Source organism: Oncorhynchus tshawytscha, linkage group LG22 (assembly GCF_018296145.1).
Source record: "Oncorhynchus tshawytscha isolate Ot180627B linkage group LG22, Otsh_v2.0, whole genome shotgun sequence".
NCBI lineage: Eukaryota > Metazoa > Chordata > Actinopteri > Salmoniformes > Salmonidae > Oncorhynchus > Oncorhynchus tshawytscha.
In genome coordinates this window covers 27,615,510-27,668,746 of record NC_056450.1, presented here as the reverse complement: position 1 = coordinate 27,668,746, position 53,237 = coordinate 27,615,510, and the positions used below count along the sequence as shown (strand labels likewise).

Below are 53,237 nucleotides of genomic sequence, written 5' to 3'. Positions count from 1 at the left end.
CCTCTGGACGCACATCCTTTCTCCTGCCAGACACAGAGTTGTGCAGCAAAGGATGCTGGGATAGTGGAGGTGAAATAGACACAGAGACTTTGTGAACCAGGACCAACATATGCCTCCCACTTAGACATACCTGAGGAAAGGAGGGAGGGATAGAGAGAGAGAGAGATGAAGAGAGAGAGAGAGAGAAGGAGAGAGAGAGAGAAGGCGAGAGAGAGAGAAGGCGAGAGAGAGAGAGAAGGCGAGAGAGAGAGAAGGCGAGAGAGAGAGAGAAGGCGAGAGAGAGAGAAGGCGAGAGAGAGAGAGAAGGCGAGAGGGAGAGAGAGAGAGAAGGCGAGAGTGAGAGAGAGAGGGAGAGAGAGTGAGAAGAAAGAGGGAGAGATTATGTTTATGATATGAACAATATCAAGTGCAGTACTTCTATCACTGTGGTCTTGTGGTCTCTCACCTGATTGGAATGGACAGTGGACATCATGGCTGCCTCTGAAGGAAAACTACAGAGAAGAGAGGGAGAGAGAGAGGGAGAGAGAGAGATCAGTGACTGAAATCCACAGGTGTCATGTATCTAACTGTTGATACTAGACATACACTGAGTGTACAAAACATTAGGAACACCTTCCTAATGCTGAGTTGCACCCATTTTACCCTCAGAACATCCTCAATTCGTTGGGGCATGGACTCGAGAAGGTGTCAAAAGCATTCCACAGAAATGCTGGCCCATGTGGACTCCAGTACTTCCCACAGTTGCGTTCAAAGACACTTGAATCTTTTGTCTTGCTGATTCCCCCTCTGAACGGCACACATACACAATCCATGTCTCAGTTGTCTCAAAGCTATAAATCCTTCTTTAACCTGTCTCCTCCCCTTCATCTTTAACCTGTCTCCTCCCCTTCATCTTTAACCTGTCTCCTCCCCTTCCCCCTCTGAACGGCACACATACACTATCCATGTCTCAGTTGTCTCAAAGCTTTAAAATCCTTCTTTAACCTGTCTCCTCCCCTTCATCTTTAACCTGTCTCCTCCCCTTCATCTTTAACCTGTCTCCTCCCCTGCATCTTTAACCTGTCTCCTCCCCTTCCCCTCTGAACGGCACACATACACTATCCATGTCTCAGTTGTCTCAAAGCTTTAAAATCCTTCTTTAACCTGTCTCCTCCCCTTCATCTTTAACCTGTCTCCTCCCCTTCCCCTCTGAACGGCACACATACACTATCCATGTCTCCAGTTGTCTCAAAGCTTTAAAATCCTTCTTTAACCTGTCTCCCCCTTCATCTTTAACCTGTCTCCTCCCCTTCCCCTCTGAACGGCACACATACACTATCCATGTCTCAGTTGTCTCAAAGCTTTAAAATCCTTCTTTTGTCTCCTCCTTCATCTTTAACCTGTCTCCTCCCCTTCATCTTTAACCTGTCTCCTCCCCTTCCCCTGCATCCCTGTCTCCTCCCCTTCCCCCTCTGAACGGCACACATACACAATCCATGTCTCAAAGCTTTAAAATCCTTCTTTAACCTGTCTCCCCCTTCATCTTTAACCTGTCTCCTCCCCTTCCCCTCTGAACGGCACACATACACTATCCATGTCTCAGTTGTCTCAAAGCTTTAAAATCCTTCTTTAAATCTTTAACCTGTCTCCTCCTTCATCTTTAACCTGTCTCCTCCCCTTCATCTTTAACCTGTCTCCTCCCCTTCATCTTTAACCTGCATCTTTAACCTGTCTCCTCCCCTTCATCTTTAACCTGTCTCCTCCCCTGCATCTTTAACCCTCCCCTTCATCTTTAACCTGTCTCCCCTTCATCCCTGTCTCCTCCTTCATCTTTAACCTGTCTCCTCCCCTTCATCTTTAACCTGTCTCCTCCTTCATCTTTAACCTGTCTCCTCCTTCCCCTCTGAACGGCACACATACACTATCCATGTCTCAGTTGTCTCAAAGCTTTAAAATCCTTCTTTAACCTGTCTCCTCCCCTTCATCTTTAACCTGTCTCCTCCCCTTCCCCCTCTGAACGGCACACATACACTATCCATGTCTCAGTTGTCTCAAAGCTTTAAAATCCTTCTTTAACCTGTCTCCTCCCCTTCATCTTTAACCTGTCTCTCCCCTGCATCTTTAACCTGTCTCCTCCCCTTCCCCCTCTGAACGGCACACATACACTATCCATGTCTCAGTTGTCTCAAAGCTTTAAAATCCTTCTTTAACCTGTCTCCTCCCCTTCATCTTTAACCTGTCTCCTCCCCTTCCCCTCTGAACGGCACACATACACTATCCATGTCTCAGTTGTCTCAAAGCTTTAAAATCCTTCTTTAACCTCCCCCTTCATCTTTAACCTGTCTCCTCCCCCTTCCCCCTCTGAACGGCACACATACACTATCCATGTCTCAGTTGTCTCAAAGCTTTAAAATCCTTCTTTAACCTGTCTCCTCCCCTTCATCTTTAACCTGTCTCCTCCCCTTCATCTTTAACCTGTCTTCATCTTTAACCTGTCTCCTCCCCTTCCCCTCTGAACGGCACACATACACAATCCATGTCTCAAAGCTTTAAAATCCTTCTTTAACCTGTCTCCCCCTTCATCTTTAACCTGTCTCCTCCCCTTCCCCCTCTGAACGGCACACATACACTATCCATGTCTCAGTTGTCTCAAAGCTTTAAAATCCTTCTTTAACCTGTCTCCTCCCCTTCATCTTTAACCTGTCTCCCCCTTCATCTTTAACCTGTCTCCTCCCCTTCATCTTTAACCTGTCTCCTCCCCTTCATCTTTAACCTGTCTCCTCCCCTTCCCCCTCTGAACGGCACACACACACTATCCATGTCTCAGTTGTCTCAAAGCTTTAAAATCCTTCTTTAACCTGTCTCCTCCCCTTCATCTTTAACCTGTCTCCTCCCCTTCATCTTTAACCTGTCTCCTCCCCTTCATCTTTAACCTGTCTCCTCCCCTTCCCCATCTGAACGGCACACATACACAATCCATGTCTCAAAGCTTTAAAATCCTTCTTTAACCTGTCTCCTCCCCTTCATCTTTAACCTGTCTCCTCCCCTTCATCTTTAACCTTCCCCCTCTGAACCCCTTCATGTCTCTTTAAAACCTGTCTTTAACCCTCCCCTTCATCTTTAACCTGTCTCCTCCCCTTCCCCTCTGAACGGCACACATACACTATCCATGTCTCAGTTGTCTCAAAGCTTTAAAATCCTTCTTTAACCTGTCTCCTCCCCTTCATCTTTAACCTGTCTCCTCCCCTTCCCCTCTGAACGGCACACATACACAATCCATGTCTCAGTTGTCTCAAAGCTTTAAAATCCTTCTTTAACCTGTCTCCTCCCCTTCATCTTTAACCTGTCTCCCCCCTTCATCTTTAACCTGTCTCCTCCCCTTCATCTTTAACCTGTCTCCTCCCCTTCATCTTTAACCTGTCTCCTCCCCTTCCCCCTCTGAACGGCACACATACACTATCCATGTCTCAGTTGTCTCAAAGCTTTAAAATCCTTCTTTAACCTGTCTCCTCCTTCATCTTTAACCTGTCTCCTCCCCTTCATCTTTAACCTGTCTCCTCCCCTTCATCTTTAACCTGTCTCCCCTTCCCCCTCTGAACGGCACACACACACTATCCATGTCTCAGTTGTCTCAAAGCTTTAAAATCCTTCTTTAACCTGTCTCCTCCCCTGCATCTTTAACCTGTCTCCTCCCCTTCATCTTTAACCTGTCTCCTCCCCTTCATCTTTAACCTGTCTCCTCCTTCCCCCTCTGAACGGCACACACACACTATCCATGTCTCAGTTGTCTCAAAGCTTTAAAATCCTTCTTTAACCTGTCTCTTCCCCTGCATCTTTAACCTGTCTCCCCTCATCTTTAACCTGTCTCCCCATTCATCTTTAACCTGTCTCCTCCCCTTCCCCCTCTGAACGGCACACACACACTATCCATGTCTCAGTTGTCTCAAAGCTTTAAAATCCTTCTTTAACCTGTCTCCTCCCCTTCATCTTTAACCTGTCTCCTCCCCTTCATCTTTAACCTGTCTCCTCCCCTTCCCCATCTGAACGGCACACATACACAATCCATGTCTCAAAGCTTTAAAATCTTTAACCTGTCTCCCCCTTCATCTTTAACCTGTCCCCCTTCATCTTTAACCTGTCTCCCCCCTTCATCTTTAACCTGTCTCCCCCTGCATCTTTAACCTGTCTCCCCCCTTCATCTTTAACCTGTCTCCCCCCTTCATCTTTAACCTGTCTCCCCCTTCATCTTTAACCTGTCTCCCCTTCATCTTTAACCTGTCTCCCCCTTCATCTTTAACCTGTCTCCCCTTCATCTTTAACCTGTCTCCCCTTCATCTTTAACCTGTCTCCCCCCTTCATCTTTAACCTGTCTCCCCCTTCATCTTTAACCTGTCTCCCCTTCATCTTTGTCTCCCCCTTCACCTTTAACCTGGTCTCCCCCCTTCATCTTTAACCCGTCTCCCCTTCATCTTTAACCCGTCTCCCCTTCATCTTTAATCCACCTTTGTCTCTTTAACCCGTCTCCCCCTTCACCTTTAACCCGTCCCCCTTCATCTTTAAGTCTCCCCCTTCATCTTTAACCTGTCTCCCCCCTGCATCTTTAACCGTCTCCCCCTCATCTTTAACCTGTCTCCCCCTTCATCTTTCTCTCCCCTTCATCTTTAACCTGTCTCCCCCCTTCATCTTTAACCTGTCTCCCCCTGCATCTTTAACCCGTCTCCCCCTTCATCTTTAACCTGTCTCCCCCTGCATCTTTAACCCGTCTCCCCCTGCATCTTTAACCCGTCTCCCCCTGCATCTTTAACCCGTCTCCCCTGGCATCTTTAACCCGTCTCCCCCTTCATCTTTAACCCGTCTCCCCTTCACCTTTGTCCCCCCCTTCACCTTTAACCCTCTCCCCCTTCACCTTTAACCCGTCTCCCCCTTCACCTTTAACCCGTCTCCCCCTTCATCTTTAACCCGTCTCCCCCTTCATCTTTAACCCGTCTCCCCTTCATCTTTAACCCGTCTCCCCCCTTCATCTTTAACCCGTCTCCCCCTTCATCTTTGTCTCCCCCTTCATCTTTAACCCGCCTCCCCCTGCATCTTTAACCCGCCTCCCCCTGCATCTTTAACCCGTCTCCCCCTTCATCTTTAACCCGTCTCCCCCTGCATCTTTAACCCGTCTCCCCCTGCATCTTTAACCTGTCTCCCCCTTCATCTTTAACCTGTCTCCCCTTCATCTTTAACCTGTCTCCCCTGCATCTTTAACCTGTCTCCCCCTTCATCTTTAACCTGTCTCCCCTCATCTTTAACCTGTCTCCCCTGCATCTTTAACCTGTCTCCCCCTGCATCTTTAACCTGTCTCCCCCTTCATCTTTAACCTGTCTCCCCTTCATCTTTAACCTGTCTCCCCCTTCACCTTTGTCTCCCCCTTCACCTTTAACATCTTTGTCTCCCCTTCATCTTTAACCCGTCCCCCCTTCATCTTTAACCCGTCTCCCCTTCATCTTTAACCTGTCTCCCCCTTCATCTTTAACCCGTCTCCCCCCTTCATCTTTAACCTGTCATCTTTAACCCCTTCATCTTTAACCTGTCTCCCCCTTCATCTTTAACATCTTTGTCTCCCCCTTCATCTTTAACCCGCCTCCCCTTCATCTTTAACCCGCCTCCCCCTCATCTTTAACTGTCTCCCCCCTTCATCTTTAACCTGTCTCCCTTCATCTTTAACTCCCCCTGCATCTTTAACCTGTCTCCCCTTCATCTTTAACCTGTCTCCCCCTTCATCTTTAACCTGTCTCCCCCCTGCATCTTTAACCTGTCTCCCCTTCATCTTTAACCCTTCATCTTTAACCTGTCTCTGCATCTTTAACCTGTCTCATCTTTAACCTGTCTCCTCCCCTGCATCTTTAACCTGTCTCCCCCTTCATCTTTAACCTGTCTCCCCCTTCATCTTTAACCTGTCTCCCCCCTTCATCTTTAACCTGTCTCCCCTTCATCTTTAACCTGTCTCCCCTTCATCTTTAACCTGTCTCCCCCTTCATCTTTAACCTGTCTCCCCCTTCATCTTTAACCTGTCTCCCCCTTCATCTTTAACCTGTCTCCCCCTTCATCTTTAACCTGTCTCCTCCCCTTCATCTTTAACCTGTCTCCTCCCCTTCATCTACTCTGATTGAAGTGGATTTAAAAGGTGATCAATAAGGGATCATGTCTTTCACCTGGATTCAACTGGTCAGTTTATGTCATGGAAAGAGTATGACATAGTGTATATTGCTCAATGTGAGCAAGACAAAGGAGCTGATCGTGGACTACAGGAAAAGGCGGGCCGAACAGGCCCCCATTAACATCGACGGGGCTGTAATGGAGCGGGTTGAGAGCTTCAAGTTCCTTGGTGTCCACATCACCAACAAACTATCATGGTTGATACACACCAAGACAGAATTGAAGAGGATACGACAACACCTTTTCCTCCTCAGGAGACTGAAAAGATTTGTCTTGGGTCCCCAGATCCTCAAAGTTCTACAGCTGCACCATCGATGGCATTCTGACCAGTTGCATCACCGCCTGGTATGGCAACTGCTCGGCATCTGACCATAAGGCGCTACAGAGGGTAGTGCGTACGACCCAGTATATCACTGGGGCCAAGATTCCTGCCATCCAGAACTATACCAAGAGGCTTCTAAACAGCTTCTACCCCCAAACCATAAGACTATTTACATTGCCTGCCTGCCTGCCTGCCCCCCCCCACTCACTTTACACCACTGCATGGCAAACAGTACCAGAGCGCCAAGTCTAGGACCGAAAGGCACCTTAACAGCTTCTACCCCCAAACCATAAGACTGCTGAACAATTAATGAAATACCCACCGATTATTTACATTGACCCCCCCCATTTGTTTTTTTACACTGCTGCTACTCACTATTTATTATCTATGCATAGTCACTTCACCGCTACCTATATGTACAAATTACCTCGACTAACCTGTACTCCTGCACATTGACTCGGAACTGGTACCCCCTGTATGTAGCCTCATTAATGTTATTTTATTGTGTTACTGTTAATTATTTTTTACTTTAGTTAATTTGATACATATTTTCTTAACTCTTTCTTCAACTGCACTGTTGGTTAAGCATTTCAAGGTAAGGTTGTTGCATTCGGCCCATGTGACAAATAACATTGATTTTATTGGCTTATACACTCTTACCTGCACACACATCTGAGGGTGTTTATCCACAGCAGAAACATTATATTTCTGTCAAGGATAGAGGGAAGATATCAGCAGCAGCATCATCATCAGCATCTTCATCATCACCATCATCATCATCAACACTCACCAGATTTCCCTTCTCCTCCATGTCCTCCAGTGTGGAGTTTAGGATGGGAGTGCATTGTGGTGTGCTTCTCTGGTGTCGCCAGCAGAGGGAGGCAGAGGGCTTCAGGTAAGCAGCAGGACACAGGGCACTCCAGGCCATGCTTGAGCCCAACTCACCATACAGAGTCACATTACTGGAGCGCCACACGTCTCTGCCCCCTGGTGGTCAAATACAGACAGTGCACTGTTACTGATAGTGTGAGGACTGCATGTTCTGCTGGTTTGTCTGTGACTCATTAATAATTGCTCCAGCAGAAAGCCCCTGCTATCCCCAGGTCTGATTCACTGGAAAATACACAGGTAACAACACACATAGAAACTGAAGCTAATCATCAGCTACGGCATCTCAAACAGGTCTAAGAGACAAACAATACATGAAAAATCAGAGGTGTACTCAATAAGAAATAAGTATTTAAAGAGCAGCAGTAAAATAACAATAGTGAGACTATATACAGGGGGCACCAATACAGAGTCAATGTGCAGGGGGGGGTGCAAATAGTCTCATGGCTTGGGGGTAGAAGCTGTTTAGAAGCCTCTTGGACCTAGACGTGGTGCTCCGGTACCGCTTGCCGTGCAGTAGCAGAGAGAACAGACTATGACTAGGGTGGCTGGAGTCTTTGACAATTTTTAGGGCCTTCCTCTGACACCACCTGGTATAGAGGTCCTGGATGGCAGGAACCTTTGCCCCAGTGATGTATTGGGCCATTCGCACTAACCTCTGTAGTGCCTTGCGGTCGGAGGCCGAGCAGTTGCTATACCAGGCAGTTATGCAACCGGTCAGGATGCTCTTGATGGTGCAGCTGTATAATCTTTTGAGGATCTGAGGACCCATGCCAAATCTTTTCAGTCTCCTGAGGGGGAATAGGTTTTGTTGTGCCCTCTTAACGACTGCCTTAGTGTGCTTGGACCATGATAGTTTGTTGGTGATGTGGACACCAAGAAACTTGAAGCTCTCAACCTGCTCCACTGCAGCCCCGTCGATGAGAATGGGAGCATGTTCGGTCCTCTTTTTCCTGTAGTCCACAATCATCTCCTTTGTCTTGATCTCATTGAGGTGTTGTTATGGCACCACACGGCCAGGTCGCTGACGTCCTCCCTATAGTCTGTCTCGACGTTGTCGGTGAACACTGTTGTGTCATTGCCAAACTTAATGATGGTGTTGGAGTTGTGCCTGGCCGTGCAGTCATGAGTGAAGAGGGAGTACAGGAGGGGACTGAGCACACACCCCTGAGGGGCCACTGTGTTGAGGATCAGCGTGGTGGATGTGTTGTTACCTACCCTCACCACCTTGGGGCGGCCCATCCGGAAGTCCAGGATCCAGTTGCAGAGGGAGGTGTTTAGTTCCAGAGTCCTTAGCTTAGTGGTGAGCTTTGAGGGCACTATGATTTTGAACACTGAGCTGTAGTCAATGAATAGCATTCTCACCTAGGTGTTCCTTTTGTCCAGGTGGGAAAGGGCTGTGTTGAGTGCAATAGAGATTGCATCATCTGTGGATCTGTTGGGCGGTATGCAAATTGGAGTGGGTCTAGGGTTTCTGGGATAATGGTGTTGATGTGAGCCATGACCAGCCTTTCAAAGCATTTCATGGCTACAGACACGAGTGCTACGGGTCGGTAGTAGTTTAGGCAGGTTACCTTAGTGTTCTTGGGCACAGGCACTATGGTGGTCTGCTTAAAACATGTTGGTATTACAGACTCGGATAGGGAGAGGTTCAAAATGTCAGTGAAGATGTTACATGCCCCAGCTTCTGCATTGTTGTGGGTTTGTATGTGTTTATGCGTGTATTTCAGGAAATGGCTTCCTGGATTCCCCCAAGCAGCTGATTGGTCAGCCCCATGGCAGATTGGAACTCTGATCCCGCCCTCTCGTTAGGGGATACAGTTGTCACCAATTACAAACTCCTTAAAAGCCAGTGTTCCTTTGTTAGGAGAGAGATCTTCTTTGATGTCCTGTGTTGGTTGTTGTGCAGACAGTTTTTGGAAAGTATTTTGTAGCTGGTCCTGCTGAGGTATGTTTATGTCAAAAAGACTGTGTTTTGATTATTAACATTATATTTTGTTTCATTTGTTCTATGGGGAGAAGGTGAAGGCACCTTGAGAGTGCTTAGGCAAGAGGCCTGTGGGCATACATATACCCGTAGTGTGTACTCTGTCTAGCGCGCCAGGTGGTGTTAAGTTTAGGTAAGTAGTTGGTAGGCAGGTAAGGTATTAGAGGGGACTCAACTTTTACTTTCTTTGCTTTGGTTCCGTCCAGTCCCTTTTCCCCACATTACCGTGTTAAGGAAATAAATTCCCAGTAAACTGTAATATTCTCTGCCTCTGTCATCCTTCCCGTACCTACAATCACATACCTCTTTCACTCCACGGGGAGTTGCGTGTAGCAGGGTGTTGCGCTCCCTCCAAGAGGCGTGCATAAAAGAAGCCATTTGCCAGTTGGTCAGTGCATGCTCGCAGTACACGTACTGGTAATCCGCCTGTCCCTGCGGCCTTGTGAATGTCTTACCAGACGCCGGTGTAGCGTATAACCAGACAGCTGTATGTTGATAGTGTCGTCGTTCAGCCACGACTCCATGAAGCGTAAGATATTACAGTTTTGAATGTACCGTTGGCAGTTCAATCTTCCTGCACGTTTGCTAGCAGAATGGAAGTGGGGGTTTATTAGATCACCAACGAATTCACAGAAGGCAGACCGCCCTCCGGACCCTTTCTCCACCTCCTCTTCATTCAAATCACAGGGATCTGGGCCTGTTCCTGAGAAAGCAGTATATCGTTCGCGACAGGCTCATTAATGGAAAAAAGGATTCTGCCAGTCTGTGGTGAGTAATCGCAGTCCTGATGTCCAGAAATGATTTCGGTCATAAGAGACGGTAGCGGCAACATTATGTACAAAATAAGTTACAAACGACGCAAATAAACTAACAAAAAACACAATCGGTTGGGGGCACGTAAAACGTCTGCCTTCTTCCGGCACCATTTTTAGATTAGATACTCACCATCTAATGAGCCATTCACAAACGGGCAAACTGTGGTTCGCCTTGCGTCTAGGTGTGTGTAATATACCTGCAGGCATATGTACAGACAGACAGGCAGAGAGACATGCAAGGACACAAACATGAGACATACTGTAGTTTTAGCCATGCAGTACTGTCACTGTCTATTGCACATTATCTGATAGTTAACTCATTGTGATATGTCACTGAGTGAGACCTTACCTGTACACAGACACAGGGTAGCAGGTAGGGGAAACTGAGAGTCACTGACCGATTCTGATTGGTGTCAATCTGGAGAGAACAACAGAATATTCATTAACAGATTATCAACCTACACTACCGGTCAAAAGTTTTAGAACACCTACTCATTCAAAGGTTTTTCTTTATTTTTTACTATTTTCTATATGGTTGAATAAAAGACAAAACTATGAAATAACACACAGAAACGAAGCGGTCTTCTGGTCAGACTCCGGAGACGGGCACACCGTGCACCACTCCCTAGCATTCTTCTTGCCAATGTCCAGTCTCTTGACAACAAGGTTGATGAAATCCGAGCAAGGGTAGCATTCCAGAGGGACATCAGAGACTGTAACGTTCTATGCTTCACGGAAACATGGCTAACTGGAGAGACGCTATCCGAAGCGGTGCAGCCAGCGGGTTTCTCCACGCATCGCGCCGACAGAAACAAACATCTTTCTGGTAAGAAGAGGGGCGGGGGCGTATGCCTTATGACTAACGTGACATGGTGTGATGAAAGAAACATACAGGAACTCAAATCCTTCTGTTCACCTGATTTTAGAATTCCTCACAATCAAATGTAGACCGCATTATCTACCAAGAGAATTCTCTTCGATTATAATCACAGCCGTATATATCCCCCCCAAGCAGACACATCGATGGCTCTGAACGAACTTTATTTAACTCTCTGCAAACTGGAAACGATTTATCCGGAGGCTGCATTCATTGTAGCTGGGGATTTTAACAAGGCTAATCTGAAAACAAGACTCCCTAAATTTTATCAGCATATCGATTGCGCAACCAGGGGTGGAAAGACCCTGGATCATTGTTACTCTAACTTCCGCGACGCATATAAGGCCCTGCCCCGCCCTCCTTTCGGAAAAGCTGACCACGACTCCATTTTGTTGATCCCTGCCTACAGACAGAAACTAAAACAAGAGGCTCTCACGCTGAGGTCTGTCCAACGCTGGTCCGACCAAGCTGACTCCACACTCCAAGACTGCTTCCATCACGTGGACTGGGAGATGTTTCGTATTGCGTCAGACAACAACATTGACGAATACGCTGATTCGGTGTGCGAGTTCATTAGAACGTGCGTTGAAGATGTCGTTCCCATAGCAACGATTAAAACATTCCCTAACCAGAAACTGTGGATTGATGGCAGCATTCATGTGAAACTGAAGGCGCGAACCACTGCTTTTAATCAGGGCAAGGTGTCTGGTAACATGACTGAATACAAACAGTGCAGCTATTCCCTCCGCAAGGCTATCAAACAAGCTAAGCGCCAGTACAGAGACAAAGTAGAATCTCAATTCAACGGCTCAGACACGAGGCATGTGGCAGGGTCTACAGTCAATCACGGACTACAGGAAGAAACCCAGCCCAGTCACGGACCAGGATGTCTTGCTCCCAGGCAGACTAAATAACTTTTTTGCCCGCTTTGAGGACAATACAGTGCCACTGACACGGCCTGCAACTAAAACATGCGGTCTCTCCTTCACTGCAGCCGAAGTGAGTAAGACATTTAAACGTGTTAACCCTCGCAAGGCTGCAGGCCCAGACGGCATCCCCCGCCGCGCCCTCAGAGCATGCGCAGACCAGCTGGCCGGTGTGTTTACGGACATATTCAATCAATCCCTATACCAGTCTGCTGTTCCCACATGCTTCAAGAGGGCCACCATTGTTCCTGTTCCCAAGAAAGCTAAGGTAACTGAGCTAAACGACTACCGCCCCGTAGCACTCACATCCGTCATCATGAAGTGCTTTGAGAGACTAGTCAAGGACCATATCACCTCCACCCTACCTGACACCCTAGACCCACTCCAATTTGCTTACCGCCCAATAGGTCCACAGACGATGCAATCTCAACCACACTGCACACTGCCCTAACCCATCTGGACAAGAGGAATACCTATGTGAGAATGCTGTTCATCGACTACAGCTCGGCATTCAACACCATAGTACCCTCCAAGCTCGTCATCAAGCTCGAGACCCTGGGTCTCGACCCAGCCCTGTGCAACTGGGTACTGGACTTCCTGACGGGCCGCCCCCAGGTGGTGAGGGTAGGCAACAACATCTCCTCCCCGCTGATCCTCAACACTGGGGCCCCACAAGGGTGCGTTCTGAGCCCTCTCCTGTACTCCCTGTTCACCCACGACTGCGTGGCCACGCACGCCTCCAACTCAATCATCAAGTTTGCGGACGACACAACAGTGGTAGGCTTGATTACCAACAACGACGAGACGGCCTACAGGGAGGAGGTGAGGGCCCTCGGAGTGTGGTGTCAGGAAAATAACCTCACACTCAACGTCAACAAAACTAAGGAGATGATTGTGGACTTCAGGAAACAGCAGAGGGAACACCCCCCCATCCACATCGATGGAACAGTAGTGGAGAGGGTAGCAAGTTTTAAGTTCCTCGGCATACACATCACAGACAAACTGAATTGGTCCACTCACACAGACAGCATCGTGAGGAAGGCGCAGCAGCGCCTCTTCAACCTCAGGAGGCTGAAGAAATTCGGCTTGTCACCAAAAGCACTCACAAACTTCTACAGATGCACAATCGAGAGCATCCTGGCGGGCTGTATCACCGCCTGGTATGGCAACTGCACCGCCCTCAACCGTAAGGCTCTCCAGAGGGTAGTGAGGTCTGCACAACGCATCACCGGGGCAAACTACCTGCCCTCCAGGACACCCACACCACCCGATGCTACAGGAAGGCCATAAAGATCATCAAGGACATCAACCACCCGAGCCACTGCCTGTTCACCCCGCTGTCATCCAGAAGGCGAGGTCAGTACAGGTGCATCAAAGCTGGGACCGAGAGACTGAAAAACAGCTTCTATCTCAAGGCCATCAGACTGTTAAACAGCCACCACTAACATTGAGTGGCTACTGCCAACACACTGTCAATGACACTGACTCTACTCCAGCCACTTTAATAATGGGAATTGATGGGAAATGATGTAAATATATCACTAGCCACTTTAAACAATGCTACCTTATATAATGTTACTTACCCTACATTATTCATCTCATATGCATACGTAGATACTGTACTCTATCATCGACTGCATCCTTATGTAATACATGTATCACTAGCCACTTTAACTATGCCACTTGGTTTACATACTCATCTCATATGTATATACTGTACTCTATCATCTACTGTATCTTGCCTATGCTGCTCTGTACCATCACTCATTCATATATCCTTATGTACATATTCTTTATCCCCTTACACTGTTTATAAGACAGTTTTTTGGAATTGTTAGTTAGATTACTTGTTCGTTATTACTGCATTGTCGGAACTAGAAGCACAAGCATTTCGCTACACTCGCATTAACATCTGCTAACCATGTGTATGTGACAAATAAAATTTGATTTGATTTATAACCAAAAAAGTGTTAAAACAAATCAAAATATATTTCATATGAGATTATTCAAATTGCCAAGAGTGTGCAAAGCAAATGGTGGCTGTCTTTCAACCAGCTTCACCTGGAAAGCTTTTCCAACAATCTTGAAGGAGTTCCCACATATGCTGAGCACTTGTAGGCTGATTTTTCTTCACTCTGTGGTCCGACTCATCCCAAAACCATCTCAATTTGGATGAGATCGGGGAATTATGGAAGCCAGGTCATCTGACGCAGCACTCCATCACTCTCCTCTTGGTCAAATAGACCTTACACAGCCTGGAGGTGTGTTGGGTCATTGTCCTGTTGAAAAACAAATGATAGTCCCACTAAGCCCAAACCAGATGGGATGGCGTATCGCTGCAGAATGTTCTGGTAGCCATGATGGTGAAGTGTGCCTTAAACTAAATAAATCACAGACAGTGTCACCAGCAAAGCACCCCCACACCATAACACCTCCTCCTCAATGCTTTAAGGTGGGAAATATACATGCAGAGATCATCTGTTTATCCACACCGTGTCTCAGAAAGACATGATGATTGGAAACAAAAATCTCCAATTTGGACTCCAGACCAAAGGACAAATTTCCACCAGTATAATGTCCATTGCTCGTGCTTCTTGGCCCAAGTAGGTCTCTTCTTCTTATTGGTTTCTTTGCATCAATTTGACCACGAAGGCATGATTCACACAGTCTCGTCTGAACAGTTGATGTTGATGTGTCTGTTACTTAAACTCTATGAAGCATTTATTTGGGCTGCAATTTCTGAAGCTGGTAACTCTAATGAACTTATCCTCTGCATCAGAGGTAACTCTGGGTCTTCCATTCCTGTGGCGGTCCCCATGAGAGCCAGCTTCATCAAAGGGCTTGATGGTTTTTGCGACTGCACTTGAGGAAACTTTCAAAGTTCTTAAAATGTTCCATATTGACTGACCTTCATGTCTTTAAAGTAATGATGGACTGTCATTTCTCTTTGCTTATTTAAGTTGTTCTTGCCATAATATCGAGTGGCGCCGCCATCTAAGGCACTGAAACTCAGTACTAGAGGCGTCACTACAGACACCCTGGTTCGAATCCAGGTTGTATCACAACTGGCCATGATTGGGAGTCCCATAGGGTGGCGCACAAAAGGCCCAGTGTTGTCAAGGTTTGGCCAGTGTAGGCCGTCATTGTAAATAAGAATTTGTTCTTAACTGACTTGCCTAGTTAAATAAAGGTTCAATTAAAAATATATATTTTACCAAATAGGGATATCTTCCGTTTACCACCCCTACCTTGTCACAACACAACTGATTGTCTCAAACCCATCAAGAAGAAAGAAATTCCACAAATGAACTTTTAACAAGGCACACTTGTTAATTTAAATGCATCCCAGGTGACTACCTCATGAAGCTGGTTGAGAATGCCAAGAGTGTGCAAAGCTGTCATCAAGGCAAAGGGTGGCTATTTGAAGAATCTCAAAGATAAAATATATTTTGATTTTGGTTACTACATGAGTCCATGTGTTATTTAATAGTTTATGTCTTCACTACTATTCTACAATGTAAAAAATAGTAAAAATAAAGAAAATCTCATGAATGAGTAGGTGTTCTAAAATGTTTGACAGGTAGTGTATTTTATAAACAACATTCATCTTTTTAAAACACCTCTATACACGCACGCACCCACACACACAATACACACATGCAAAATAGCTTACAGTAGAAAGAGCAGAAAGGTTGGAGCATTCTGCATCTGTGTGTCTGTAGCACAACCTGGTGTATACATCAGATGAGAGAGCCGGTTGGTATATGTGGTCTCCAGTTGCTACTGTTACATTGAGGGATCGAGCCAGCTCATCCACAGACAGATCAAACTCTGGTACTGGATCTGAATCTGCATCACCTCAGACAGAGTCATAGTATGATTAGTATTGTGATGTCATTCTCATCACATCACAGGTGAGGGATGGGGATAAGTGATGGAGGTGAAAGGTGAGATTAGTACCTGGACAGATGTCCTTGTGTACGATGTACCTGTGCTGTCTCTGTGGTTTAGAGGACAAAGACACATACACCTCTCGCCCTGCGTCAGCAGGGAAACAGTCATACACCAACTCCCACTGGAAGGCAGCAGAGACACACACAGCAACATGATCAGAAGCTCACTTTCATCATTCTACTGTGTGTGTGTGTGTGTGTGTGTGTGTGTGTGTGTGTGTGTGTGTGTGTATCTGTGCATGCATGTATGAAAATATCAGATCTTACCACAATCATGTGGCCAATGTCATGGGGATGTAAGCGCTTAATGTTGGTCTTTCCTACTATGATGGATCGAAACGGGTCACTCCACTTAAAATAAAAATGAATAAAGTGAATTTATTTTATCCATCTATCTTATCCTTTTTAACTGAAAGGGAGAGGGGTTCCTTTTCAAGAAATGTTACCTGTAAAGTGTCATTATTGACTCCATTTTTTATCGAGATGGTTCTGCGAGTTGTAGTTGACAGCTCCAGGTATTTAATGGTCAGTGTCCCAGTGAAGTCTAGAGGAACACAGAGGACAGATTAAAGACTTGTGGCAGTAAAGGTAGAACGAGAGAAAGAGAGGAAGTCAGGTTAAGGAAGAAATATATAGACTGAAACAAACACAAGGCCAGAGAAAGGGAGACTGAGACTTTAAATAAAAGGAGGATGGGATGGAGGAAAGTTTTAAGGGGATGAGGATGGTGCGGAGAGACAGAGATTGGTTGTGGATGGGAAACAGTCTTACCTGCCGCTTTCATTCTGACATGTACATGGACACAGGCAAAACAGGAGCCTTGTGATGGAGAGAACCCGAGAGTGGACAGACTCAGCTGAGGAAGACTCTCAGGGTTCCAGTTGGAACCTACAGAAAAAAAGACAGAAACACAGAACATACGGACACTCAAAACAATATATGCAGTAAAATAAGTATACAAGTGAAGTCTGAAAATGCCAAATAAATGGTTCCTCTTCATATTGTGTACAAAATTAGTTATCCCATAGAGACCATGGACTGAAGTAACACTTACCATTTTGGTATTGAATCTATTGTGGAGAAATGGAGGAAGAAAAAGAGACTGGGTTAGTGAAGTGAATCTTGATGCAGGACAGGTTCACATAGGCTAATCAATTTCCAATACAGTATTTCCATTATATACAGTCTGAGTATAATGTCTCTTTTGCATATTAGTTACATTATGTCCATGGTGGTGGGCCCCAAAGATGGTATGAATTAGTCCCTTACCTCGGTGACAGTTAGTCTGGCGCGTGTTATCTCCTCAGTGGCACACAGGAGCTGCAGCAGGCACAACAGGAGCAGGAGCACAGCAAGTGCAGGTCCATTCCCGCGACTCATAATCATGACTAGCTTACTCACAACAGAGGCACATGTAAAAAGTCACGGCGTATCCAATGATGCTTGAACAACTTTGGCCCTAGGGACAAAAAAACGCAAAGGCACAAAAAAAAAAGCAGAACGACAGACCACACTCAATACGTTTAGCCTTACTTGAATATTAAAATCAACGAAATGAAATCCAAGAAAACGGAAACGTAGCCTACATGATAAGTTCCAGTGCTATGTTGTTTTGTCTGTTCCCAATAAGAACGGTAAAAAAAATGACTCAATAATTGTTCCATGCGTATCAAGTTGTGCATTGAGTGAGTGAGTGAGTGGGTAGTTTAGTACAGCTCCACCTTTCCAGCTGCCTCAGACAATGTGTACTCGTTTGACATTTATTTTTACGAACAATGAGGAAATAACAGTCAGGCTATGCTAAGAAATACTTATTTTTTAACGTTACATCCAGAAGGAAACGTGTATTGGCAAACATTGCAGTCCCCCTTGCACAGTCACTGACAGCTCTGTTAATCATAAATACCGCATCTTTTCTGAAACAGACCTTGGTTTAAATTATATTTAGGGTAATTCAGTAACTTTCTACGACATTTGGAAGTAAGGGTGTGTTCGTAAATCACGCAGGAGTGCCAGAGCGTGCTCAGAGAGCGCTCTAGGCGTTAGTAAATTCAGAGTGTTTCGGCTCTCGGAGAGTTCAGAGCGCACACTGGACGCTCTGGCGGAGGATTACGGTTGATCCGAGTGTTCTGACCTCACAACTGGCAATCAAGCACCCAAGCTAACTGACCAAAGTTGGCTAGCTTGCTAGCTACTTCCATAAACAAATGAGAGACCACCTCTCTCTGACCATTTTACTCGCCCTATCAGAGCTGGTTAAAGCTGTTTTCATGTTCTCTAGAACGTCGGTGACTGTAACTGTGCTGCTGGCAACAATTTAATTACGTTTTTTTGTGCCTACGTTTACTGAAACTAGGTCATATCCAACAAGAGTGTTGCACGGTTGTAAATTCTTCAGTTATTCTGCGCTCTTGCACACATCACATCAACACCATTATCCCAGAAACCCTAGACCCACTCCAATTTGCATACCGCCCAAACAGATCCACAGATGATGCAATCTCTATTGCACTCCACACTGCCCTTTCCCACCTGGACAAAAGGAACACTTATGTGAGAATGTTATTCATTGACTACAGCTCATTGACTACAGTTTAGCGTTCAACACCATAGTGCCCTCAAATCTCATCACTAAACTAAGGATCCTGAGACTAAACACCTCCCTCTGCAACTGGACTTCCTGACGGGCCGCCCCCCATTTCACTTTAAGTTATACACCTGTTGTATTCGGCGCACATGACAAATAAACTTTGATTTGATTTGAGACTAGATTGCTCTGAAATCGGAGTAGATGGCCAGAGTGAATTTACCAACGCACCCTAAATATTAGAATATTTTTCATTTCATTTGAAGTATGTGGAAATAGAAATATTTTCTCATGCATTTTTAATTTTTTTTTAACCTTTATTTAACTAGGCAAGTCAGTTAAGAACAAATTCTTATTTTCAATGACGGCCTAGGAACAGTGGGTTAACTGCCTGTTCAGGGGCAGAACGACAGATTTCAACCTGGTCTGTTTGGTTATGGTATTTGACAATGTTTGTAAAGAAGTATTTGAAAATAGTTTCAGATAGTTTGCTGTTTATAGAAAATCATTTGATAACATTTCAACCCATGCCTGCAGCCGCCTCTGGTTAGGCTCATGTGTTGTTTTCCAATTAAGCAATAAGGTACGAGGAGGTGTGGAATATGACCAATATCAAATCAAATTTTATTGGTCACATACACATATTTAGCAGATGTTTGCAGGTGTAGCGAAATGGTTGTGTTCCTAGCTCCAACAGTGCAGTTTAATCTAACAATTGACAACAATACACAAATCTAAAAGTAAAAGAATGGAATCAAGAAATATATTGAAACAAATATTAGGATAAGCAATGTCGGAGTGGCATTGACTAAAATACAGTAGAATATAATATAATTGTCACAACTTCTGACGAAGTTGGCTCCCCTGCCTGTTCGGGCGGTGCTCGGTGGTCATCGTCACTGGCCTACTAGCCGCCACCAATCCCTTTTTCGTTGTCTGTTTGTTTTGTCTTATTGGTTTCACCTGTATCCTGTTGTATGTGCTTGATGGGCTTCCTTATTTAAAGTACGCGTACCCGCTCTTGTTTAGTGTGGGATTGAATTTCTGTTACGTGTGTGCGTTAGGTAGAGGTGTTCGTGTTCTGGACTTGGCACCCTATGTTTTGGGTGGTCCATATTATTGTCCGTGCCCTGTGTTGTGGGCTTGTTATTTTGTGCCACATTAAAGTGCACCTTTTCCCTGTGGAACTCTCTGCGCCTGATTCCTTCCTCACCCACCTAGTCCCGCGTGACAATAATATAATACAGTAAATACATATGAGATGAGTAAAGCAGTATGTAAACATTAAAGTGACTAGTGTTCCATTATTAAAGTGGTCAGTGATTCCATGTCTATGTATAGCAGCCTCTAAGGTGTAGGGTTGAGTAACCGGGTGATAGCCGGCTAGTGATGACTATTTAACAGTTTGATGGCCTTGAGATAGAAGCTGTTTTTCAGTCTCTCGGTCCCAGCTTAGATGCTCCTGTACTGTCCTCGCCTTCCGAATGATCGCGGGGTGAACAGGCCGTGGCTCGGGTGGTTTATGTCCTTCATTATGTGTTTGGCCTTCCTGTGACATCGGGTGCTGTAGGTGTCCTGGAGGACAGGTAGTGTGCCCCCGGTGATGCATTGGGCAGACGGCACCACCCTCTGGAGAGCCCTGCGGTTGCGGGCAGTGCAGTTACCGTACCATGCGGTGATACAGCCCGACAGGATGCTCTCCCTTGGTTCTCTATGGTGTTGTAGGTCAGGGCGTGACTAGGGGGGGTTCTAGTCGCTGTATTTCTATGTTTGGGTTTGAGTATGGTTCCCAATTAGAGGCATCTTTGTCTCTAATTGGGGATCACACTTAAGGTGCCCCTGTTTCCACCTGTATTTGTGGGATATTGTTTTGTGTATGTGCATGTAGCACCACGTAGGTCACGTTTCGTTGTTTGTTTATTGTTTTGCTGAAGTTTCACTTCAAATAAAGATGTGGAACTCGAATCACGCTGTGCCTTGGTCCGTCTATCATAACAACCGTGAAAGAACAAAAGGACTTGAGTTTCTGTAAGTTATCACAATCACACCACGAGTAGTTAATCATGAAACATACACCCCTGCCTTTCTTCTTCCCGGAGAGTTCTTTATTCTTGTCTACGCAATGAACTGAGAACCCAGCTGGCTGTATGAGCAAAGACAGTATATCCCGAGAGAGCCATGATTCCGTGAAACAGAGTATGTTACTGTCCCTGATGTCTCTCTGGGAGGAGATCCTCGTCCTGAGCTCGTCTACTTTATTGGCCAAAGACTGAACATTAGCGAGTAATATACTTGGAAGCCTTGGATGGTGTGCACGCCTCCTGAGTCAGACTAGAAGTCCACTCCGAATACCTCTTCTCCGCCGGCAGCATCTTGGAGCAGCCTCTGGGATCAAATCAAATCAAATGTATTTATATAGCCCTTCGTACATCAGCTGATATCTCAAAGTGCTGTACAGAAACCCAGCCTAAAACCCCAAACAGCAAGCAATGCAGGTGTAGAAGCACGGGGGCTAGGAAAAACTCCCTAGAAAGGCCAAAACCTAGGAAGAAACCTAGAGAGGAACCAGGCTATGTGGGGTGGCCAGTCCTCTTCTGGCTGTGTCGGGTGGAGATTATAACAGAACATGGCCAAGATGTTCAAATGTTCATAAATGACCAGCATGGTCAAATAATAATAATCACAGGCAGAACAGTTGAAACTGGAGCAGCAGCACGGCCAGGTGGACTGGGGACAGCAAGTCGGAATAAGTTCAGTTGCCCTGGTGGGTACGAACAAAGGATCCAATTCTGGAAAGTCGTATTCCTGGTCGTAATGCTGATGAGCTACTGCCACTCTAATATTCAAAAGTTATTTTGGGCTGTATGTAATAACAAAAAAACTGTGCTAATAATGTAAGAAATGTCATGACGTTCGTCTGGGGGTAGGTTTATGACAGTCATAAATACCTCTTCCCCCCTTTTTCCTCTCTCTACCCTACTGATGTTACATTTGCAAAACCCTTGGTTAACATAGAGATTCTGGGAACATCAGGAGGTGGGGGGAAATTAACTATATTCTGGTAATGCGACCAATTGAACATATGCGGTGGTACTTAATGAATACGATGTCAGTTCGGTTGTCATCTGAGACATTCTCATCAATGATAAGATGACAAACTCTACAGTGGAAAGTCTACACAGAGTTTTTGGATTCACATGGAATTGTTGTTCAATTTAAATGTTTGAATATGAAATTTTTCGTGATGGGATGAAATGTGATTTTAGCTTCTAAAATGTGAGATTTGGGTTTTCATAAGATAGGGCTCTGCTCAATCAGTGGCCCGCCCCTGTGAAAGGACATGGGCTATAAAACTTTTCAAACACGCCCTTCTCTCCCTTCCTACAGTGGGGAGAACAAGTATTTGATACACTGCCGATTTTGCAGGTTGTCCTACTTACAAAGCATGTAGAGGTCTGTAATTTTTATCATAGGTACACTTCAACTATGAGAGATGGAATCTAAAACAAAAATCCAGAAAATCACATTGTATGATTTTTAAGTAATTAATTTGCATTTTATTGCACAACATAAGTATTTGATACATCAGAAAAGCAGAACTTAATATTTGGTACAGAAACCTTTGTTTGCAATTACAGAGATCATACGTTCCTGTAGTTCTTGACCAGGTTTGCACACACTGCAGCAGGGATTTTGGCCCACTCCTCCATACAGACCTTCTCCAGATCCTTCAGGTTTCGGGGCTGTCGCTGGGCAATACGGACTTTCAGCTCCCTCCAAAGATTTTCAATTGGGTTCAGGTCTGGAGACTGGCTAGGGCACTCCAGGACCTTGAGATGCTTCTTACGGAGCCCCTCCTTAGTTGCCCTGGCTGTGTGTTTCGGGTCGTTGTCATGCTGGAAGACCCAGCCACGACCCATCTGCAATGGTCTTACTGAGGGAAGGAGGTTGTTGGCCAAGATCTCGCGATACATGGCCCCATCCATCCTCCCCTCAATACGGTGCAGTCGTCCTGTCCCTTTTGCAGAAAAGCATCCCCAAAGAATGATGTTTCCACCTTCATGCTTCACGGTTGGGATGGTGTTCTTGGGGTTGTACTCATCCTTCTTCTTCCTCCAAACACGGCGAGTGGAGTTTCGACCAAAAAGCTCTATTTTTGTCTCATCAGACCACATGACCTTCTCCCATTCCTCCTCTGGATCATCCAGATGGTCATTGGCAAACGTCAGACGGGCCTGGACATGCGCTGGCTTGAGCAGGGGGACCTTGTGTGCGCTGCAGGATTTTAATCCATGACGGCGTAGTGTGTTACTAATGGTTTTCTTTGAGACTGTGGTCCCAGCTCTCTTCAGGTCATTGACCAGGTCCTGCCGTGTAGTTCTGGGCTGATCCCTCATCTTCCTCATGATCATTGATGCCCCACGAGGTGAGATCTTGCACGGAGCCCCAGACCGAGGGTGATTGACCGTCATCTTGAACTTCTTCCATTTTCTAATAATTGCGCCAACAGTTGTTGTCTTCTCACCAAGCTGCTTGCCTATTGTCCTGTAGCCCATCCCAGCCTTGTGCAGGTCTACAATTTTATCCCTGATGTCCTTACACAGCTCTTTGGTCTTGGCCATTGTGGAGAGGCTGGAGTCTGTTTAATTGAGTGTGTGGACAGGTGTCTTTTATACAGGTAACGAGTTCAAACAGGTGCAGTTAATACAGGTAATGAGTGAAGAACAGGAGGGCTTCTTAAAGAAAAACTAACAGGTCTGTGAGAGCCGGAATTCTTACTGGTTGGTAGGTGATCAAATACTTATGTCATGCAATAAAATGCAAATTAATTACTTAAAAATCATACAATGTGATTTTCTGGATTTTTGTTTAAGATTCCATCTCTCACAGTTGAAGTGTACCTATGATAAAAATGACAGACCTCTACATGCTTTGTAAGTAGGACAACCTGCAAAATCGGCAGTGTATCAAATACTTGTTCTCCCCACTGTATATAAGCCCTTGACGACAATATAACCTTCTGTTTTGAGGACGTGAGGATGACGGTCTGATGTCAGAATGGTTCAGATAATAACTACAGAATGAAGCCAACATCAGCATGAGCTTTGGTTGCGAATGGTATGAACTTTGAACTCTTATTCACTACAGAAGTGATACCTCCTAGCCGTTGAATTGGCAACAGCCGCTGCAAACGAGGGTTAGGAAGGAGCAGACAGAGTGTCCCGTCTACCACACAATGACGTTACTACAACGTATTAAATTTACCACCAGAGACATTCTTCAAAGGACTCGGTTGGGCAACACGGCCTTCCATCTACCACCATCCTACTGAAGCGCAGCTCAGCGTAAATATTTATTGTATTTTCCTTTTCCAAATGGGCGGTAATTTAGAATGCATAAGATACTGTATTTACGATAGCACAGCTTCACCCTTTGTTCCTCAGTCTTCCCGCTCTTTCACTCAAACCCAGCCTCTTTTCTTTTGTGTAACCAGCTGTCATATCTGTTCCGCCAGCTAGGGACGTTTTCCTTTATGACGTAATTTGTAATCAAGTTATGATTTTAATATGTGTATGTGTAATTCTGTGTGATTAGTTAGGTATTTAGTAAATAAATTATTAAACCCAATGTTGTATTGCCGATTCAACTTGTTAGCCAGGGTTTGTGCAGATAACTAAGAATTTACAACTTTCAGATGAGACTGAATTAAGATGACGATTAATATTGACTGCTATTGATGTAAAATATTACTAGGTCTTTAAGAGTTTATTCGGAAGATAAGAGCTCTATAAATATTATTTCGTGGTGTCCCGACTCTCTAGTTAATTACATTTACATGATTAGCTCAATCAGGTAATATTAATTAGGGAGAAATTATTTTTTAGAATAGCATGTCATATTATTTAATCTGGCATAGCCAAAGACACGATAGAAATAACACACAAAAAGAAACAAAATACTGCAAAGTTGCTTAGGAGCTAGAAGCAGAGCTGCCATGTCTGTTGGTGCTATCTTGCTTCAATGCAGAGTGCCTGGATACAGCTCTTAGCCGTGGCATATTGGCCATATACCACAAACACCAGAAGTCCCTTATTGCTATTATAAACGGGTTACCAATGTAATTAGAGCAGTAAAAATATATATTTTGTCATACCCATGGTATACAGTCTGATATACCATGGTTGTCAGCCAATCAGCATTCAGGGCTCGAACCACCCAGTTTATAATGTTATATAGACTGTTGGTTGTTTAGCAACAAACCTGAGTCATACACAACTATGGGCCAACACAGACAGGGTTGGCATAGATTGTTGACAATATGTAAGCTATATTTAGTCTCCAATGTTTATTGAAAACATAAATACATTTGCACATTGAACACTTGTTGTCTCTCAAATACATCATTACAGTTATTGGTTAGCTAGCTAGCTAATTTTAGCCAGTTAAAACACCTCAAAACAAGATATGGTATTCATTTGAAACGAGCTGAATTGAGCCACTTACGATTCCCCAGATGGCAGTTTCTTGTCATTATTGTTAGCAATCTGGCCATCCAGAATCACAACAACATGCTGACTTCTGCCCCAGGAAGTACACACATTGTTTTTGTGAGGTCAGCTAACAAACCCATCTATAGGTCTTCTAACAATATATGATTTGTGGGTTTCTGTCTATTAGTTTTTGTACAGAAATAGTCCGATTTTTTTCAATTCTATCTATCTCAAACACACGCTATAACATGTTAATTGTTAACTGTAGTTGATGGCAAACAGGGTCTCTAACTGGGTCAAAGGTTTCATAGTGGTGTTGATTGTCACAATACAGTGCATTCAGAAAGTATTCAGTCACCTTCCCCTTTTCCACATTTTGTTACATTACAGCCTTATTCTAAAATGGATTAAATGAATTTTTTAAATTTTTGCAAATGTATTAAAAATAAAAAACAGAAATACCTTATTTACAAAATTATTCAGACCTTTTCCTATGAGACTTGAAATTGAGCTCAGGATTGAGCTGCATCCTGTTTCCATTGATCATCCTTGAGATGTTTGTAGAACTTCATTGGAATACACCTGTGGTAAATTAAATTGATTGGAAATTATTTGTCTATATAAGGTTCCACAGTTGACAATGCATGTCATAGCAAAAACCAAGCCACAAGGTTGAAGGAATTGTCCATAGAACTCAGAGACAGGATTGTGTTGAGGCACAGATCTAGAGCCTTGTTCAGGTGACCAAGACCCTGGTCACTCTGAAAGAGCTCCAGAGTTCCTCTGTCGAGATGGGAGAAGTCTTCAGAAGGACAACCATCTCTGCAGCACTCCACCAATCAGGTATTTTGGTATTGTGGCCAGATGGAAGCCACTCCTCAGTTAAAGGCACTGTAATGATGTGCGCTGAGAGTCAGGAAGCAAGTTCAGGGATTGAGTGTTTTCATAAGTAAACGTAACATAATATTAAACAAGAAAACACGAACAACGCACAGACATGAAACAGAAACAATAACACCTGGGGAAGGAACCAAAGGGAGTCACATATAAAGCGCAGGTACTCAGGGAGGTGATGGAGTCCAGGTGAGTGTCATTAAGCGTGTACCGCTGGTGACAGGTGTGCGCCATAACGAGCAGCATGGTGACCTAGAAGCCAGCGAGGGAGCACACGTGACAGGCATAAGACATACCACTTGGAGTTTGGCAAGAAGCACCTAAAGAACTCTGACTATGAGAAACAAGATTCTCTGGTCAGGTGAAACTAACTCTTTGGCCTGAATATCAAGTGGCACATCTGGAGGAAACCTGACACCACCGCTACAGTGAAGCATGGTGGTGGCAGCATCATGCTGTGGGGATGTTTTTCAGCGGCAGGGACTGGGAGACTAGTCAGCATAGAAGGAAAGATGAACGGAGCAAAGTACAGAGAGATCCTTGAGGAAAACCTGCTCCAGAGCGCTCAGGACCTCAGACTTGGGCGAAGGTTCACCATCCAAATAGGACAATGACGCTAAGCACACAGCCAAGACAACGCAGGTATGGCTTCAGGACAAGTCTCTGAATGTCCTTGAGTGACCCAGCCAGAGCCTGGACTTGAACCCGATCTAACATCTCTGGAGTGACCTGAAAATAACTGTGCAGTGATGCTCCCCATCTAACCTGACAGAGTTTAAGAGGATCTGCAGAGAAGAATGGAAGAAACTTCCCAATTATAGGTGTGCCCAGCTTGTAGCGTCATACCCAAGTTCCAACAGCTAGGAGACAAACACTTTTGAGTGTTTTCAGACACCCAACCCTTTGAGTTTCACTTCAGGATAGGCTATTACTGCTGTGAGAGAACATTACAACATAGCATCACAGGCTTACGTTCTAAGGTTTCCGCACACACACACACACACACACACACACACACACACACACACACACACACACACACACACACACACAGAACTGTTGTGGAAATGGTAGCAGGGTGTATGTTTGCATAGACAGATCAAAGAACTCATGAACTGTCAGATGAAGAAAAACCTCAGTGTCGACATCCTGAGCTTATCTCTCATGTCATCTGTCCTTTCACTACTGGGTGATATCTATCAGTTCTTCCAGCTCCCACTCATCCTCCATATGACTGTAAACAGGAGTGGGGGGTTTAGGGCAGAAAACAGAGATCTTCAGAGAAGTGGGCTGTCTAGTTATCTATGAGCCTTTAGTCTGAATGGAAATACTAAGGGAAGTTAAGTTGAGTGGGTGATCTGGGTGGCTGGGGATATTTAACCTGTGAAGTTGAGTTGAGTGGGTGATCTGGGTGGCTGGGGGATCTTTAACCTGTGAAGTTGAGTTGAGTGGGTGATCTGGGTGGCTGGGGGATCTTTAACCTGTGAAGTTGAGTTGAGTGGGTGATCTGGGTGGCTGGGGGATCTTTAACCTGTGAAGTTGAGTTGAGTGGGTGATCTGGGTGGCTGGGGGATCTTTAACCTGTGAAGTTGAGTTGAGTGAATGATCTGGGTGATCTTTAACCTGGGTGGAGTGGATGATCTGGGGATCTTTAACCTGTGAAGTTGAGTTGAGTGAATGATCTGGGTGATCTTTAACCTGTGAAGTTGAGTTGAGTGGATGATCTGGGTGATCTTTAACCTGTGAAGTTGAGTTGAGTGGATGATCTGGGTGGCTGGGGGATCTTTCACCTGTGAAGTTGAGTTGAGTGGGTGACCTGGGTGGCTGGGGCTATTTAACCTGTGAAGTTGAGTTGAGTGGGTGACCTGGGTGGCTGGGGATCTTTCACCTGTGAGTGAAGTTGAGTTGAGTGGGTGACCTGGGTGGTTGGGAATATTTAACCTGTGAAGTTGAGTTGAGTGGGTGACCTGGGTGGCTGGGGATCTTTCACCTGTGAGTGAAGTTGAGTTGAGTGGGTGACCTGGGTGGTTGGGAATATTTAACCTGTGAAGTTGAGTTGAGTGGGTGACCTGGGTGGCTGGGGATCTTTCACCTGTGAGTGAAGTTGAGTTGAGTGGGTGACCTGGGTGGTTGGGGGCTCTTTAACCTGTGAAGTTGAGTTGAGTGGGTGATCTGGGTGGCTGGGGGATCTTTAACTTGTAAAGAAAATATGACACACATATGCCCACACATGCTGATAAGAAACAATATGCAGGGCATGGGAGGACAAGTCTTGGTGATTTCTACTGTGATACATTGCATGTGGCTACAAGTCCATCCCTACTTATCGAAAAGATAATCTGAAAGTCTTACAGGGACAATGTTTTGAAAGACTGTAAATCTGACATGATATAGTGGGCCTAGAGCGAAGGAATCCCTAGTGTTAACAGGAAATTCTAACCAGTTGTACCAGCTCCAATGGCCTAGTTTAGACATCCTGTCATCTCTCAGTGCGTCAGTGTGTGAGTGACAGGCAGATAGAGAGAGACACACAATGAAAGAGGTCAGGGGAGTGTACTGTATGTTAGGCATGCACTGGGCAAAAAGGGTCCATTTCAACTGGGGAAATAAAGAAGTGAGAAGCTGTTCAGAAAATACCTAAAATAAGTTATCTCAAAACTGAGTAGCTAATTTGAGATGTTTAATTTACCTTAATAACTAGAATCAAAAGAATTTGCTAATTTAGCCAGCAGCCAGTGGGGCTAACTAGCTAACTGGTAGCCTAGCCAGCTAACAACAAAATTGCCTTCCTTTCAGGCAAAACATTTTTTTATCCCCTATCAAGCCTCAAGGTGACAGATAACGTTTTAAAACATTTAGGTGTATTTTGTATTACTGGTTAGTATACGCTAGCTAACTTAGCTAGCGTATACTAACCAGTAATACGAAATACACCTAAACGTTTTAAGGAAGGCAATTTTGTTGTTAGCTGGCTAGGCTACCAGTTAGCTAACTAACTTAGCTAGCAACTTCGCTAGCTAGCTAGCTAGCTTGTTCCAGATAGTTTTCTCGTCATGAATGAAGATGGTAGAGTAGCTACCTTGTGTTATGATTACGTTAAATTATTAATGATTTATGCATTTACAGTTTGGAGTGGATCACAGTCCGACACTACCACCACGTTGGGTCTGGACTGTGAGGGACCACCACTGACATGATGACCCAATCTGCACCCATCTCATCCATCCATTTTTATTTTCTGTTAAATATACTGAACTAAATGCAACATGTAGCTTTGGTCCCATGTTTCATGAGCTGAAATAAAACATCCTAGAAATGTTTATTACGCACAAAAAGCTTATTTCTCACAAATGTTGTGCACAAATTTGTTTACATCCTTGTTAGTGAGCAATTCTCCTTTGCCAAGATAATCCATCCACCTGACAGGTGTGGCATATCGAGAAGCTAATTAAACAGCATGATCATTACACAGGGGCACCTTGTGCTGGGGACAATAAAATGCCACTCTAAAATGGGCAGTTTTGTCACAAAACACAATGCCAAAGATGTCTCAAGTTTTGAGGGGGCGTGCAATTGGAATGCTGACTGCAGGAATGTCCACCAGAGCTGTTGCCAGAGAATTGAGTGTTCATTTCTCTACCATAAGCCACCTGCAACCATGTGGACGGCTGATGAAACTGAGGAGTATTTCTGTCTGTAATTAGGCCCTTTTGTGGGGAAAAACGACCACCAGGTGGGTGGGCCTATGCCCAGTCGTGAAATCTCAAGATTAGGTAGGGCCTAATGAATTAATTTCAATTGACTATTTCCTTATATGAACTGTAACTCAGTAAAATCATTGAAACTATTGCATGTTGCATTTATATTTTTGTTCAATATATTGAAAAAAAAACACTTATAGCAAAGATAAGTCTAAATGTGCATCTTTACAGAAAACGTATGTTGTGATAGGAGCTCTGGACTTGCTGTGCTGCATTTTTTTTTTAAATAGCAGAGATGTGCTTTGGAAATAGCAACGTGGTTTAAATATGACGATGTTGGCCTTTGCGTGCCTTCTAACCTACTACTGAATATTGTGCAAACATATGCTCAGATCTAACATACGAGGATGAATATTAAAAATTAAATATCATGTAAGGATATCTATTGAAATTATGCATTTTTTAAAAAACGGATACATAAATGATCAGGTAATGACTAGAGATTATACATTTCTGAAAATATGTGGATTCGTTCATGCCTAAGTATAAAGGCTTAGATATGCCAGCATGTTGACACATACCTTTCCAGAGTTTGAATATTCTATAAATATGTAAACGGGTGCCATGCGCATCAGTTGCATGTCTTGAATGTATCTCAGCCCAGATACAGTTGAAGTCTGAAGTTTACATACATTTAAACTCAGTTTTTTAATCCTCGTAAAAATTCTCAATTTTAGATCAGCTAGGATCCCCACTATATTTTAAGAATGTGAAATGTCAGAATAATAGTAGAGAGAATTATTTATTTCAGCTTTTATTTATTTCATCACATTCCCAGTGGGTCAGAAGTTTACATACACTCAATTAGTATTTGGTAGCATTGCCTTTAAATATACTGCTCAAAAAAATAAAGGGAACACTTAAACAACACAATGTAACTCCAAGTCAATCACACTTCTGTGAAATCAAAATGTCCACTTAGGTAGCAACACTGATTGACAAAACATTTCACATGCTCTTGTGCAAATAGAATAGACAACAGGTGGAAATGATAGGCAATTAGCAAGACACCCCCAATAAAGGAGTGGTTCTGCAGGTGGTGACCACAGACCACTTCTCAGTTCCTATGCTTCCTGGCTGATGTTTTGGTCACTTTTGAATGCTGGCGGTGCTTTAACTCTAGTGGTAGCATGAGACGGAGTCTACAACCCACACAAGTGGCTCAGGTAGTGCAGCTCATCCAGGATGGCACATCAATGCGAGCTGTGGCAAGAAGGTTTGCTGTGTCTGTCAGCGTATTGTCCAGAGCATGGAGGCGCTACCAGGAGACAGGGCAGTACATCAGGAGACGTGGAGGAGGCCGTAGGAGGGCAACAACCCAGCAGCAGGACCGCTACCTCCGTCTTTTTGCAAGGAGGAGCAGGAGGAGCACTGCCAGAGCCCTGCAAAATGTCCTCCAGCAGGCCACAAATGTGCATGTGTCTGCTCAAACGGTCAGAAACAGACTCCATGAGGGTGGTATGAGGGCCCGACGTCCACAGGTGGGGATTGTATTTACAGCCCAACACCGTGCAGGACGTTTGGCATTTGCCAGAGAACACCAAGATTGGCATATTCGCCACTGGCGCCCTGTGCTCTTCACAGATGAAAGCAGGTTCACACTGAGCACGTGACAGAGTCTGGAGATGCCGCGGAGAACGTTCTGCTGCTTGCAACATCCTCCAGCATGACCGGTTTGACGGTGGGTCAGTCATGGTGTGGGGTGGCATTTCTTTGGGGGGCCGCACAGCCCTCCATGTGCTCGCCAGAGGTAGCCTGACTGCCATTAGGTACCGAGATGAGATCCTCAGACCCTTGTGAGACCATATGCTGGTGCGGTTGGCCCTGTGTTACTCCTAATGCAAGACAATGCTAGATCTCATGTGGCTGGAGTGTGTCAGCAGTTCCTGCAAGAGGAAGGCATTGATGCTATGGACTGGCCCGCCCGTTCCTCAGACCTGAATCCAATTGAGCACATCTGGGACATCATGTCTCGCTCCATCCACCAACGCCACTTTGCACCACAGACTGTCCAGGAGTTGGCAGATGCTTTAGTCCAGGTCTGGGAGGAGATCCCTCAGGAGACCATCCGCCACCTCATCAGGAGCATGCCCAGGCGTTGTAGGGAGGTCATACAGGCACGAGGAGGCCACACACACACTACTGAGCCTCATTTTGACTTGTTTTAAGGACATTACATCAAAGTTGGATCAGCCTGTAGTGTGGTTTTCCACTTTAATTTTGAGTGTGACTCCAAATCCAGACCTCCATGGGTTGATAAATTTGATTTGCATTGATAATTTTTGTGTGATTTTGTTGTCAGCACATTCAAATATGTAAAGAAAAAAGTATTTAATAAGAATATTTCATTCATTCAGATCTTGGATGTGTTATTTTAGTGTTCCCTTTATTTTTTTGAGCAGTGTACATCCACAGGTACACCTCCAATTGACTCAAATTATGTCAATTAGCCTATCAGTAGCTTGTAAAGCCATGACATAATTTTCTGGAATTTTCCAAGCTGTTTAGAGGCACAGTCAACATAGTGTATGTAAACTTCTGACCCACTGGAATTGTGATACAGTGAATTATAAATTAAATAATCTGTCTGTAAACAATTGTTGGAAAAATTACTTGTTTCATGCACAAAGTAGATGTCCTAACCGACTTGCCAAAACAATAGTTTGTTAACAAGAAATGTGTGGAGTGGTTGAAAAACGAGTTTTAATGACTCCAACCTAAGTGTATGCAAACTTCCGACTTCAACTGTATTTACCTGGATTGATATGGTGGCTAGGAGATTTCTGAGGTACTGATTGTATGCATGTAGAAACTGTCCCATTACGGAGAATATCCTAGCTCCATATGAAATTAGGAACATGCGTAGCTGGAGCATGTCTACTCCTTATATCTGATAAAATGTCAGATATACGGGAAATATATAGATAAAGTTATATCGATATTGAGTCTTTTCTCCCAGTTACCGTGGTAACTAAATACACTCACTCATGATTCATCCTGGTTGAAAGGCAGAACAGGGCTTCCTTAAAACACACAGGGGTATTCCACATAACTTCCTTCTTACAACTGGTTAATGAAGGTTGCGCAACAAGTCCAGGCCCTGCTGTATGTACTCATGTATTTCAATGTGATTAGATATCATATATGCAAAAATATTTTGAACGAGAGAACCTTTGAATTTAACAAGGAAAGGCAGCAATGTTGTACACACACATACACAGACAAACACACATGCACAAACACAGGCAAAAGAGAGCTGAACAGGACCAAGGTGTACAAAACTCAATTATTTTATTAAACTTCTATTTTATGTAATCTGTATATATAAAAAGTTCTAAAGCCATTGGCCCGAGACTAGAACAGTGAGACTGGCGTGTGTTTCTTATCACATTTACATTAGTCTTCATTATTCGCCAGTGGCCAGAATAGTACAAACAGACAAGAACAAAAAGAGACGTAAACTAAAGAAACAAAATAAACACATACGGAAGAGTAGAGGAAACGACTGCACAATGCAATGTTGTGTAGACGGTCCGTCAGACTAGTAGAGAGAAGAAGACTGGAGGTCCTTGGGAGACGGAATAAATAACAGAGGAAGCTGCTTTGCTTACAGTCGATTGGCCATGCCGGCCAACCCCGTACTCCACTTAGCCGTGATTGGACACGGGGATCCGAGGGGGCGGGCAGAGGGAGTGGTGTATAGAGGGTGTTGGACCAGTGATACTGTGGAACCATAAGTGCACACCAAAGGGTGTGTGGATGCGTGTGTGTGCACATGCATTGCCCTATTTGAATGTACAGTTGAAGTCGGAAGTTTACATACACTTTAGCCAAGTACATTTAAACTCAGTTTTTCACAACTCCTGACATTTAATCCTAGTAAAAAATTCCCTGTCTTAGATCAGTTAGGATCCCCACTGTATTTTAAGAATGTGAAATGTCAGAATAATAGTAGAGAGAATTATTTATTTCAGCTTTTATTTATTTCATCACATTCTCAGTGGGTCAGAAGTTTACATACACTCAATTAGTATTTGGTAGCATTGCCTTTAAATTGCTTAACTTGGTTCAAACATTTAGGGTAGCCTTCCTCAAGCTTGCCACAATAAGTTGGGAGAATTTTGGCCCATTCCTCCTGACAGAACTGGTGTAACTGAGTCAGGTTTATAGGCCTCCTTGTTCAGAACACACGCTTTTTCAGTTCTGCTCACAAACTTTCTATAGGATTGAGGTCAGGGCTTTGTGATGGCCACTCCAATACCTTGACTTTGTTGTCCTTAAGCCATTTTGCCACAACTTTGGAAGTATGCTTGGGGTCATTGTCCATTTGGAAGTCCCATTTGCAAGCAAGCTGTAACTTCCTGACTGATGTCTTGAGATGCTGCTTCAATATATCCACATGATTTTCCCACCTCAATGAGCCATCTATTTTGTGAAGTGCACCAGTCCCTCCTGCAGCAAAGCACCCCCACAACATGATGCTGCCACCTCCCGTGCTTCACGGTTGGGATGGTGTTCTTCGGCTTGCAAGCGTCCCCCTTTATCCTCCAAACATAATGGTCATTATGGCCAAACAGTTCTATTTTTGTTTAATCAGAACAGAGGACATTTCTCCAAAAAGTTCGATCTTTGTCCCCATGTGCAGTTGCAAACTGTAGTCTGGCTTTTGTTGTGACGTTTTAGAGCAGGGGCTTCTTCCTTGCTGAGCGGCCTTTCAGGTTATGTCAATATAGGACTTGTTTTACAGTGGATATAGATACTTTTGTATCTGTTTCCTCCAGCATTTTCACAAGGTCCTTTGCTGTTATTCTGGGATTTATTTGCACTTTTCGCACCAAAGTACGTTAATCTCTAGGAGACAGAACTCGTCTCCTTCTTGAGCGGTATGACGGCTGCATGGTCCCATGGTGTTTATACTTGCGTACTATTGTTTGTACAGATGAATGTGGTATCTTCAGGTGTTTGGAAATTTCTCCCAAGGACGAACCAGACTTGTGGAGTTCTACCATTTTTTTCTGAGGTCTTGGCTGATTTCTTTTGATTTTCCCATGATGTCAAGCAAAGAGGCACAGAGTTTGAAGGTAGGCCTTGAAATACATCCACAGATACACCTCCAATTGACACTTGATGTCAATTAGCCTATCAGAAGCCATGACATCATTTTCTGTAATTTTACAAGCTATTTAAAGGCACAGTCAACTTAGTGTATGTAAACTTCTGACCCACTGGAATTGTGGTACAGTGAATTATAAGTGAAATAATCTGTCTGTAAACAATTGTTGGTAAAATGACTTGTGTCATGCACACAGTATATGTCCTAACCGACTTGCCAAAATGATAGTTTTTAACAAGAAATGTGTGGAGTGGTTGAAAAAACAAATTTTAATGACTCCAACCTAAGTGTATGTAAACTTCCGACTTCAACTGTATATATGCGTGTGTGTGTGTGTGCATATATCTGTGTGATGCGACCTTCTGCAGCCCATGTTCTTCAGTCGCTGGTAAACACTCATATCAGAATCATGATTCTGGGAATATCATTTTTTCTTAATACCTTTGTTTCAATTCTCTTAGATACATATTTTACATCTCAGATTAAATACCACTGTGTGTGCCAACAACGTGTGTGTGTTGGAAAGAGAGTGTTGCATGTGCTTTCCAATAGGCATTACTGGCATATTGTTCTGTGTGCTGGGTGCTAGGCTCTCCAAGGCCACAGGGTAGATCAAAACCCACAGATCTGAAACCAATACCCTATCAATACCTGGGGAGGCCAGCAAAGACGTGTGTGTGTGTTGGGCATATCTGTGTGTGTTGGGCATATCTGTGTGAGTGTGCATATGTGTGCGAGTGCTCAGTCGCTGTCGCTGGTGTCGCTGCTGGGGTCTCCCTGGACCTTGTTGCGATGCTGCATGGCGCGGTGGTAGGCCACCTGCACTGACTTGCGGATGTTGGACTTCCTTCCCTCCAGCATCTTCTCCTTGTCCAGCTCCCGGTCCACCCCCAGAGGAACCAGCTTAGAACGCGGCAGCCACTGCCTTCAGACAGACACAGAGACAGACACACACAGAGACAGACACACACAGAGACAGACACACACAGAGACAGACACACACAGAGACAGACACACACAGAGACAGACACACACACACACACACACACACACACACACAGGGTTAGAAACACTTTCTCACAGGTAATTATTATCCACCCACAGTGCAGCACTGGCTGCTGTGAGTTGTTTTATGTGTTGTGACCTAAAACAAAGTGTCTTTTCTCTCTCTTTGTTCTCTCTCAAAGCGTCCTCTTCAATCACTCCTGACCCACTTCTGCTAGCGGGAGATGGATTTTTTTTGTTGCTTTCTTGCATTTCTATGTAAAAACCCCCATCCTTTGCTCTTGTACTACGTGCAGACAGCCTTTTGAAATTATTTAATGCTGCTGAGCTGCACATTGTTGACGACAGAATGAAGTTTGCTGCTACACTCTGATTCTGGGTTCTCCGCTGCCTCCACTGGGATATAGAAGCAGAAGCCTTCAAAACAACACCTCCACTACTGTGAGAGAGGGATAGAGGTTCACATGGGAAAGAGAAGGAGAAGCCTTCAAAACAACACTAGTGTGAGAGAGGGATAGAGGTTCACATGGGAAAGAGAAGGAGAAGCCTTCAAAACAACACTAGTGTGAGAGAGGGATAGAGGTTCACATGGGAAAGAGAAGGAGAAGCCTTCAAAACAACACTAGTGTGAGAGAGGGATAGAGGTTCACATGGGAAAGAGAAGGAGAAGCCTTCAAAACAACACTAGTGTGAGAGAGGGATAGAGGTTCACATGGGAAAGAGAAGGAGAAGCCTTCAAAACAACACTAGCGTGAGAGAGGGATAGAGGTTCACATGGGAAAGAGAAGGAGAAGCCTTCAAAACAACACTAGCGTGAGAGAGGGATAGAGGTTCACATGGGAAAGAGAAGGAGAAGCCTTCAAAACAACACCTCCACTACTGTGAGAGAGGGATAGAGGTTCACATGGGAAAGAGAAGGAGAAGCCTTCAAAACAACACTAGTGTGAGAGAGGGATAGAGGTTCACATGGGAAAGAGAAGGAGAAGCCTTCAAAACAACACTAGCGTGAGAGAGGGATAGAGGTTCACATGGGAAAGAGAAGGAGAAGCCTTCAAAACAACACTAGTGTGAGAGAGGGATAGAGGTTCACATGGGAAAGAGAAGGAGAAGCCTTCAAAACAACACTAGTGTGAGAGAGGGATAGAGGTTCACATGGGAAAGAGAAGGAGAAGCCTTCAAAACAACACTAGTGTGAGAGAGGGATAGAGGTTCACATGGGAAAGAGAAGGAGAAGCCTTCAAAACAACACTAGTGTGAGAGAGGGATAGAGGTTCACATGGGAAAGAGAAGGGGGATAATGAGTGAGAACAAAGACAGAGAGAAGAGAGAGAGGGAGGAAAGAAGAGAGAGCGAGGGGCAGAGAAAGACAAACACAGAGGACTGAGAGAGAGACAGACAGTGTACTGACCAGGTTCTCTTGTTGTCGAAAAAGAGTACCAGGAAGAGGTGTTCCCGGGCCTCTTGGGTCATCTGCTCCCCCAGCTTCAGGACATCCAGAGGGGGCACGGGGATAGGAACCCCTCTGTGGAATACCCCCTCACTGGGCATTTTAGGATCTATGATCTACAGGGGGAGGGGAAGGGTTAGAGGGAGGGTAAAGGACAAGTAAATGCAATAGTTTTATGGTATTGGTTGGTATGAGATACTAGCAACTTGTGGCCGAATGGAAATTTCAACTGTAGTTTATCCTAATGTGTGTGTGTATGTGTGTGTGTCCAATCCATGGCTGGATTACCAAAGCAGGGTATGAAGGGTAGCCTCTACACTTGGCCCACACCAGGTCCAGAGCATCAAGGGAAGAGTAGTCATCTGATGGCGTCCTACAACCTGATCGGCCCCGGCCCCACCCTACTGAGAGAAACACCCAATACATCACAATCACACACATACAGTGTGTTCGGAAACTATCCAGACCCCCTAACCTTTCCCACATTTAGTTACATTAGCCTTATTCGAAAATCTACACACAATACCCCATTATGACAAATCGAAAACAGGTTTAGACATTTTTTGCTAATTTATACCAAAATAAAACTGAAATACCTTATTTACATAAGTATTCAGACCCTTTGCTATGAGACTGGAAATGTAACTCAGGTTCATCCTGTTTCCATTGATTCATCGCTGAGATTTATACAACTTGATGATTTGGAAAGGCACACATCTGTCTATATAAGGTCCCACAGTTGACAGTGCACGGCAGAGCAAAAACCAAGCCAGGAGGTTGAAGGAATTGTCCTTAGAGCTCCGAGACAGGATTGTGTCGAAGGAACATATCTGGGGAAGGGTACCAAAACATTTCTGAAGCATTGAAGGTCCCCAAGAACACAGTGGCCTGCATCATTCTTAAATGGAAAAAGCTTGGAACCACCAAGACTCTTCCTAGAGTTGGTCGCCCGGCCAAACTGAGCAATCGGGAGAGAAGGGCCTTGGTCAGGGAGGTGACCAAGAACCCGATGGTCACTCTGACAGAGCTCAGTTCCTCTGAGGAGATTGGAGAAACGTTCAGAAGGACAACCATCTCTGCAGCACTCCACCAGTCCTCCCTTTATGGTAGAGTGGCCAGACGGAAGTCACTCCTCAGTAAAAGACACATGACAGCCCACTTGGAGTTTGCCAAAAGGCACCTAAAGAACTCTCAAACCATGAGAAACAAGATTCTCTGGTTTGATGAAACTAAGATTGAACTCTTTGGCCTGAATGCCAAGCGTCACTTCTGGAGGAAACCTGACATCATCCCTATGGTGAAGCATGGTGGTGGCAGCATCATGCTGTCCCAAAGTGCTCAGGACCTCAGACTGGAGCGATGACAAGACGATGACCCTAAGCACACAGCCAAGGCAACGCAGGAGTGGCTTCGGGACAAGTCTCTGAATGTCCTTGAAAGGCCCAGCCAAAGCCCGGACTTGAACCCGATCGAACATCTCTGGAGAGACCTGAAAATAGCTGCGCAGCGACACTCCACATCCAACCTGACAGAGTTTGAGAGGATCTGCAGAGAAGAGTGGGAGAAACTCCCCAAATACAGGTGTGCCAAGATTGCAGCAAAGTACTGAGTAAAGGGTCTGAATACTTATAAAAATGTGATAGTTCAGTTTTCAATTCCTGTTTTTGCTTTGTCATTATGGGTTATTGTGTGTAGCTTGATGAGGGGAAAAAAACGATTTACAATTTTAGAATAAGACCTAACAAAATGTGGAAAAAGTCAGGGGGTCTGAATACTTTCCAAAGGCACTGTGTATACCTCCTAAACACACACACTTTGGGAAAACGAGAGGTAGAGGTGGCACGATAGATGAGATTGACGAAGACAGATAAGTGCATGCATGCCTATGCATGTATGTGTGGCACTCACAGTGTGAGACACTGCGTGACCCTCCCACAGAGTAGGAGTCGTTTTCTGTCCCTGATGTCTCCTCACTGCTGTCCTCCTGGAAGGCTGAACGAGAGAACGACTGCTTCCCCCGGCCCTGCTTAGACGGAGTGGTACTGCGAGAAAGAGGGCGAGAGAGAAAGACAAAAAGAGAGTCATTCATTCATCCTAAACCAAATGTGTGCATCATAGACAGGGCAGTTGTGTTTGACTATGTGGCTGTGTGTAAATACCACAGTGTGTGTCTATAATTACCTGGTTCTGTCAGAGGCAGCACTACTGCTGCTGCTGCTGGTGGATTCAGAGTCAGAGCTGGATCGAGGAAGGCTCCTCTCGTTCCTGTACACCCGAAAACTCTCAGTCACCGGCTGGTTGGCCCCGCCAAAACCGTTAGTGGGCAGGCCTAGGAGATACCGTCATAACCGTTACAGTTACTAGACTGACCTTAGAGAGTCGTAACTGTTGAAAGATTAGAGTAATGACAATGTAGTTACAGACCTAGTGTGATTGTGTATGTGATTGGTTTGATTGTGCGTGTGTGTCTTACTCGGGAGGAGGTTGTCGATATCACTGTCGCTCTCGGAGCTGGAGCTGCTGTGGGGTCTCTTCCTCTGCCGAGGGGGAGACAAGAGGGCCAGCTGAGGGGGACCTATTGGACTGGGGCTCACCCCTGCCCCTCCGTGTCCAGCGTCTCTGTTCTTAGGGGGACGGCCCGGCCTCTTGGGGGGTCCGGCCATTTTGGGGTTCTTCTTGGAGAAGAGGACAGAGGTACGACGTCCCACCTCTGGAGCTAGAGCCGAGGACGATGCACTTAAATCTGCAGAGAGAGAGAAAGGAGGAGGGAGAAGCAGGGAGACAGAGACTGAAAATGTTATTTCATAAATCTAACATAATGAGAGTTATACATGATAAGTATGGCTAGGCCTATGGGAGATCAATTTGTAAATGAATTCTGGAGCGTGTACACTGAGCTTAGTTTAGATATCCCCTCAGTCTCACCCTTGCCACTGATCTCCTGACTGCTGCTCTCTTCCCCCTCGTCGTGGCGTCCCGTGGATGAGGGGTGATGGGGGAGGGATGGTCCCCTGTCCCCCCCGCCCCCTGAGTCCCTGCCCCCCATGCCCGAGCCTCCCTCTCTCTGGTGGGCAAGTTTCCTCTTGATGACCGTCATTTCTTTCCTCAGGGCTTTGGCACGCCGCGACCGACCAATGCTGTGCTTCCCTGAGCTGACCTCATCAAAGCGCGCCTGAAGGAAACACAGCTGCTCCTCCAATGGCAGCCTCCGCCGGTTCTCTGGTAAGAGCAGGTCTAAGGGACAGAGAGAAATTTAACAACTACAGAATCCCACACGGCTATACAGCAACATAATAACTTAAGTGGAAGAGTACAACTGTAAGAAAAGGAGAAGGCGGGAGTAGAACATTGTGATAATACAGGACTCTAAGCCACTCACCATCCTCATTGGAAGAGAGCGGCCTGTCTCCGTCTCCGTCCCTCTCTCGTTCCTGGTCCCTGTCCCTCTCTCGTTCCTGGTCCCTGTCCCTCTCTCTGTCACGTTGGCTGTCCGGGCTGGGCTCTCGAGGGAGGTGCATACCTGTGTCATAGTCCAAGCCGATTCGCTCTGCCTGTCTGCGGGCAGTCCTGATCACAGCCCCACCCATCTCCCGGAGGCGCAGAGCAGCGCGGTAGAACACTGTGTCCTTGGCGTTGTATTTGAGGCAATTGTTGACGATGAGGCCGAAGTCTGCCTCAAAGGCTTCAAAGCTGAGGTAGCGGTGAGCCTCTAGTAGGTTCCACATGGTCTGGAAGTCCATGGGCCTCTCGATGTGGTCCAGGTAGTCTGGCACCTGAGGAGAGAGGTTAGGGGTTAAACCCCACCAGCCACAGTATGTGTGAGATAACACAAAGGGGTGTCAGAGTGTGTGTGAGTTACCTCGGCCAGGGGGACAGGCTCAGTGAAGAAGTTGCTGGTGTCTCTGTCCTGTAGCTGTTCCAGTGTGTTCCTCAGCAGGACCAGGAAGGGAGTCAGCTGCATCTCTAGCGCCATCTGCTGCACCTTGATCTGAACACACAGACAGATCAACATGTGTAAGCACACCTGCTCACTGTGCAAACTGCCAGATGTCAAGTGTGTGTTCATGTGCCAATATACAAAAGTGTGCATGAAGTAAGGATGTGAGGAGTGTGTGTGTGTCTCACTGTCTCCCTCTTGAGTTTCTCTCTCTTGCGGATGAGCTCCACCAGTAGTCTGGCCCTCTCCAGGTCATGTCTCAGTCTCTGCCATGCCTTCAACTGCTCCTTCAGAGCCAAGTTATTCTCCTCACTGTCCCTCTGGGGCCCCAACACACACACACAAACGTTAGATTGGCAATATAACACACACAAAGACACACACACAAAATAAACGCACACAAACTGGTTAGTTTGGCAGTGTTACACACCAGTAAGCCTACATAGTTAAATCAGGACGCAGCACCACACCCACTACATCACAGCAGAATCAAACAAAGCAATCGCCTGAGACAATGCAACCTTAGCATTTACATAAATAGAGCACACACTCCACTCCCTCTTTCCTTCTGTCTCTGAAAAGCCGGCACACTTCATTCCAAACACATGCAGAGCTTCTAGTAGTATTCTCCCTACCGCTGTGATAACAACACCAGACAGAGACTGTGTGGTGGTTACCGTGGTAACCTGCGACTGTGGCGCCTGCGGCTGCGGCTGTAGCTGCTCCGTGTTGCGCTGTGACTGCAGGTGGGTCTGGAGCCGGCGCAGCAGAGGGACACCATTCCGGCTCTGCCTCTTCAGGGTCCAATAACTGTGCAGTCGCTGCATAAACTGACTCTTCCTGGGCACTGTCAGGTTACTGGTGATCTTACTGAGCCTGGGGAGGAACACATAGGGAAGATGGTAGGACTGGGAGAGTATGTGAGGTCTGAATCTATATGCCTTTGTGTCTGCAGTGAGTATGTGTGAGTGAGTACCTGTGTGGGGGTATACAGGGCACAGACACCACAGGCGCAGCGTTCCTCTTCTCAGCCAGTATCTTCCTGGCTCTCTTCATCTTCAGTCTGGACTTGGCCTTGGCCCTCTTTGCCCGCTCTGAGCTCCAGCCCTTGGTGTCGTCATCGTGACCTATACTGGGCTCATCGTCCTCTTCCAGCTCGCCTTCACTGTGGGAGGAGCCCATGCTAGCCCCTCCCACCCCTCCGAGTGGGCGTGCTAAACCGGGCGGGGTGTGGATGTCGCAGTAGGCGGTCTTGCGGACGCTGAATGAGGTGCCATTGGCGCCGGTCTCCCTGACGGGCTCCATCTTCATGTAGAGGCCGGCCTGCTGGGCACAGGTCACGTGGAAGGCTGTATAGCAGTTGGCCTTGTGGCACTGAATGCAGGCCCCTGAGCCGCGCTGCTTGCAGATGTAGCAGGTGAGCTTCCAGCGCGCCGGGGGGATGTGCTCGATGCTGTCAATGGGCTCCAGGAAGACTGTGTTGGCAAAACACACCTGGGGAGAGATAAGGAGAGGGAGGAAGGGATGAGGAGATTCACATTCATTGCAACAGGACTGTCAACAGGACAGACTAGAGACATGCACAGCATCAAAACTTTGTCAATACATTCAAGCACAGCATGCACACACCCCCTACCCTCACACACACACACCTAACCTCACACACACACCCCTACCCTCACACACACACACCCCTACCCTCACACACACACACACACTCATACCCTCCCACCCACACACACCTACCCTCCCACACACACCCTCACACCTACCCTTTCACACACACACACCTACCCTCACGCACACTCCTACCCTCACGCACACTCCTACCCTCACGCACACTCCTACCCTCACGCACACTCCTACCCTCACGCACACTCCTACCCTCACGCACACTCCTACCCTCACGCACACACACTTCTACCTTCACACACACACACTTCTACCTTCACACACACACTCTCACCTCGGGGATCCAGAGGGCACACACCACGTGTGCCCAGCGTGCATCGTCCGTCTGTTTAAAGGCCCCACCCTTGTTGGGGCAGAGGGCACAGTCGACGGCGCGGCTGGGGGACTGCAGGCAGCGGCGACACAGCCACTGGCCCTCAGGGATGTAGGGCACGCCGTAACACTCCTGGTGCACGGCCAGGTTACACATGTCACAGAACAGGATCACGTTGCTGTTCTGACACTCGCCGTCGTTACAGATGCAGCAGACGGCGTCCTCGTCGATCAGGGCGCTGGGGTCCGTCTAAGCGAGGAGGGGAAAGGTGGAGTAGAAAATGGACAAGAGGGTAAGTAAAGGGATAACTATTTAGTGGAACAGACTCACACGGCTAACGTCATTTTACATCCTACTGCTCACTCAATACAGTACACCACACACCCAACAGAAGGTGACAGATAAAGCAAGTCAACATCATGTCTGGAAAGAAGGTGGAAAAAAGCTGTAATGACACAAAATCTGTCACTCAGAGCCAGGCCGAGCGAGCCAGGCCGAGCGAGAGAGAGAGAGAGAGCGTGTCACCTTGTTGTGGCTCTCGAAGTAGGACTCCTTCTCCAGCCGGTCCATGAGATACTCAAACACCTCCTGGGGGATGGGCGTCACCCCGTCACTACGCCGCTTGTCATTCATGATGTCCAGCCAGATATAGTCCTCCTCATCAATGTCATATTCCACCTCTTCATCCAACTCCTCCACCGACTTATCTATGTACCTGAGGGAGAGGAATGGAATGACAGAGTATGGATATTTAGACCTTCAATACCATCAGCTGAGGCAGGGTACTGTGACTGACTATAACATGATAATATATGCTATTTAGCAGACACTTTTATCCAAAGAGACTTAGTCATGCATTGTTTGCGTATGGGTGGTCCCAGGAATTGAACCCACTATCCTGGCGTTGCAAGAGCCATGCTCTACCAACTAAACTACAGAGGACTGACTGACCTGTAGTAGAATGATGGTTGTGTGGTACTATGACTGACCTGTAGTAGAATGATGGTTGTGTGGTACTATGACTGACCTGTAGTATGATGATGGTTGTGTGGTACTATGACTGACCTGTAGTAGGATGGTTGTGTGGTACTATGACTGACCTGTAGTAGAATGGTTGTGTGGTACTATGACTGACCTGTAGTAGGATGGTTGTGTGGTACTATGACTGACCTGTAGTAGAATGGTTGTGTGGTACTATGACTGACCTGTAGTAGGATGATGGTTGTGTGGTACTATGACTGACCTGTAGTAGAATGGTTGTGTGGTACTATGACTGACCTGTAGTAGAATGATGGTTGTGTGGTACTATGACTGACCTGTAGTAGGATGATGGTTGTGTGGTACTATGACTGACCTGTAGTAGAATGATTGTGTGGTACTATGACTGACCTGTAGTAGAATGGTTGTGTGGTACTATGACTGACCTGTAGTAGAATGATTGTGTGGTACTATGACTGATCTGGAGTAGAATGGTTGTGTGGTACTATGACTGACCTGTAGTAGAATGATGGTTGTGTGGTACTATGACTGACCTGTAGTAGGATGATGGTTGTGTGGTACTATGACTGACCTGTAGTAGAATGATTGTGTGGTACTATGACTGATCTGGAGTAGAATGGTTGTGTGGGTACTATGACTGACCTGTAGTAGAATGATGGTTGTGTGGTACTATGACTGACCTGTAGTAGGATGATGGTTGTGTGGTACTATGACTGACCTGTAGTAGAATGATGGTTGTGTGGTACTATGACTGACCTGTAGTAGAATGGTTGTGTGGTACTATGACTGACCTGTATTAGGATGAGGGTCGTGTGGTAATATGACTGACCTGTAGTAGAATGATGGTTGTGTGGGTACTATGACTGACCTGTAGTAGAATGATGGTTGTGTGGTACTATGACTGACCTGTAGTAGAATGATGGTTGTGTGGTACTATGACTGACCTGTAGTAGAATGGTTGTGTGGTACTATGACTGACCTGTAGTAGAATGATGGTTGTGTGGTACTATGACTGACCTGTAGTAGGATGATGGTTGTGTGGTACTATGACTGACCTGTAGTAGAATGATGGTTGTGTGGTACTATGACTGACCTGTAGTAGAATGATGGTTGTGTGGTACTATGACTGACCTGTAGTAGAATGATGGTTGTGTGGTACTATGACTGACCTGTAGTAGAATGATGGTTGTGTGGGTACTATGACTGACCTGTAGTAGAATGATGGTTGTGTGGTACTATGACTGACCTGTAGTAGAATGATGGTTGTGTGGTACTATGACTGACCTGTAGTAGAATGGTTGTGTGGTACTATGACTGACCTGTAGTAGAATGGTTGTGTGGTACTATGACTGACCTGTAGTAGAATGGTTGTGTGGTACTATGACTGACCTGTAGTAGAATGGTTGTGTGGTACTATGACTGACCTGTAGTAGAATGATGGTTGTGTGGTACTATGACTGACCTGTAGTAGGATGATGGTTGTGTGGTACTATGACTGACCTGTAGTAGGATGATGGTTGTGTGGTACTATGACTGACCTGTAGTAGAATGATGGTTGTGTGGTACTATGACTGACCTGTAGTAGAATGGTTGTGTGGTACTATGACTGACCTGTAGTAGAATGATGGTTGTGTGGTACTATGACTGACCTGTAGTAGAATGGTTGTGTGGTACTATGACTGACCTGTAGTAGAATGGTTGTGTGGTACTATGACTGACCTGTAGTAGGATGAGGGTCGTGCGGTACTGTGACTGACCTGTAGTAGGATGAGGGTCGTGCGGTACTGTGACTGACCTGTAGTAGGATGAGGGTCGTGCGGTACTGTGACTGACCTGTAATAAGATGACTGTCGTGTGGGTGCGTCGGGCCTCTCCTGGTCAAGCTCTCTGTACACCACCTCAGGCAGCTTGACTGCTGGGCCAGAGGAAGCGCTGTGGTGGTGTGACGATCCCTCCTTCTTCTTCTCTTTACTCTTGTGCTTCCCGGACTTAGGTGTTGCCTTCCCCCCATTAGCAGCAGGGGTGTCTGGTCTGTCCTTGCCCCCCACCTCACTCCCTCCTCCCCCGCTGTCGCCCCCATTACACAACCCTCCCCCACCTCCGCCCGAGGATGGAGGGTCCTCGGCCTCACTGTCATCCTCCGATACCACGTCAATGTTCTCAAAAATGCTGATGCGGTGGATGTGTCCATGGATCTCCAGCTCCACCATGCGCTGGGCCTGGGCATAGGTCATCGTCTCCCTGCCTGGGGAGTGGGAGTGCTCTGACTGATTAGGACTCCCAGGGGTGTTCCCTGCCTGCCCTGGCCCACCTCCCTTTCCCAGCCCTCCCTCCCCGTCCCCGGTCCCCACCAGGGACATGCGAGGGGGGCGCCCCTTCCTCTTCTTCTGGGGCATGCCCTGTGCAGGCGTGGGGTTGTCATGGTCGTAATGGTAGAGGTGGTACTCAATGCCGCTGTAGCTCTTGTAGACCTTGCGACAGGTCTCCACTGGGCACTCGTAAGGGGGCTTGGTGGCTCGGAGGTTGTGGCAGAAAGTCTTCACGTCAAAGTCCAGCCCCATTGTGCCGATGGCCACTGCTGGGACAGGAGCTGTTCAAGCTTACATCTAAGACAGAGGGGAGGGGGAGGGTGTTGGCATCTCTCACGCCAACATTATTGAAACACATACATGCAGATGGGTATTATGTCAAAATAAAAGTCAGTCTATGTTGAAAACATCACAGTTGTGTCCATTGCCTTTAGCCCTTTGGAATCCTGAAAGCTATTCCATGTTGTCTTGCTGATTTCAGGGAAACAAACCCCTGCAAACAGCAGGCACGTGGCGGGATAGCTGTCAACTTTACCATGGCAACGACAGGTGCATCTGACAATTTTTCGTGCTAGCTAAATCAATGCAAATTAAATTTTACATGCAATACTGTTTACTTACTGTTACAAGTAATAAAAGAATGATTAAAATCTTAAACTGAAGACACAAAAAGCTAGCTAGATAGCCAGTAACCGGATCGATTTAACAGCCGAGATAAGTTACACGTTTGGAATGTTGGATTACAGATAACAGATCAATTCAAAGGTTGATTCGACCAGGTCCTTCATATAAATCATAAAGTAGACTTCTAACACCTGCCGATAGCCTCCACTGTCATTGAATAAACATATTCACCAGAAGTACCAGATAAAACTCTGGCAAGCTAATCAATGTATAAGATAATAAATCATTTGAATGACTCTTTGACTCTTGATCGATCGAATGTTTAGCCCCTGTATTCATTTGGATAGCGTAATCTTATGTTAATTCTATTCACGTGCTCAAAGATCCAAGGAAATGTGTAGCAATTTACTATAGCTTGCAAATGCAACCAGAAAGCTATATCCACTAGATTGCAACTAGTGTTGCTAGTTGGCAAAAAAAAAATGATACATTTGTATCTATAGAAGCCTGAGAAACATTGTAACCATTCTTACAGGTGACAACCCGAGGTAATACAATGTAACTGCTCAAATGATGTATCAGCTTGATACAATGTTTCCCTCCACAATGTTTAGACCTCACCCTGATCAACCAAGCCACTACAAAATAACACTCTGTGTTACCTGATTGCAACCTATTAATGTAACTAAAGCAAAACCATTTCCTTAGTCATCAATGTGGTTCTAGGGGAATTACATTTACTAACAGGGAAAGATAAATATATCATAATTATGATAATGTAGCACTCAGAATCCTGGGTCTTATCTCGCTACCTACATAGGATAAGAAACTATTCGAAAAGCAAATTGTAACATACATCAAAGCACAAATACATTGCGTTTAAAAAAAAATCATAAAACACCTTACAAATGTAAGCCTATTTCTCTCTAGACACCACGAATACATAGTCAATGTAGCTCTGAATTAATAAACACTTACTACTCAGGGCTCCTCAAGCTTGCGTGCTGCAAAATTTCTCACTCCAGCTCAGTAAATGGGACGATTGCAGATCGATGTATTAATCATATAAAATACTATATTATCACAAGAAATGTGGGGTAAATGGTTTACACGACAACACAATATCCTAGTAATTTCATTGTGATAGGAATAATTCAGGAACTCCAGCGAACAAAAGGGGCAGCCACTGCTGTACGGCATAGGCGCGTGTGGGCACTTTCGTCAAATAGAAAAGGATTTGTTTTATGGTGTATTTGTCGAAATAAGGCCCTAATTTCGATGTGTACCATTCTTTGGTGTTTGAGGAAGGTGTACTTTTGAAACCAATGGAAACCTAGGGAAGTGGCGTCACGTTTTCATCGTTAAATGTAATTTGGTTCCTTTTGTTGTTATTTTTCTGTGTGGCGAATCTAACTATCAGTTTCACACCTTTTAATATACATCTGGATAAATATGCACTATAAAGAATGGAATGTCCAAAGACGAAAAACATACGGATAAAATACGCTGCATTCGATTTTATGAAAACTTCTAAGATCATTGTTTTTTCTTTATGTTACTTGCGAATCTGCCAATGTGCAAACGTAAATCATATATGGAGGGTTTCCGCCATAAATTTGAATATGAAAACGGATCAGAGTTACATGTGCACCGTAGGTTTGAAATTGATTATTTGATCAGTATGCACACATTTTCATATAGCCTGGCAAAGGAAGACAAAATATATATAGTTCTACAGTCAAATGTAGATTTTCATTGTTCACTATAGGCTATGTCTGTTTATTATAGGCTTAATGCAAATCATCTATTGTGATTACATTAATTTCACATTTATACAGTAGTAATGTAGATCAAAATGTAATTTTATCATGATGCTAATACAAATAAAATATGTCAGACTATCAAAAAGTGGAGGTGGGTGGAATTTTCATTGGAGATCAATTTGAACAGACTCATTTCTGGAGGAAAGATAATTAGGCCTTGAAATATACTGATGTGTTGTATTTATTTTCATGGTGTGGTTTTCATATAAGCCCATGGGCTTCCAACCACACCTGCAAACTGTTTCTTTTTTTTGTAATATTCTTTTTTTTTTTTTTTTTTTTTTTTTACATCTGTGTAGGTTCAGTCTATCACTTTTCTTTGGTGCAAATACAATAAAATATATAAGGCAACATGTAGATTATTGGTCCCATATTACATGAGCTGAAATAAAATATCCCAGAACTTTTCCATATGCAAAAAAAGCTTATTTCTCTCAAATGTTGTGCACCTTGTCCTGGGGACAATAAAAGGCCACTAAAATGTACACCTTGTCCTGGGGACAATAAAAGGCCACTCTAAAATGTGCAGTTTTGTCACACAACACACAGATGCCTCAAGTCGAGGGAGCATGAAATTGGCATGTTGACTGCAGGAATGTCCACCAGAACTATTTCCAGAGAATTGAATGTTAATTTCTCTACCATAAGCCGCCTCCAACATAATTTTAGAGAATTTGTCAGTATGTGCAACCGGCCTCACAACATCAGACCACGTGTAACCACACCAGCCCAGGACCTCCACATCCCGCTTCTTCACCTGTGGGATCGTCTGAGACCAGACACCCAGACTTAACTCTCGACCTGCTCCACTTCAGCCCGTCGATGTTAATGGGGGCCTGTTCGGCCCTCCTTTTCCTATAGTCCACGATCAGTTCCTTTGTCTTGCTTATATTGAGAGAGAGGTTGTTGTCCTGGCACCACACTGCCAGGTCTCTGACATCCTCCCTATAGACTGTCTCATCGTTGTCGGTGATAAGACCTACCACTGTTGTGTCGTCAGCAAACGTAATGATGGTGTTGGGGTTGTGCTTGGCCACACAGTCATGGGATAAACAGGGAGTACAGGAGGGGACTAAGCATGCACCCCTGAGGGGCCCCAGTGTTGAAGATCAGCGTGACAGATGTGTTGTTGTCTACCCTTACCACATGGGGGCGTCCCATCAGGAAGTCTGGGATCCAGTTGCAGAGGGAGGTGTTTAGACCCAGGATTCTTAGCTTTTTGATGAGCTTTGTGGGCACTATGGTGTTGAACCCTGAGCTGTAGTCAATGAACAGCATTCTCACATAGGTGTTTCTTTTGTTCAGGTGGGTAAGGGCAGTGTGGAGTGTGATTAAGATTGTGTCATCTGTGGATCTGTTGGGGCCGTATGCGAATTGGAGTGGGTCTAGGGCAGGGGTAGGCAACTCCAGTCCTCGAGGACCTGATTGATGTCATACTTTTTCTTCATCCCTAGCAAACACAGCTGATTAATCAAATTGCATTCTAAACTGAAGATCTGATTAACTGATTATTGGAGTCAGGTGTGTTAGCTGGGGCTGGGGCAAAACTGTTACACGAATCAGGCAGGACTGGAATTGCCCAACCCTGTTCTAGGGTTTCAGGCTTGATGGTGTTGATGTGAGCCATGACCAGCCTTTCAGAGCACTTCATGGCTACCAACGTGAGTTCCACAGGGCGGTAATAATTTAGGCAGGTTACCTTTGCTTTCTTGGGCACAGGGACTATGGTGGTTTGTTTGAAACATGTAGGTATTACAGACTCAGTCAGGGAGGGGTTGAAAATGTCAGTGAAGACACTGCCAGTAGGTCCACACATGCTTTGAGTACACATCCTGGTAATCCATCTGGCCCCGCAGCTTTGTGAATGTTGACCTGTTTAAACGTCATGCTCACATCGGCTATGGAGAGCGTGATCAAACAGTCATCCGTAACAGCTGGTGCCCTCGTGAAATGCTTCAGTGTTGCCTGCCTCGAAGCGAGCATAAAAGGCATTTAGCTCATCTGGAAGGCTCATGTCACGGGGCAGCTCGTGGCTGGGTTTCCTTTTGTTGTCTGTAATATTTTTCAAACCCTGCCACATCAGACGAGCATCAGAGCCAGTGTAGTAGGATTCAATCTTAGTCCTGTATTGACGCTTTGTCTGAGGGCATGGCGGGATTTCTTATAAGCGTCCAGATTAGTGTCCCGCTCCTCGAAAGCGGCTGCTCTAGCCCTTAGCTCTGTGCGGATGTTGCCTGTAATCCATGGCTTCTGGTTGGGAAATGTACGTTGTCACTCTGGGGATGACGATGTCAATGCAGTTATTGATGAAGCCGGTGAATGAGGTGGTGTACTCAATTCCATTGGATGAATTCCTGAACATATTCCAGTCTGTGCTAGAAAAACAGTCCTGTAGCGTAGCATTCGCGTAACCTGACCACTTCCTTATTGAGTCACCTGTTCTTCCATGGCAGACAAGCGTGTATGGCATCGTGTGGGCAAGCGATTTGCTGATTTCAACGTTATGAACCAATGGTGCCCGTAGGGTTATGCTATGAGCAGACATAAGCTACAATGAACACATTGCATTTTATCGATGGCATTTTGAATGCACAGAGATACTGTGACGAGATCCATTGACGTGCCATTCATCCGCAACCATCACCTCATGTTTCAGTGTGATGATGCATGGCCCCATGTCGCAAGGATCTGTACACAATTCCTGGAAGCTAAAAATGTCCCAGTTCTTCCATGGCCTGCATACTCACCAAACATGTCATCCAATGAGCAAGTTTGGGATGGCCTGGATTGATGTGAACAGCATGTTCCAGTTCCTGCCAATATCCAACAACTTCACAGTCATGTGAAATCCTTAGATTTATGCCTTATGAATTCATTTAAATTGACCGATTTCCTTCTATGAACTGTAACGGAGTATAATCTTTGAAATTGGCTGCATGTTGCATTTATATTTTTGTTCAATGGTCAAGGATTTGAAGTGGAATGATTTATGCAATGCAGATGGAAACCACTGGTGCGTCATATGGACAAATCAACACCCAGAACTTGTGAAAATAAGCAATGCGCATAATATAATGCACTTACCCTCAACACTTTATTGGGGAAAGGGAACCCGATAATTTATCACATCTGTTCAGTAATATGATTAAATCTTTACTCAATAAAACCGTCAGTTAGATTTAATAGATTCTTGAGGAATAAAGGGAGGACATCATCAAGCACAAAATAATGTTTATTTATCTCTTTAAACATGTACAAGTCTTTGTGATTAGAGTGGGGCTGACTGGGTTGGTAAGGTAGTATAGTGGGAAATGCACAGCAGGCAGAAGCAAATCCCACACAGAGCTTTTTTTGCAAGCCTTCCATAAGGGGGTGCATATTCAACAGGAGGCAATGTTGCTCAGAACTGCTAGAAATGCAATGATCAGAAGAAGCACAGTGCGCTATTCCTCAGATAATCATATTGGCTCTATACAATCCATTTCTATGGATCTGAATGTTGCCTCCCAGTGAATATTCCAGAGGTTTTCTGCTCACTAAGCATAAGACAGGGAGGTGTAGCATTACTGTTAGATACGAGTAACAGAGAACAGAAATCTCTTAATACTAGAAGTATTTCACCAAAGCAGAAGACTGCATAATATCCTATAAAAGTCCAATTCAAACCGAATTGATGGAATAACAAACACTGATGTGAAATTTCAAAACAGACAAAGAAAATGTACAAATACTAACTACAGGAAAACTGTACAATTCACAGCTTTGCAGGACTAGAGTGCTGCAACCTTTAACTGGTGTGGTGGTTGTGAGATTTCTAGCTGGCGGTATAATAATAATCTTGCTGTATGGACAATATTTGAACAGTTTGAGCTGTTCTGAACTGCTCTTTCAATGGTCAGGAGGATAAGGGGGGTAATCCCATTATGTACAGGTATGTTGGGATACATATTGAACAGTTGGTAGAGCATGGTGCTTGCAATGCCACGATTGTGGGTTATTTCCCGGACCACCCATATGTAAAAATGTATGCACGCATGGCTGAGTCAGTTTGGATAAAAGCATCTGCCAAATGGCACACATGATCATATTTTTACAAGTTGGGAACCCATTTCATACAGGCTATGGTTAGAACACAGGCCATGTGCAATTCTCCTCAATCAAGTATCCATCTGCATTTAGCATGTTTCATTCTGAACAGAGGAATCAAACACTCAAAACCATAAAGAAAAGAAAGCCAGGGTATCAAAAACCACCTGGGAAATGATACATCATTTAATAATGTCAACAAGGCAAT

The 53,237-nt window shown here is 45.2% G+C and overlaps 2 protein-coding genes across 6 annotated transcripts in view; both read right to left on the bottom strand.

The window, feature by feature from the left end:
- Positions 1-18,422, bottom strand: part of LOC112221320 (interleukin-17 receptor C) — a 23,831-nt gene extending 5,409 nt beyond the window's left edge. Inside the window, exons 1-13 of one of the 3 annotated variants that reach the window (XM_042304008.1) lie at positions 17,218-18,422; positions 17,003-17,018; positions 16,720-16,836; positions 16,395-16,492; positions 16,216-16,299; positions 15,956-16,070; positions 15,669-15,853; positions 10,542-10,610; positions 10,323-10,389; positions 7,293-7,489; positions 7,163-7,210; positions 446-491; positions 1-130 (exon numbers count right to left, since the gene is read on the bottom strand). The exon at positions 1-130 is cut by the window's left edge and continues 22 nt beyond it. In XM_042304008.1, the coding sequence (XP_042159942.1) occupies positions 1-130; positions 446-491; positions 7,163-7,210; positions 7,293-7,489; positions 10,323-10,389; positions 10,542-10,610; positions 15,669-15,853; positions 15,956-16,070; positions 16,216-16,299; positions 16,395-16,492; positions 16,720-16,836; positions 17,003-17,018; positions 17,218-17,334 (1,289 nt within the window). In that variant the 5' untranslated portion in view covers positions 17,335-18,422. The remainder of the gene's footprint in view (positions 131-445; positions 492-7,162; positions 7,211-7,292; positions 7,490-10,322; positions 10,390-10,541; positions 10,611-15,668; positions 15,854-15,955; positions 16,071-16,215; positions 16,300-16,394; positions 16,493-16,719; positions 16,837-17,002; positions 17,019-17,217) is intronic. The other 2 variants (XM_042304010.1, XM_042304009.1) reach the window with 2 other exon arrangements.
- Positions 18,423-35,039: 16,617 nt separating this feature from the next.
- Positions 35,040-48,432, bottom strand: brpf1 (bromodomain and PHD finger containing, 1). Of its 3 annotated transcripts, none has more exons than XM_024384950.2 (16): positions 48,099-48,432; positions 46,021-46,793; positions 43,714-43,903; positions 43,150-43,437; positions 42,160-42,677; positions 41,819-42,059; positions 41,372-41,503; positions 41,106-41,234; positions 40,626-41,019; positions 40,172-40,480; positions 39,720-39,989; positions 39,428-39,575; positions 39,155-39,288; positions 37,535-37,650; positions 37,208-37,362; positions 35,040-35,719 (listed from the first exon to the last, which is right to left on the bottom strand). In XM_024384950.2, the coding sequence occupies exons 2-16, from the start codon at positions 46,746-46,748 to the stop codon at positions 35,536-35,538; spliced, it is 3,936 nt and encodes a 1,311-aa protein (XP_024240718.1). In that variant the 5' UTR covers positions 46,749-46,793; positions 48,099-48,432; the 3' UTR covers positions 35,040-35,535. The 3 variants fall into 3 exon arrangements, with proteins under 3 accessions (XP_024240718.1, XP_024240719.1, XP_024240720.1); XM_024384951.2 differs by having other exon boundaries at positions 37,535-37,647; XM_024384952.2 differs by having other exon boundaries at positions 41,861-42,059.
- Between the last annotated feature and the right edge of the window lie 4,805 nt (positions 48,433-53,237).

What these genes read in the sequence shown, in the direction of transcription:
- brpf1 (XM_024384950.2), bottom strand. Translation starts at nt 46,748, where the DNA reads ATGGGGCTGGACTTTGACGTGAAGACTTTCTGCCACAACCTCCGAGCC. An exon ending in GTGCCCTCTGGATCCCCGAG is followed by an intron (nt 42,678 to 43,149) that starts GTGAGAGTGTGT and finishes ATCTCTCCCCAG; the next exon opens with GTGTGTTTTGCCAACACAGT. An exon ending in AGCCTGTCCCCCTGGCCGAG is followed by an intron (nt 41,020 to 41,105) that starts GTAACTCACACA and finishes CTCTCTCCTCAG; the next exon opens with GTGCCAGACTACCTGGACCA.